Below are 72,089 nucleotides of genomic sequence, written 5' to 3' on the forward strand. Positions count from 1 at the left end.
GAAACTACCGACGTTAAAAATATCAACGTTAACATCGGTTTTTTAAAAATCGATGTTTTTATAGAAACTGATATTGTTTTCTTCTCACCAACATCAATTTTTAGAAAAACCGACGTTGTTATATTATATATGTATATGATTTTAAAATTTCACAGATAAATGAGAGCTTAATCACTCACCAAACTGCTGCAAGTCACTTTGTACTCACTCAACAGGACTTTAAAAGTGACTAAGTTAGGAACTTGGTGGTACAAGGAGTGCCATTTAGGATAAGCTTTTGGTTCAGAACTGCTTTTGAGGATGGTGAGGAAGGAAACACTCTGTCCAAAATGGGTCATGATCACTTGATGATTTGTAGTGAGTCCATAGAAATGTCTAAGTTCTGTCCATCCAGCCAGTAGAGTTGGGTTTACCAGATCTCGGTTAGCAGATGCCAAGTATGCTCTAGTTCATCCTTCCATCTTATAACAAAGGACATACTAACTTCACCATAAAGCTACATTTAACAAGCAAACTAATATAAGCAAATGTATTATATCATGTCATGTTTATTTGAGAATAATGTTGAAATTTCTAACCTGATCCATAATATGAACTGTGTTAAACATTTACTCTGTTTTTTTTTTGTTAATCTTCATCATTGTCTTAGCCATTTCCTTCTAGTTATGTTGATCTTCATTCATTGTTTCTAAACTCCATTTATAATATTAAAGTTACTATTAAAAATAAATATGCAAGCCTACCTAGTAGTAGTAAAGCAAGACATATGAGTTTTGTTTAGTACATGCCATGGAGTTGAAAGACAGAGTGCATATACCCATTTTTGAAAACCAAGAATGATATTCCTATTTTGAAAAAATTGGGGGCCTAAGGCTGTGACATAATTCTCACACCAGAACTAAGTCCCATTAACACAAAGTCCCATTATTAGTATTTGTATATCCATAAAATAACACATGTTTTCAACAACATACACAGAAACAAACATTTTCATGTCAGTAACATGCACATTAACAAGAAGCAATATGCACATCAAAACGAGAACTGAAAATCATCAAAACCAAGAACGAGTTCTAGCTTCTCGCTTACCATCACCATCAAAACCAAACCTAGAAACAAGCATTTATAGAAGACTAACCTTTCGTGACCAAGAACGAGAATAAGAATGAGTAGAGTTGTGAGTGAGAGCGAGAGTGATAACGAGAAGGAGATCGCGAGAGTGAGAACGAGAGTCAGAGATGATAGCAAGAGCGAGAGCGAGAACAGTGTGGCCACATCGCCGAAGAGAGTGCGTGAGAGTAATAGTGAGAACGAGAGCGTGAGAGTGAGATGATTTAGAATGAGCTCGAGAATAGGAAGAGACAAATTTAATTTAACTAACACAATGTCGATTTTCCAAAAAGCCGATGTTAACATAATTTTGTTAACGTCGATTGTTTTGGAAAAATCGATATTGACTGTTTGTCAAAAATCGATGTTAACAAACTCATGTTAACATCGATTTTTCCAAAAATCGACGTTAACGAACTCGTGTTATTTATGAATATGCCACCGCATTTTTGTTAACATCAATTTTTTAAAAAACCGATGTTAACATAGCGATGTTATGTCCATTCTTTCTATTAGTGTGTTTTTATGAAACTATTATCTTAAAGATTTAAGTATGTTGAATTTACAGATGAGACAACAAATGAAGTTGCAACCATAAATGGATGGGAAGAGGAAGATGAGGCTGAGCCCAAGGTACCGTGTCTTTGACTCAAAGGTTATTGTTGCTTTAATGTAGAGATCTTCATTTTGGTTATATAATGGATATTATTACTCGTGGACTAAATTTGGTGTTGCCTTTGTGTGTAGATTGGTGATGAGGGCGATGGTGGTGGAGTTGCCTTGCAACATGTCCCTTAGGGTCAACAAGCTCTCTCTATTGCCGAGGAGGTGCTTATGTAGCTTAGTGAGGACATCAAACTATTTGCTTTCAAGAAACTCCTCGTGGATATGTTTATGTGAGACTGGACAAATTAACTCATGAATAAGGCTTCAACTTGTATAATATGCAACATTCGAAGAACATGCTTACATTTTGTTAATTATTTTATCTTGGAATTTGGGGTTAGGGAATCAACCCAACAAAACTGTTTGGCTTAGTGAGTGATAACTGCTAAATAATTGTGAATTAATAGTGGTTAATTAGTCAAATTTTGGCCTAGAATTAATTATTTAGCAGTTATTTATAATTAAAAGTTGAGAAATTAATTAAGTTAAATTTCTGGTTGCAGATACGAAAAATGAGGTTACATTAAGCAAAAAGGGCAAAAAAAATGAAGAGAAAGAAAGAGTTCTGAAGCAGGCCCAGCCTAATACTCGCGCTAAGCGAGTAAAGAAGGCAGGCGCTAAGCGAAGCGTTAAGCTCGAAGATGCAGAATCCGTTACGCGCGCTAAGCCCAGCTATGCGCTGAGCGCGTGATCCAACAGTAGCACAGGCTAAGCTTGCAGGTCGCGCTGAGCGCGACTATGAAGGCCCAAAGCCCACTTCAGCAACTATAAATAGAGAGCCAGTCCCAAGGAATCAACACATCTCGCCTCAGAGCATTGTTCTCAGCACTCCAAGCCTGAGCTCTCCCTTCTTTCTTTATATTCTTTGTTTTGATTGTCCCTATTCTTTCTTTCACCCCCAGTTGTAAGCCCTCAATGGCCATGAGTGGCTAATCCCCTAGCTAGGGCCTGACAGGCTTAAAAAGCCAATGATGTACGGTGTGCTTCAAGAATTATCAATGCAAAGGGAATTTATTCCAGGTTTTTCTATTCTAATTCTTTTCTTGTTATCTTGCATTTGCTCTTAAATTTCTTTTGGGTTTTATTCGCTCGGAAGAAGGTATTTCCTAATAAGGATTTAAGATTTAATGCATGCATTAGTTTTAGGGGTTATACACTTGGAAAAGGGTAACACCTAATAGAACATCTTAAGAAAAGAATCCTTGGGTTAGCATTGCTAGGCATAGAATGATAACTCACAACCCATGCATTTAGCAACATCTAGAACTTAACCTTAATGCATTTTAATTATTGAATCTTCGCAAAGGCATTTGGGAGATAGGTAGTTAAAATAGGCTTGTCAACGTGAGGCTTCAGGGACAAGTAAAATTTATAGATGTGGGTAGAACTAATACCAGTGCATTGGTAATAAATATCATATTTACATGCATCGTAGACCAATTGGGTTTGTCCGGTCTTGGCATCTTTATTAATTGTCTTTCCTTTTAAGCTATTTGATTTGGTAATCGCCACCTATTTCTGCATTTATTCCTGTTTTTATTTTACTCATACTTACAAATTGAGAAGTATTCGATAAAGTGCAATAAAATCCATGCGGAAACGATACTCGGACTTCCGAGTTTTACTACTTAAGAGCGATTTGGTGCACTTGCCAAAGTCTCAACAGTGAGAATTGTCTAAGCTTTAAAAACTCTATTTAACTATTTAAGGCATAGCTCTAGGCTGCAAGTAAAGGGGCTAGGAGTTACGAAAATTAAGGGGATATTCAACAAGCCCCTCAGCCAAGGGTTATGGACCTAGAACATGTCAATGTAGGTGGCCCAACGATGAATTTAGGATAGACTCTAATATTATTTTGAAATTTGAGCTTAAGTCATACTTAACCCCACAAAATCGGCTTGTAAGATGAAGATTGCCCAAGCTTTATAAGGTCTATTTTAGTTAATAGGCAACGTGGGACTAGACACACTCCCTCGAGACCACAATTAAGGCATCCTTTTAAGAGACCGCAATTAAGGTGGGCTAAAGGTGATCACAATTAAGGCAGCCTTCGAACACTTATTTGGAAGGGGAGGGGGGGTTCCAAATAGACTAACCAAGGTTGTCAAAACTTGAGACAAGTAGTCTACATAAGCTTCCATAGACTCAACTCATAAATTTGTAAGGATTTACTAATTATAAAAATAATATTAAGAAACCTATTAATGTCACATAAGCATAACATAATACTCTTGACATAATTATTGGGAAAAACCCAAGAAGTCGTAAATCAGTTAGAGACAGTGTCAAGATAGAGTATATAAGTAGAGGAAAACCCTTATCTTATTAGCTAGTTTTAAGGTTGAGTTAGGATTAAATCCACATTCTAATATGATATCAAAGTCTATCCTAGATCCATTAAATGGACCACCTATCATGTTATCTATGCACCAAACCTAAAAGTGTTGCGCGTAAAGAGATGTATAGGGAGGTGGGACAATTATCTTTGATTTAGAGTAAACAAAATATCATATATTTATGTACAATTGATGTAATTATCCTATATAAACGTGCATCCATTGTGTACTTTGATATATGGTTTTCACTCAATTTCCCTTTATTTCTTTTATTTTAACATGGTACTAGAGCCTAACTTAACTGAGGGATTTATGAAAAAATCGTGTCTCACCAGATCCTTTTGCTCACTACCCTTCTTCTTTCATTTTTTTCAGTTTGCAGTGGACCTTTCTGCTCGTTGTCCTTTTTCTGACGACCCTTTCTTCTTCTCTAGCAACTTTTTCCATCTGTTTCAATTTTTCCAACTATTTTTTTGGTCGTCATCGTCGTCGTCACTGTTCTGGTGATGTTTCCAGCCTATGACTCCACCATTTGATGCCCTTCTCGCCGATCTCCCATATCTGCAAATTGTGTCTTCATTGGAGTTACCACACCCCCCTATGTGCCACTCCTCTGATATGCAAAACAACACACTTCTTTAGCATATGGCACACCATCTTGGGTTGTGCTTCTATTGTCGAAGTAGCCCTTTTTGTGGGAGCATAACCTCATAATTTTGCTTTTGTCTTTGGTCACGCTATGTCCCAAGTGAACTAGTCCTGACGACTTTGTCCCATATGCATTGGTCTCTTTTCCAGTTTAAATAATTTTGGGTCTCCAGTATTGGTTTGAAGCTTCAAAATCTTGGTTTTAAGAAAGTCGAAACTTGCTTCGTTTGCCATGAATTTTTCTTAGGCTCATTAGTAATCCAATTCTCTAACAATTTTATCTCTCTAGCAGTATTCCCTGACTTCATCAAGATTCCTTAGTTGTCTTCAAAATATTGTCTGAAGCTTCCATATGTTAGTTTTAAGAAAGTCAGAACTTGCTTTGAATTTTCTATCTACAAAATATTGTTTTTTAGTGGAGCTCATTTTTTTTATCTTTTTGTTGGAAACAAATTATTTTCTCGTAACAAGCTGAGAGTTTAGTAAGCTTCAGCTTGAGGGGAAATGTTGAAAATCAAAATTAACATTTTGATTCTATTAATAATTGTAGTTTATATGAACATTATCTTTGATTTAGAGGAAACAAAATATCCTCTATTTATGTACAATTAATGTTAGCATCCTATATAAACATGCATCTGCTGTGTACTCTAACATACAGTTTTCACTAAATTTCCTTCTATTTATCCTATTTTAACAAGAAAAACTCAAGTTCCACATATGCTAGAGATAGTGACAAGTTAGAGTATATAAGTGGAGCACAACCCTTACTCTATGAGTTAGCTTTTGGGTTGGTTTATGTCGAAACCCACATTCTAAGAATAATAATAGTTCAACATTTCAAATAATAAAGAAAAAAAGTAACAAAACACAATAATATAGTGTGATAGTACATTAGTACTAAATAGGACAACTACATAAATGACCAAGTCATACATAAATTCATAAACACATAAGTTCCTATGTGAATACATTTTAAAAAGGAGTTAATTTTTTCAAATCATTTGAATCATAGTGAAACTCTAACATTGTGAATGTTTTATTTTTATTTCAGGGGGAGGGGGCAAAATTACATTTGATTTCAAACTTGCTAACCCACTTCTTGACTTGAGTTTATCCACAAATGAGTTTGACAACGACTTAACTGGTTTTCTCTATCTAGAATCATAGAGTTGTAAAAGTCTACTAGTTACCTTGAGAACTAATGGCGTGTAACTATTCAAATGATGTAACCCCTTGGAAGGGAAGAACATAGCATCTAAAGGAGGCTAGTGAGGGCAAGACTAATTGCTGAAGGGTCCCAAGAGATTACAGGCAACTTTAGCTGAATGAGTGAATGGCTAGGGGGATACTAGCCTGACCCTAGTCAAACTATAAATGCCAATATTCTTGCAACTGTTGGTTGCCTTTACCCTCTGAAATATGGGGGGCCTGCAGAAAACATAATTTGTTCTTTATGTCTTGTATGTCATTGTCTCTGTGAAAGTTGTTAGTTCCTTTTTGAAATACTGCAGAGACACAAAAAAGGGGGAAAATTTCTAATATACAATCCTTCTATTTAGTGTAAAACTTTCGTAAAGAAAATAGATTAATAAGGAAGAAATGAATCCTTACTAATCATTTTCCTTTAATTGGGATTTGAATTAAAAATCTGTCACACATTTTTTACACTCCCATTAAACTTGGATGGTTATATCCAAGTTGTAAATGATAGCACCGAGTTTTGTTGTCAGAAAACCTTTGGTAAACAAGTCTGCCACTCTGCAGTCTGTTGACTCTTTTCTTTTGTAGGAACATAACTATATAAGTCATGCTGATGATTACATCCAATAATGCATTCTTAATGTCAAGCTGTTGTAGCCAATTCAAATTGGTTGCTAAAGATAAGAGTACCTTAATTTTATTCAGCTTTGCTACAAATGCAAATGTCTCTGACTCTGTATAGTCAAGTCATTGGTTTGTGTATACCCCCTTGCAATTCCCATATATCTATCTTTCCAAACTGAAAACCTGTTTGCAGTCAGCAGGTGTCTTCCCTCTTGGCACATCCATCATCTGCTAAATTTAAATTTTCTCCAAGGACCTTATCTATTATGTTTCTGCCTCGTCCTATATAACACTTCCTGAATAATCTTTGGAGTTTTTGTAGGTAAGAACAAGTAACATTGTAGACAGGGAGGGCAGTCTAAGACAACTTAAGATAAGATGGATTATGGGACCAAGTTTCCTTTCTGAGAGCAATGCGTAAATCAATATCATGTGACATAAACTTATGGGAATTCATAAACATTTGGAGCTATTATTGTTTTCAACTTTCTCGCTTTCTTGAGTAAACGAGTGTCTTGGCATTTTGTACTTCTACAACTCCTTTGAGTTAAAATTGCCTGCTATTTATGGCATGTTAGGATGAGATAGTGTGACATGTTTAGTGTTTAGAAAAGTTAGTATTTTAGATATATTTAGTGTTTAGGATAGGTTTATAAAATGGGCTATGTAGAGGTCAAAGACCAAGCTTTGCTCAAATTCAGTCCTTGAAGAGAGGGATTTTGAGAGCTGCAGTGCTTTAAAGAAGATAACATTAGGGGCAAAGGTTATTGATGGATCATAACAGTTGTAGCCTTTTTGAGTAGGAGAGTACAACAACAACAATCAATAATTTTTCCTTAATAGTTTTCCTGTAGTTTTCCTCGGTCTTTCTTTGCCTCTAGTGATTGGACTACTTTTCATCTCCTGACTGGGAGTTCTACATGTCTTCTCCACACTCACTCAAACAACCACCCATGGCGAGATTCTACCATCTTTTCTACAATAGATGTAATGCAATCCTACCCCCCAAGGGCATTGGATAGAAGACTCTAAGAAGATTGAGCCAAAGATGCAAGAGAAAGCCCTAGGGTTCTCATGAGCCTTAGGGTAGATTTTGGGCCCATAGGCTAAGTATGAGCCCACTTATCTTTGTACATATTAGATTAGGATTTCATTATTTTTGGGCCTTGTATTTAGGGCTCCATAATGTAGGTAGGATACCCTAGAAATGTAGGATTTTTCAGCCCTTGTATTTTAGGGCACCTAGAGTAATTTTTGTATTAGGGGTAGTTTTGTAATTTCACATGAAATAAGTGAATATTTGATGTGTGTGTTGAGAAATAAATTTAATTGAATTGGAAGAAGCACAATCCAATTAAATTTTAGAGGGGGAGGTGAGCATTTGCTCGCTACACCCCATTGTCACATCATATAGTCACATTTTGTGCATGTCTTTCATGATTTACATGCCTCATGACACCTAAGCACACTTAGTGGAGAATCTTGGACTTGATCTTGGATTAGTGGGATGAATCATAGCTAAAATTCACCAATCATAATTAGTGAAATTTTGGCTCCAAAATTTGACTCCACAAATTCAATTTCAAATTCAAGTGAAATTTGAATAGAAATTCAAATTTCCCTCCAATTTTGTGTGACACTTAGGCTATAAATAGAGGTCATGTGTGTGCATTTTTTGAACTTTGTTCATTTGAGAATTATACTTCAAAGTTCAGACCTTATTTGAGGCACAAAATTTTTTGCTCATTCTCTCCCTCTCCCTCCACTCATCTTTTCCTACCTTCAAGCTCTTATCTATGGCTTCCTATGGTGGTGAGTTTTTTCTTGACTCATCTTATTCTTGAAGTGGCATCTCCAATCATCTTTCTTCCTTCTCCATTTCGCTTCTATTCATCTTCAAGAAGCAAAAGACTCCATTGATGAGGAAGATCTAAGGCCTACAAGCTCCATATGGAGCTACATCATGTGGTATCAAGAGCATATTCGTCTAGGTAATGTTCTTTTGCTTCCTCTATCTTTTTGTTCGGTGAATTCACTTTAATTCCTTGTTCTTCATCTTATTCTCCATGTATATCCTCCACTGTCTAGTGGTTTGGTGTTGTTTATAGTAGATTCAAAAAAATAAACCGATTAAATCTTTGATCTACACTTGTTCTTGCATTTCTATGGTTCAAATTTTATAGATCTACTCTTGAATCATGTTTTTGTGTTGATTTTAGGTTCTATCATATTTCAGTCATAATCTTCTTGTGCTGAACCTTTAGATCTAAATTTTCTTCCAAAATATTAGTTAGAAAAAAACACAAAAATCTAAGTGTAAATCACTTAATCCATGTTGTCTTAGAGTCATGTTTAGTCATAATAATTGTCACATTATGTTCTAAGTTTGGGTTGAATTTTGATTTTTTTATATTGAATTCTAGATACATTTGTTCATGTATTCTTGTCATTCTTAGCCTATCTTTTGAATTTTGAGTCTAATTCATGCATGTTATTTAGTTTATAACATGTTCTAAATCAATTCCTAGAAGTAGTCTTGTTGTTGAACTTTTTTTTTTGTTTTCTAAGTTTCCTACATGATGCCTATGAAGAAATTGAGTTGTGGTGTTGAATTGTGGCTGGATTCGTGAATCAAAATAAGTTTTAAGCTCTCTTGAATTGTTTTATTCAAGACATTTGAGCATAAGCAAACACAAATTGTAATTATCCAAGCCTTAAGCAACATAAACACTACTCTTGATTTCTAGGTTGAAATCACTGGTGTTGGCAGCTTGAACATACGAACTTGTAAAAATTACTGGGAATTGGCCACTGCGAATTTTGAGCTGAAATTTTTACTGAATTTTCTAGACATCTGGAACAAAATTATATAAAAAAATAACCAAGTGATTTTGATTAAAGGAAAAAATATGAAAAATTACACAAGTTGGCAGGAAAATCAATGTCCAGGAAAAAAAGTGAAAGGGATAACAACCACCAAAATTGAAGACCGTTTTGTGCCATCCCTTGAAGAATTTGAGTCAAAAAGAAAGGGGCAAACCACCTTAAAAGATATTGAACTAAGAAACACTCCAAATTGAGTGAATCACCAAAGGAATAATAACCACCAAAATTGAGGACCGTTTTGTAATTTTATAACTGGAAATTTACTTAACTTTATTGCTTTCAAGTTTTTGTAACAAAAATGCATTTCATTGGAAGTGTGTTGGGAGCCTCCAATAGGTTACCAAACTTCCATTTGTGTGTAATAATTTTAGGCAATTTTCCCTTAGGATAGTGAGTATTTTGTTGGGAACCTTAAATGTGGTCATCCAAACACTCTTAGGATTTGCTTAGTTTACATTTCTTGTACTTTAATTTCTTGCTTACTTTCATAGCTTATTTCCTTTACCTTCCATTGTCAAACAGCCTAGATAGCTTCCCTTTTACCAATTAGCTTTTACCTTATCTTTCACACCTCTTTTAGTGTTTATTTTGGTTAGTTTCAACCATAGTTTCTTTTACCTTTTGTTTTTAAACCCCAAACAAGAAAGAACCACAACTAAGGAACCAACATGAGTTTTCATTCTTCATCTAGTATTAATGGTGAGGTTTCTACTCCTAAGGACCCCTTGTATAAGATATTAGATGAGTTGAGATCCCTTAAGTTGTGGAAGGAAAAAACAAGAGAGAAAAGAAAAAGGAAGAAAAAGAGTGGAAGAAATAAGTCAAGATGAAAGAGAGAAAATAAAGGAAGAAGAAAGAAGGAAAATACTAAAACAGTTAAGAAAAGAAAAACATGTCACCTATAGTAGTTATGACTCTTGTAAGAGCCTAAGTGAAGAACTTCGTGACTATTATGAAGGAAGGCATAGGTCACATCAGACTTCACTCCCATAGGAGAGAAAAGGAAAGAAAGCCTTAAGAGGCTAACATTAACCTCCCATACTTCCATGTGAAGGACAATGTAGAGGCTTACTTAGATTGAGAAATAAGGGTAGAGCAACAACTTAAAAGAAAGTCTACTTCAAAATCTTATGGCTCTCACTCTTATTCAAAGAAAGACCAAAGTTTAGGCATCTTAGGGGTGACACCTTGTAAGCCCAAAGATGATAAGGGGGAGACAATAGAAAAGCAACTCCCTAAGGCTAGTATGCAAGAGAAGACTAGCTCTATAAAGTGCTTTAAATGGCTTGGAAGATGACATATTACTTATCAATGCCCCACCAAGAAAACTATGATTATGAGGGGCCAAGACATTTATAGTAGCCAAGATGAGGCTACTACTTCACCTTCCTCTAGTGAAAGTGAAGAAGCAAAAGGGGAAGAATCTAGCGAAGAAATCTACCCCCAAGAAGAAGGACAACCTTTAATGGTTAGGGAGGAGTGTAAGGAGGTAAGTGTCTCCTCCAACAGGTTAGCTAAGAAGGAAAGTCATTTTACAATAAAGGAAAATATTAAATAAACTTATGTTTTATTGCATTACTTTTCTTAATTTTTTAAATAAAGATCAAGGGATTCTCACGGACCCTTAGAGAATAAATGTCATTCCTAAGTGGCCCACTCAACCAAGTATAAGAAAAATTTGGGGCTTCCATGACTTAACAAACTTTTACAAAAGGTTTGTCCCATATTTTTCTATACTTGTAGTACCACTCATTGAGTTGGTGAGGAACCATGTTCCCTCATGGGAAGATGCCCGGGAAAGGAGTTTTCAGACCTTACCTTACTCCAACATACCAAACACCACTAATATATATGTTTTTATTTTTTTTATAGGTGTTGAGGGAAGAAGCCTAGAGCTTCAAGAACCTCTGGATTTAAGGTCAAATCCTTTTCAAGGGGGAGGAAATGATGAAATCCTACCCCCCAAGGGCATTGATAGAAGACTCCAAGAAGATTGGGCCAGAGATGCAAGAGAAAGCCTTAGGGTTCTTATGAGCCTTAAGGTAGATTTTGGGCCTATGGGCTAAGTATGAGTCTACTTATCTTTGTAGATATTATATTAGGATTTCATTATTTTTGGGCCTTGTATTTAGGGCTCCATGATGTAGGTAGGGTACCTTAGAAATGTAAGATTTTTCAGCACTTGTATTTTAGGACACCTAGAGTAGTTTTTGTATTAGGGGTGATTTTATAATTTCACATGAAATAAGTGAATATTTGATGTGGGTGTTGAGAAATAAATTTAATTGAATTGGGAGAAGCCCAATTCAATTAAGTTTTAGAGGGGGAGGTGAGCATTTGTTTGCTACACCCTATTGCCACATCATATAATCACACTTTGTGCATATCTTTCATGCTTTACATGCCTCATGACACCTAAACACACTTAGTGGAGAATCTTGGACTTGATCTTGGATTTGTGGGCTGAACCATACCTAAAATCCACTAATCATAATTAGTGAAATTTTGGCTCCAAAATTTGGCTCCACGAATTCAAGTGAAATTTGAATAGAAATTCAAATTTCCCTTCCAATTTTGTGTGACACTTAGGCTATAAATAGAGGTTATGTGTACATTTTTTCAACTTTGATCATTTGAGAATTATACTTCAAAGTTCAGACATCATTTGAGGTACAAAATTCTGTGCTCCTTCTTTTCCTCTACCCATCTTCTCCTTCGTTCAAGCTCTTATCCATGACTTCCTATGGTGATAAGCTTTTTCTTGACTCATCTTCTCCTTGAAGTGACATCTCCAATCATCTTTCTTCCTTCTCCATTCCGCTGCCATTTAACTTCAAGAAGCAAATGACTCCATTGATGAAGAAGATCCAAGGCCTACAAGCCCCACATAGAGTTACATCATGCACAAAGTGTCACACACATCAAATATTCACTTATTGCATGTGAAATTACAAAACTATCCCTAATATAAAAACTAGTTTAGGTGCCTTAAAATATAAGGACTGAAAAATCTTACATTTCTAGGGTACCCTACCTACATTATGGAGTCCTAAATACAAGGTCCAAAAATAATGAAATCCTAATCTAATATGTACAAAGATAAGTGGGTTCATACTTAGTCCATGAGTCCAAAATCTACCTAAGGCTCATGAGAACCCTGGGGCTTTCTCTTGCATCTCTGGCCCAATCTTCTTGGAGTCTTCTATCCAATGCCTTTGCGGGGTAGGATTGCATCAAGATGCTGCCCCATCTAGTATGTTCATTTGTCCAATGTCCAACGCAAAATTCTCATCTCTGTTGCATTGTGTTTATAATTTATTTTTGAGTAGGAGTGTAACCAAAAAAACACATTGATTGAGGGTTTAATTTAAATGGGGTAAAGCTAAAAACACCAAGGGATAGGATCAGAACTGAGGTGGGAGGTAGGCAAAAATTGTTGAAATATTTTGTATAGGTGTTTCATAGGACAGAACACAGCTTGACATTCTATTGATGATGTAGGCAGATATCAAATTCAACAAGCACACTCACATTATGAACTTTCTAATTTCTAATTTCTAATTCATACAATATATTTTATGAAAGTTAAATTTCCAAGAAAAAGTATTACCCACTTCTCTAATTTCCAAATTTTTTGGTGTATTGATTATGTTTATTTTGTTGGAGACACTTTGAGAGGTTGAGATCACACCATTTTTAGATTCGTTCTTTTAAATTTGTATTCCAACTTCATTCATCTTTCTCCAACCCTGCCTTACTATTACTACTATAGTCAAGATCTTAACTTCCTTCTGCTCCAATCACTTACTGTCCATATGCTACTTTTCCTCTTCCATTTTAACTTTGAAGTTAAACTACTCTTATGGTCCAATTTTGCTTCTTAGTGCTAAAGATTTTAACCAATGAGTGCATAGCACTTGATAACAATGGTTTGTGTATCATTTTATGAGCATGCTGTATTTGGCATGGAAAAGGATATTTAGGATCCGTAGAAGATTATTTTATGTATCATGGCATATGCCTCAAACTTGATTACCCATTGCTGCATAATTTACTTTGTTTACGGTACCTTCTTGTCTATTTGATACTTAAAAACAATACAAATTATTTTGTGTTCAACTTTCCAACTTTATTTTCAGATATGGGTGTCCAAGCATGGAAGAGCTTGAATGCTACAATCAGAAATACAAGACAAGATTAGATGAAGTTGGAGCGCTAGGAGAGATACCTGTTGATTTGGCTCTGGAGGTAATGCATAGCAGCTATGTCCTATACTCTTGTTCCAATGGGATTTTATTCAGTAGTAAATGACGGTTTCTTTGAATTGTATTTAGTACTTAACAAAGCATAATTTTGCTTCGAAGGTTTCATCCCCAGGCGCTGAGAGGCTACTAAAAGTGCCAGATGATATTAGTCGATTCAAAGACATGACTATGAGAGTCTGTTATACTGAAAATATAGAGTCCAATTGCCCAGAAAGGGATGGAGTTTTTTTGTTAGATTCTATAGAAAATGACTCGGAGATGTGTGTGTGGAAGTTTGCAGACGTTAAAGAGAATAGAGACCCCCTTAAAAAAGGCAGACCTTTAAGTCGTAAACAGAAGGATTGGAGATTAAAACTGCCATTTAACTTGCATACAATGGTAACTTTGTACCTTGAATAATTGTTAAGATTTAATCTTATTTTGATTCAGGAACATGGATTTTCTTTCTGTCTAGCCTCCCTTCCCCCTTTTGCCTACCTATATTTTCCTGACTAGATATGATATGTGGAAGTAGTTTGAGAAAATATGGTTCTTTTAAATTTTAGTAGTGAGCTCGGTAGCAGGTTTTGTTCTGGTTTTCAAAATTGTAGATGCAATTTGAGTATAATTAGATGTTTCTTTGGACATATAGGTTTGTACTGTGTGTTTGGTAGTGCTTTCACCAGGTCCAATGTGCAACAAAACTGAAGGAACTAAAAAAGCTTCCACATTTTTTTTGATAATATGTGGTGATTTAAGCCTCAAAAATGCATATTTGAAGCGGATCCAAACATGCATTGTCTAAGAAATTTAGCAAGAAGTTCAAAGATGAAGCTCTAAATTTATTATTTTTGTAATATTCAGAAGCTTATTACCATGAGCATAAGTGCATAGCTACAAGAATTGAGACCTCTTTCATTATGTTGCTGATAAATGAAATAACATTTTCATTTTTAATTATATCATGTTATTCTCAACATCTTCTGATTGCTTGGTTTGAAAGTTTGGGACTGAGATTATGTGTCTAAAAACCAATAGTACATCTTTCTTGCGCCTCAGTAATTCTCAAGCATTTCTAATAAAATTCATAATTGTGCTTTTTAGGCTTGACTTGGATTCCTGTCACTTTTCATCACTCCTTTTGTCGAAAGGCTTAAAAGTTATGTGTTAGGAGTGAGGACAATTAGTTGGGACAGTTATGATAGTAGGAGTTAGTTTAGATAGCTATGATAGTAGAAGAGGTTTGTTAGGTATACAGGGTTAGAAGTAGTTGTGTTATTTTCCCTTTGGCATAGTTGTTGAATAGCTGTCCTTTCTTTTGGACAGTAATGGGGTGCAATCTGCAGGACCACATTCCTAGTGCTGGCTGTCTTTTTTTTTTCCTTTTCACCATCATAATGTCATTATTTTGAATTCTTATTTAGAATGGAACTATGACTGTGGCCTAGGTAATGATTATTGTAAATTTGTAAAGAATGAAACATATTTGAAGGTTTGGTTTATATTTTCTTTACATTTGTAATTTCAACTTCTAAAATGAATTAGACTTGTATTTTGTTTAATTCCAAAGTTCCAAATACTGCTTCATTTAAAATCAACTATTCAAGCAATGATTGTGAACTTTATGATAAAACTGAATTCCGTTAAATTTCAAGTCCCATATTTGTACGGAGTACCAGCTTTTACCTTGTTTCATAGGCAGGCAAAAACATTGGTATAATGATTTCAATTTAAATATCATATTATAATCAGTCAGCACTAGATGTAGAAGTGCATGGTAGAGCTGATTTGTAATTTGTAGGTTTCATAGCCCTTCATATCTCTATGTAACACCTGCACTACTTTTTCCCTTAGTTTCTTGTGGATGAGAAGAGTTTATTTATCATATAAATCAATCTTTAACCACAATAGCATCCTCAAAGTACTTTTTTTTTGGCATCCTTTTCATTTTTGCTGCATTCCTATCATTTGCTGCTAAATTCGTCGGCTATAACCATCCCTTAATCTTCTCATCTTGGGAGAAGTTGATATTTGTTAGGAAGTCCCACATCGCCTGTCTCAATTCTTGGGATGTAGCTTATATATCAGTTGGACAATTTTATTTAGTGTTAATTGGTTTTAAGTTGAAATCTAACATGATATTATTTATTTTCCTACATTTTTTTATAAACTATCTTCGAATATACTCTTCAAATATTTAAGTTAGTTGTATTTCCAAGATTTAAACTTGAAAGTTGAGATAATTGATTAAGTTAAGATAACTCCCCATAAATTAGTTGATCTATTTGCTTGGTGGTACTTATCTATTGATTTACACTAACAAAAATAGCATTTGGTTTAATTGTTTTTTTTACAACTTTCTAAGAGTTTTTTTTGAAAAAGAAACAATTATTTTTACAAAATTAAGCATTATCAAACCCGCAGTAAATTTTATGACACCACAAATGTACCAACATGATGTACATCTCACGGTCAAAAAGTTGTCAACAGTGAAGAAAAAACAAGATATCTATATATGGCCTAGGACGAAGTTCATGCACCCAACAGTGTTTAAAATGTGATCTCTAAGTATATTTTTCTTGATTGTGAAGCCAAAGAGGAAGATAATTGAATGAGAAGTTTCAGTCAAATTATGATCTTTGTTCTTTTGCCTAGTACTTTTCTTTCTTTCATTTGATTTATAACTTGTCACATCATTGATTTATTTTATAAGATGAAATAATTTTTTTTTTATTCTTTGAATTTTTTTAGATTAGTTTTAATTTTTAATGTTTTTGTTCCTTTATATTTTTAGTCCCCACTCACAAGTGTGTTGTTAAATAGTGACATGGCAAAGGCTGCGAGTGATACCTGTTAAATGATTGTGGCGGTTCATTTTTTGACTTCTGCAAACTCCCAGAAAATGCTTAGGAGTGTGTTTGGATGGAGAAAGTTAAAATTTTGAGAAATTTTAAATTCTAAGAATTTCAAATACTTCAATTGAAATTCTTTTATTTTCAAAATTTTGTGTTTGGATAAAAAAAATTAAAATTATGAGGATGAAAAAAATGAATGAAAAAAAAGAGAAGATATGGTTGATGTGCTAGTTATACGTGTTCCTCTATGCTCACACCCGATCGATATTTTAGGAGCTCAGACGGTGTTTCTTGAAGAAGACTATAAGAAGAGAATTTCTCACCTTTTAGAAGGAAATTGAAATTCCAGATTTTTAGTTGTTTAAAATTCTGTTTTAAAATTCTAAAATTTTAAATTCTTCATAAAAAGCATCCAAACAATGAATTCTAAATTACAGAAATTCAAATTCTCTGGTAAATTACTTTCCTCAGTTAAAATTCTCTATCCAAACGCATTCTAGATGATTTTTTTAAAACATGTTAAAAATTTCATAAATTGGTTCTCATTCGAACTTTGAAACCCATGAACCCCAGATAAAAAAAGTAGTATCAATCCTTGCAACATATATTGCACCAATCAAACTCTACAAATTCAATTGATTCACGTGAGGGGATGAAGAAAAAAAACACAAAGAATGGAGTGGGTTTTAACCTAAGCTAAAGAGAGGTGAATGCTCAACCTAACCTCCGAGGTCAATGCTCAACTCGATGCCATCTCACCTCCTTTCTCTTGTAAAGGGTTTGGCCATTTGGGGGTTTTAATGTTTCGGAGTTTGAAAACAGAGGTGAAAGAAGAGAGTGATTCGGTGTCCTCGAAGATCTGAGGAAGCGCAAGAAGACCGAGATTTTCAATGAGAGGAAGTGTCAGAAGACCGACTATGGTGCCGATGGCGGTGGCTCTGATGACACCAAAGCGGATGAACTCCATCTTTGTCACTCGAAACCTTTGCGTCTTCGATCCCGACTTGAATCCGTTCGCACCCTATATTGTCGTCAATCTATCCCTTCATTAAACAATTCCCCAAACCCAACACGAACCTCCTTTTTCCTCTTCGATTTATCTTTCTCCCTCTCTCAAACCAACACATTCAGAGGACACAATCTCAGATTCGTTTGCTATTTTTTCAATTACTTTGGTTATACGTTGTTTTGCTTGCTTTTGTCGTCGTTTTTGTGTTGGTTGGTTGTTGAGAAAGAAACATGATATGTTAGATTCGTGTGGTAATATGTTAGGTTCCACACAATTTTTGCCTATCAACTATCAAAGATTTGAGATCCAATCGAAGCAATTTCCGTGATATATAGCTGCCAGAAAGTGGTCTAATATAGTTTACACATTTTAACCAACCATTTTCTGGCTGTCAAAACCGCCAGAAACATTTCTTCATAAAATAATTAAAAATTAATTTTGATCGCAAAAAATAAACTGCCTTCAAATAATTAAAAATTAATTGCCACCTCAGCATATTGCAGCATATAATGGAGATTTTAAACAGTAGGGATGAAAAACATTTATAGATGCAAATAGTAAGGACTAAGACTGGCAAATTATTTGTTGAAGAACTAAAAGTGGAAATTAGAAAAAGTTTAGGTATAAAAAACATAATTAATCTTAAGATTTAAATAAAATAATTTTACATTATCATTTAATTACAAATTATTATATATAATAAATTTTTTTATTTTCATAATAACTATCTTAAAAATTAATTATATCAATTATAATTTTTAATTGATTAATAACTATTAAACTCTTAAATAGATGTCTTTACACAAATCCTAAAACAAGAGAAACAACTGCATGTGAGGGAAGCGGGGAGAAGGACACACATTTATTTACATTAGAGTTTACATCAATAGGTTATATCAAAGGAATAAGGCAATGAATATCATATTACTCCACCACAAAGGAATCATTCATGGATGGAGTGCGGAAAATTGATGAAGGGAATATTGAGGGTTTCACTCCTCAAATACGTCACCTTATTTGTATTTTGAAGGTATGACAATTGACATTTAACACGTAAAGACAAGAATAGTATCAGATACACGAAGTTTAGCCAATCTTTTGCACTTGGTAAGGTCCCTAGCAATTAACCAAGCCCACAACACTATAAATGAGTGGGCTATAACTCACTATTTGACCCTATCTTTAAGTGAATTGAAATAAAAAGAAGAGAAAGATAAAAAGAAAAAAATAGAAGGAAAAAGTAATAGATATGATAAATGATGTAATGAAAATTGAGAAGAGATATAAGAAGAAAAAACATGAGGTGGAAATTGAATGGAAGAGAAAATGAGTACATGTTAATATTGTTCTTGTATTTTAGTATTTTTTTTTACTTGTATTTTAGTAGTATTGATTTCAAAACAACAGCATGTGACGTATAAAAGGTTGCTTAACTTCCTTATCCATTGACATAGGCTCTCCTCAAATGCATTGTTTTGAATAGTGTATGTATAAGTATGACCCATGGAATTTTTTATTGCTCCAAGAAATCTGTGGTTAGGACAGAGAGAGTTTGGAAGGATGTGAAAGTAGGTGAACTCGTGTATTTGGACACTACCTCATTCCAAGTACATCTAGTTGCAAATTTTTTAGTACAGTTAGTTAGTCATTACCAAAATTTTAAATTTTGTTAGAATCTAAGAGATATTAAACTTGTTAGTACTTTGATTTATTTAATTTTCATTACCAACCCTAACATCCAAATTAATGTTGTTGTCCTTTTCTAATTTTATTATTTCATATTTTTCTTTACAAACATTTGCATATATTTAATATTTTTATAAAAGATAAACACTAACATACTTTTGTTTTGATTGTTTCTTACTATGAAAAAGCTCAAAAAATGTAGTTTTTTTAAATGTAGTTTTATGCTATAGTTTTTAAAGATTTTTATATTCATCAACTACCATTTTTACTTCTAAAATAAGTTTTAAAATAATTTTTAAATTTTTCTAAAAAATTATAAAATTATTTTTTTACAAAAATCTTATAAATATATTATGAATTCTTTACATGTACATTTATTTAAAACCCTTTTTTCCAAAAAAAAAACTAAAAGGCACATAACTTTTGTTTTATCACCATTGATGTAAAGTATTCATCAATTTTATTGATGACTAATCTTTATCAAAAAATCTAATTGATCACTCAGATGGACGACTTGTTGATGCATAATCTTACTAGCAATAACTAATATTGTTATCTTTTTTATTACTATTTTGCTTTTCTATACTTTTCTTTTTAAAAAAATAATGGTTATTTTGAATGCAATATTTATTATTTTTATTTAAAAATAATTTCACTTTTCAAGGTAAATTTAATATATGGTTACATCATTTCATATTCTTATTAAGAACGGTCACACTCCTTTTCCAAAAAAGATATCGTTCACACTGTTTTTTTTATGTCATTAGAGTTTTTCTGTTAGAATAAATATGTATTTTTATATTATTAAATTCCTCTTGAAAGAAATTTTACAACTTATAAATATAAGTATATAATATCTTAATTTTAATTTGTTAATCAATTTTTATTGATACGTGTAGTTTGAACAAAACAATTAACATTGTTATTTAGAATATTTGCACTACTAAAAAAAATACATTTTATATCGGTTGTTTATCACATTCTACGTTAGTTATCAATTGTCATCGTAAATAATATCATAGAATGTTTGCATCCATGAGGATGGTTTCCAAAAAATCATCTTAAAAAGTTACAATTCTAAGATAGATTTCAAAAACATAATCGTCTTAGAAAATCATATTATTTTGATATTTACAAAAGGATTTACACCAAGTCCCTTATTTGTACTTTAAGTCTTTATAAGATGAAAAAAGATAATAAGGATTATGTGTAAATCAATGTAATTATACACATTTTTTCATTCTTATGGAGCTACATGTCTAATATAAATGTAGAGATGTAAAAGAACCATTGATCATGTAAAGTTAAATTAGATGGTTACTTGTCATATTCATGGTGCATGTTGTTACTCCACCCTTCTTTTTTCACAACACTACTGATGTTGGCAAAAACAAAGACTACTTTGGGATGAGACACCCATGATCTCCTTAAGAAAGTGTTTGTTACAATTACAGTGATGTCACTATGTACAAATGAGTAGGCGTTGTCCCATGTATCATTTTTTTCTTGATTGTGTTTCTTGCTTGTGCCACTACAACTGTAATCCCTTTGTCGCCACCAAGTGTTCTTAGTTCATTTTCCTGTATCATAAAATAAATCCTAAATACTTATACATTTATATTTACTCTATCACAAATTAATTGAACTATCTTCCACATTGAAATATACAAACATTCAAGTTCCTAAAATTTTATATACCAAATATTGACTTTCCACTTCCAAATATATAATCTTTTGTTCCTTGAATTATACCGTCTTTGAAAAAATGTCTAGTCCTATCATCACACACAGTGTCTTGGAATCTAAACATCGTGCAATTATAAAATGTTGCTTTGTCACCAGATATTCTCAACGCAACTGCTTGAGTTCCTACTTTTCCATCAGATCTCGGTGCAGAATTTTATACCATCAAATTCATAAAAATAAAAAAGCATAAAATCAAACTCATATGACATGCTTCTCTTTAGTATATGAGAATTTTATAAAGAATGTCTACAAACCAAGATCATCGTGTTAACTGCTACGAAGTAATTTGATTCAACAATTAATGTAGCACTACCAGTTGTGCCATATTGTTGTGCACACTATTAGAAAATATGTTTTCTACATCGGTTATTTATGACTTTCAACATTGGTTTTTGAACCGATGTTGAAAGTACCGAAGTTGATTCGTTAACATCGGTTTTTTAAAAATTGATGTTAATGTAAAATTATCAACATCTGTTATTTACACCCAAAAAATGTATATTAATGTTGAAAGTTAACATCGGTTTTTAACAAAAAAAATCGATGTTAACGTAAGTTAACATCGGTTTTCTGTAAAAAAAATTGATGTTAACGAATGTATTAATGTTGACAGTTAATATCGATTTTTTGAAAAAACCGATGTTAACATAAAAAAATCGATGTTAACGAATGTGTTAATGTTGAAAATTAACATCGGTTGTTTACTGAAAACCGATGTTAACGTTTTCGATATTAACATCGGCTTTTTACAAAAAACCGATGTTAACGTATGTTAACATCAGTTTTTCCAAAAAACTGATGTGAACTGTCAACATTAACACATTCGTTAACATCGGTTTTTTTAAAAAAACTGATGTTAACTGTCAAATTAACACATTCGTTAACATCGGTTTTTCCAAAAAATCAATGTTGTTTTCAGGATTTTTTTTAAATAATGTCTCTGTTTTTACAAAAAAAAAAAAACCAAAATTTAACCTGTAAATTTAAAATCAGACCACACAGCACACAACATATATCATTTGCATTCTGCTTTCAAATAGGTTTTAGCAGAAAACTAGCTATCAACAAAGGTTATTCAATGTTAAAATGAAACAACAATTGTAAAAAATGTAATGCAAAGTATGTAAACTAATTAAGTAACCTAAAGTTACATAGTTGCTTAACATCCTATGTTTGATTTCTAACTTTTAGATAATATTGTACCCACTGGATGCGAAGCGCCTTGAATCTCTCTACTTCCAATGGTTTGACTTCATTAAAATACTGCATGATCAAATAAAAAAATAAATTAATAATGTAATAACAATTATAAGAAAACCAACTTTGTTTGAAATAAACAATTACCGTCTCCCAATTATTCCTGAAAGATCCTAAGATTATCGTGGACATCCAGTGCATCACGTAGTAGCCACATTCAGTGATTTCTTTTTGTCTATTACACTAAATATATAATGAAATTTGGATATTAATTAAACATTAACTACAATTAGTGTACACACACATAAAATATATATAAGTAGAAGTTTTATTTAAATTACGTACCTTAATAACAATCCACCTAGCAGCAGCCTTGCTAAAGACATTAGAAATTATCTAATCAGCAAACCTTGACCGGAGCCATGCTAAAGTTAGAAACTTCCAAATTCACCAGATGTTGTGCTATCTCATTCTTAACATCAGATACTGCGCAATGCCCCAAAATGTCAAGTTTGGCATGTTCTCTGGCACCCCATACAAGGTCACAAAAGGCTTTGTCTTCTCAATTTTGATTTTTTCATTATAATTTCCAGCTCCAATGTACACAATCACACGCTTGTTGTTTCCAGTCAATGGCATCGGTGATGGTCTTCAATTCTCCATTGCCATCTTGCATTACCTTCACAACCTTAGCACCTTCTTCAGCAATTACCAATTTAGGATCCACTGTGCTCTTTCTTTGATCTATAGCCTCACATTGTTACTCAACCATGTGCTCAATTGGGCCTTGTTAGTGGGAATTGACATAGTATCATTGGATAAAACAACATGGATTGTGAGGAATGCTACTACGAAAGCCACATGAATGATAGAACTTTTGGTTCTAGAAGCCATGTTTCTAGTGTTTAATTTTTTATTTTTAGGTGTGTATAGATGATTTATATTTATAAGACGCAAGTTCTTGACTTTGTGAGACTTTATTTAGAGAGCAGTTAATTTGATTCATCCTTATGTTGTTGGGAAGGTAGAAATAAACCTTGGATTGATGGTTCATGAATTAGTTATGATTTTTTTTGTTGAAGCCACATTATTGTGGTTTTCTAATTTCTAATTAAGTATGCGCATGTGTAAGCTAAAATTATAAACAAATTTCACTTAAAAAAATAAGCACAGTGAATTAAACCCATGAATTGACTTTGTAAATATTGAGGGTTTATTTAATAATTTTTATTGAATTTTGGAATTTTATGCAAAGATTCATTACTACATATGTGATCTTTAGCAACAATTTTTTTGTCTAACACATGACATAAACTATATATAGTATTTGATAAAATGTCATTAAAATATATTTATAATAATTATTCATATTTGACAACATTTTTTAAATAGACAAAAAAATTTAACAACATTTTTGTTAAGTGTTAGAGTTTTTTTTATACTAAAATTCACACATGTAATAGTGATTTAGCCATTAAAAACACATCATAAGGCTATAATTTCTTTAAATATGATTGGATGTAGAGTATATTTTTCTTTCATCTATAAATTTGTGTTTTATAATTTACTACATTTTATATTTCACTTTGTTGTCTTTGTTAACTTACATACATTGCACTTTTCAAATTTAGGAAAAATATTAAAAATAAAAATATTAAATCATTTTAAAGAAAAGTGTTAAAATTATAAAAGAAAAAGCATAATTAATGTAAATAAATTTGGAATTAAAATTTAAAATTATATATATATATTAAGAATATGTCTTTTTATAAATGGGAGTATGCTAAGATTATGATTAGATCATATATATATATATGATAACTAGAATGGAATAATATAAAATTGTCATATAATATTTGCATATTTATTTATTTATTAAGCAAAAGAAAAGAATTTTATTAAACAGATACAAGTGATACCCACACAATTACAGAGCAAATAGGATGTATAATTCCTACACATGAATCCAACCAAGCTTCACTACTGGAAAATATTGATTCTATGACGCACATTCTAAGACGGTTATTAATAACCGCCTTAGAATGTGACACGGTGATATTTTTGTAATTAGGGGCAATATTTGTTGTTTTTACGTCGGGCATTCTAAGACGGTCTTACAAAACCGTCTTAGAATGCTAGTCCATGGAATTTTTGTAAATATGGGAAACTTAAACGAAGATGAGTTTGGCTGAAGGACCATCTTCGTTTAAGTTACCCTAATTATTAACTCTGTAGCTGGTTCGCTCTCGCGATCAGTACTCAAACACACAGTGCATGCGTTCAGATCGAGCTGGGTGCACTTGTTGTAGTTCGTCTTCTCCGCCGCTGTCGTTTCGATTTCTCAAAAGCATTTTTCCTGCGAGGAATATAAAGATATGAGTCATTTAGGGTTCAAGCACGAGGTTTACGACGACAACAAGAGGTGGTGGTGGTGAACAACGAGGAGATTCACCTCGTTTCAATGCCGAGCAAGAGGAAGAAGTTCTCGTGCTTCTGGTGCTTCACGATGTCGTTGGGGATCTATAACACGTGCTTGATGTGTGTTTGATTTGGATGAGACGCTCATCGTGGCGAACACGACGAAGTATTTTGAGGATAGGATTGAGGCCTTGAGGGGGTGGCTTTTCCACGAGATTGATCCGTTACGGGTCCAGGGGATGTCCTCGGAGCTTAAGAGGTACCTCGAGGAACGGTTGTTGCTGAAGCAGTATGCAGAGAGTGACACTGTTGTTGATAACGAGAAGGTGCATAAGGTTTAGATGGAGGAGGCACCACCACTGTCCGGTAGCCACGAGAAATTGGTTCAGCCAGTTGTTCGGTTGCAGGAGAGGAATATTGTCCTCACGAGGATTAATCCTGAGGTTTGTGGTTATTGTTGATTTAGTATTAAGTGTTGACTATCGTCTGTCAAGTGGAAAATTTGTGTTGTGTTTGTGTTTGATTTGGGTTATTGGTTAGTTTTTGTGGTGTTTGGGTTTTGGGGTTTTTTGAGGGAGTGTGAGTGGTGGGTTGAGATTGGTCGATATGGATTTTAGGCTTTAAGTTTGGGGTTTTGGGAATTGGTGAAATTTGATGAGAGGTGAAGCTTGGGGGTTTTGGGAATAGGTGAAATTTGCTTAGAGTGAGCGTAGTGTGGTGGTTTGCGTGATTTATGAAAATTGTTAGATAGGATTGTAACTATGAAATTTGCTGAGAGTGATCTTAGTGCAGTGATGTGCCTGATTTATGAAAATTGTTGGATTGGATTGAAGTGGTGAAATGGATTGCAAGTGGTTGTAAGGACTGTTGTAGCTACAATAGGCCTTTATTGTGGGTTGCATTGGGTTGCATCAAAGATAGTGGATATCCTAATTGTGTAGTAGGTAATCTTCCAATTACTTTTGTTGACACCTGATACGGTTATAGTCCAAGTCATGTAACTCTAGTGGGGGAAACAATTAAGCAAAGTAGTTTCACAATAGAATGAGACTGTTCCATGACCCATGTTTCGATTTTGTTCACTGATTAGGACAAATCAAGAGATTGGAATTAAAATTCATGGTATAGTAGTCAAATACTGAATTCAAGGTAGCTTTTAAGGGGGACTTGACAACATGGATTTTTTGGTTAAATTTCTCTTACTCTATTTCTTTCCTTTTCTTCTCTCCCCTTTTTCTAGCTTATGGTATTTATCTTTCTACTTCTATTATTTATACACATAATTGAACTTGAATGTAATGTTTTTTGATAGATCAAAATCTGTGAGGTTTGCCAGTTGAAGAGCGAAGCTAAAAAGTTGAACTAGCAAACTATGGTTTCTGATATATCAAAATTTGTGAGGTTTGCTAGTTTTTCCCATTCACATTGAGTATCAAACTTGTACATAATTAGAATTTAGTGTAATTTATGCTAATGAATCCATTAACTTGTAATGTTATAGGACATGTGCCAATTTATGTGATTAAAATTTTGTATGACTTGGCTATTTCCATCACCTTTTTTTTCATTTGGTTTTGGTGTTGAAATTCAATTGTGTATATGTGCATCTAGATTTCAAGATGAACTTGAGACAAATAAGTTAATGGACAACAAAGAAAGTCACTTGCCAATGGTGTTCTTTGATGAAGTGAGTGATAAATAGAAGGGTGGGGAGGATGCAATAGGCAAGTCCTCTGATGGAAGAGAACTTTCAAGGGTCTTTTCAGAGGATTATGATGCAGCAGAGATTTTGGTATAGGATCCTAGGGGACATAGAGTAAATACATGGAATAAAATCTTCTTAGCAGCTTGTTTGCTTTCGTTATTTGTGGATCCCCTATTCTTTTACTTACCAGTGGCTAAGAACAAAAATTGCATCAAAGTACATGCGAAGAAATTTCTGGCTTGATCTAATGGCTTCTTAATCACTTCCACAGGTATGTTCCTGACATAAAATTCACATTCATTTCTTCTATGATCCAAAATTTTTTGAATATTTGTTTTTGAAGAAGCAAAGGAGATGAGTTGATTCTTATAAAATTGATGACAATTCTAAAACTTAGCTAATTTAAGCTTTAGCATCATCCAATAGGATTACTTAACTATTGAACACTATTAGCACATATTAATGTTCTAAATGGGCTTAGTCAACTCTAGGTGTAAATTAATACTGACCATAATAAAAGTATTATTACCATGTGCATTATTGCTACCCCTATATTTTGATAATTTTTCTCAATTTGATACATCGAAATCAGGGTCTACTTAACAGTTGATTTGCAATTTTATACTTCTGAATGTAGATAATGAGACTAAGAAAACTTCTTAATGCGATGATTGTTTTTCCTTTCATTTTTATTGTTCATTTGCACCAGCCTTATGCTCATATTTTTCCAAATAGGTGAAACTTGAAAGAGAAGGATAAAGACTACAAAGTATTTGTTTGGTTGAATGATCTGAAAACATATTTGGACAAATTGTAAGCTTCTTAAGGTTATATTTTTTCATAAAACACTTTCACTTTCTCCCACTCAACTTGTGCTATGATAAAACAAAAATATACTAATATACTAAAAGTATCTACTTCGTTGTGCCATTGGCTGCATTTCTCTAGTTCATTTGCTTAACTAAATTGATGTTACAACTCTAAATGCTATTGTGTCTCACTTGTGTACATGTTGTTTTGTTTCTTCTGTAGTAGGATAACAATTTTTGTAATTCATATACGTGTTAGGTATTGATTTGGGGAGTAATTCCATATCTAAAAGGGTCTCAAATGATTGCTTCAAGGCATGTTTTACTCCTTGTTTCCATTTTCCAGTACCTCTTGAGGTTGTATCTTATTTATCCTCTATCATCTGAAATCGTTAAGGAAAATGGAGTAATGATGGAAAAAGCATGGGCTGGGGCAGCATACAATCTGATGCTTTATATGCTAGCTAGTCATGTAAGTCACTTTTCTCCAAGTAATTCTTTGCATAAGAACTTATGATAAACTTTGTATTATACCTTTAAAATTTGGAATATTATACATTGTTAACAGTGGAATAAATTAAAACCACAAACACACACACATAGTGGGAGAAATAAAGAGAGAGAGAAGAACTTTTTATTTTTACCACACTAACTGGAGGAAGAGAGAAATAAAACTAAATTTCATTCACTCATAATTTACTTAATTGATCATTCATATTCCTAATGTGGCACACAGAGGTGCTTTTATAGGTAGATTATAATAATAAAGCATCATAAACTTGGTGCCTAAGATAAACTAATGTCGGTGGCACTAGCTATACTTCTCAAAGTCTAAGCTAATGATTGTGCAAAAAATGAAAACAGTGCCTCCATTCAGATTTCATAGGTGGTGCAGTAATTTTTTATGAGCTGCTTTGAATTCAACATTTCAAAGCTTCTCCAATCTTCTACATATGCAGCTTGTAAAACTTCCTGCTTGATTTAATTTTTTTTAACCGACATATATCAAGAGGCTAAAATATAATTTAGGTTACTCATTTGATTTTTTTAGTCTCTTAAAGTGTCTTTTAGTCTTAGTGTATATTAGATTAAAATATTATTCCTTCAATTTTTAACATTAACGTGTTAATTTTGGCCTATGTGATAAACACTTATATGATGTGTGACATCTCTACCAGTTTGTCAATTAGTATCAAGTTGGATAAACTAACAAAATGAAAACAATATTTAGACAAGCTACCACCAAAATTACATTTTAGAATGATATGTTTTTCCAATCTTTTTTGTATTTTTCGTTTATGAATTTAATGCTTATACATTGACAGTGTAAAACAGTCTTACACTACCATTCAATCACACATTATTATTTGAATTACTTTAAAATAATTATTTAAACGTCAATAACCTTTATGCAGTACATCCATTATCTCTAATGTTGAGTATTATTGTCTTCATGACTATCTTTGCAATACTTTTATGCAGTACATCCAAAGAGATTTCAGATCTTGAGGGAGAGCTGGTTTCCATGAGAAATCTTCTAAACACTCAGGCTGTTATAGTTCATGGTTAATTGTTAAGTTGTTTATTGTTATGCCCTTGAATCATTATAACATGCTTTCTTTTTAGTACTCAGATACAAGCATCAATAGAAACATCGTAGTAGTAGTAGTATCTTTGTTTAATTATAAGATTTATCATTTCCTTCATATATTGTTCAGGAGATTTTTGCAAAGCTTACCCAAGTGCAAAAAATATTTTTTTTTTAAAAAAACATTCTAAGACGGTTGTCTCCACGACCGTCTTAGAATGTAACACATTCTATGTCGGTCCTATACATGTGACCGTCTTAGAATGTGTTACATACTAAGACGGTCGGATGTATAAGATTGATGTAGAATGTGTTACATTCTAAGATGATCGTGAAGACAACTGTCTTAGTATGTTCGCATATTCTAAGACAGTCATTAAAAACCGTCATCGTAGACGCGTTTTTTTTTCTATGGCGTCTGATATGATGGTAGTCAATAACCGATGTTGTATGTAGCAAATAACCGATGTATAATGACTTTTTTGTAGTAGTGCTTACAGTATATTAAGATACACAGATATCTAAATATAATTTAACCACATCGAAGACCCATCATAAACCATATTGACTAAAGCATACCACCTCACATTAACCGTCGTTGTAGACACGTTCTTTTCTACGACGTCTGATATGACGGTAGTCAATAACCGACGTTGTATGTAGCAAATAACCGATGTAGAATGACTTTTTTGCAGTAGTGCTTACAGTATATTAAGATACACAGATATCTAAATATAATTTAACCACATCGAAGACCCCTCATAAACCGTATTGACTAAAGCATACCACCTCACATTGAGTGAGTCAAAGCTCATTGAAATCTCACTTATAGTAGCACAACTACCCCACCAATCGACAACATGTAACTAACTATTGTTAAATTGACTAAACCCCATTGAAATCTCAGCAACATATTGTGCAAGCAAAGTACTACTAACAGATGCCATCATCAAATATTTATCATATGTCCCCTTCCAAAATAAATAACATTACACAATCGTTGATGCCCCTCCATTTAAAACTCTTCATGTAACCTTCCATGCATCCCAACCCTTAACAACATCAAAACTCCCAGCATAAAACCCATCTAATATGGTAGAATTAACTAGACAATAAAGCTTATTTTGCATACACTAAAAAGTCTTGAGACACTGGTCTGGGTGAGAGTACCATTCATAGAAAGATGATTTAAATCCACCCAGCTTACTAGATAACCACAACCATGATTTAAAGATGATGGTTTCGAATACTTGATCCACATTCAACACATGATTCCTAAAGATGTGAGCATTTTTATGATTCCACAAGGTCCAAACAGATGCACGCCATACCGTCTACCAAGCTAAAGAGCTTTTCTTCCCCATCCAAATGCACTTATATATGTTAAAGGAAATGAGAAACCGGGTGGCAATGTTGTACATTAACTAGGTTCATCCAGACAGTTGAAGGACTCTCTTCTTCCGATAATTTTTTGTGTTTAACCTATCAATAGAAATTCTTCACACCAAAGATGAAACAGGTGAGAGAATATGTAGTTTCCAAATAGTACTGTAAAGAACCCATCCATACACTGTATATCACCTAACAAAGATGAATATACAGACTTAACATTATAAAAACCTTAAGAATGATATAACCACATCAACTGATCTTCTCCTTCTTAGTTCGGGTGACAACTTTGTAGATCCACCATAAACATCTCCATCATAGGTATTTCCCAAAAAAACCACTTGTTCCTCCATAACAGTCGCCAAACCCACCTCCCCAAGACAACTCTTTTGTTGCATAAAGTTCAAAAAGAGCCTACTGTATTTGTTCACCAAATGTTGAATGCCAGCCCACACATCATACCACAACTTCACCTTATTCCCTCTAGCAACTTTCTGTCGGGGTAATCAACTCTCCCATAAATAAAATTATCTACCCCCACAGAAGATCGTGATAACACAACAAAGATTACATCGTAGGAAAAATAATAACAAACACAAGAATTTAAAGTGGTTTGACACCTCTAGCCTACGTCCACAGAACCGACTCAAAAAGTATTTCACTATCACAAAAATGATTACAAGATTGTAACTCACCCCAAATAGTGTATCACTCTACAAACCTGAGTACCCCGCTCAATGATTACAAGAAATGATAACACTCTCACACAAAGACACTTTTCTCTCAACAAAGTGACTTTGTTTCACAATCTCTCTTCTCACACACTCTCTTCATGTGTTGTGTTTCTCCACTAATTATTTTCTCTATTTATAGTGAAGATTGCCACCAACTATAAGAAATAAGCTCTCTTGGAAGTTGAAACAAAAACAACTTCTAATGCATCCATTCAACTAAGGTTCATCTAGTAAAAATACAATCTTTCACTTTGCATTTAAGCCACTTAAACCTTAGTGATAAAAATCCAATTTTCAATATGCATGCACCTTATCTTTTGGCTTGAAACTCTACAATTCTCCCCTTCAAGCCAAAAAAGAAATATTCTTCAATCAATTTGAAAGTGAACAAACTCTCCCTCCAACGGAAGTATCTCCCAACACTTCCACAACATTAGAAAACTTCACTTTCTTCTTCACTTTGCTATCATGGTTCCTCTTCAAGGCTTGACCATCCAAATAGCAAAGGTTACCTTTATTTTTCTGTCCTTACAACACCAAGTGTCTCCCCTTGTACACCTTTCATCCCCACTTTGAACCAACATACTTGTACCCTTGTGATGTCATCTCCCCCATAGAAATCACATTGACAACAAGAGAAGGTACAAACCTTACATTTGAGAAAGTTCGAATAGCACCATCATAGAGATTCATCTTCACACTCCTTATGCCTTCAACCTTCCCTTTTCCACCATTCCCTAACTTGTAATGACCGAATTCTCCAACGATTTTCAAAGTATCAAACATCTCTCGATCTTTGCAAATGTGCTTTGAGGCAGCAGAATCCATCACCCATTTTGTTTTAGCAACCTCATCATTTGTTGCCAAAAACACATCATCTTCATCTTTAACACTTTTTACTACATTATCTTGGGAGTTGGTGCCATATTTGTTCATATCTCTGAATTTCTTCAAGTCCTCCTTCATTTGTTTTCACCTCACTTGCACATGACCATTCTCACCGCAATAGTAACATTGAATGTTACTCATATCTTGCTGTGGATGTGATTGCAATTTTGATCTTCCTCTTGGACCATCATGACTCCTTGAATGATTCCTCCCTCGCTCAGACTCCACCACAGCTATTGCATTATGTTCATAATCAACATTTCCAGTTCTCATCATTCTCTCATTTTCTCTAAGAACAGTAGTCACCTCATCCAAATTCAAAGTTGATCTTCTCACAAGCAACATTTGAACCAAAGCTTTGAAGGACCTTGGTAGTGAGGCCAACAACAATAGCACATGCCCCTCATAAGAGATTTTATCATTTGCATTCAACAATTGACTTACTTCCCGATTGAACTTGTTGATGTGGTCATCGAGATCTCCTCCCATCTCCGTTTTGAGTTGATACAAATCCATCTTCAAACAAAGTCGATTGGTTAGCGACTTTGATACATAGATATTCTCGAGTTTCTCCCACAAGGCCTTCGGTGTTGTCTCCTTCAACGCATTGTGTTTTATCTCGAAAGCAAGGGCTAACCGAATCGTGCTCACACCCCTCCTTTGGATCTTAGTCCACTTGGTTTCATTTATAGAAGTCGGTCTTTCATCTTCTAACGCCTGATCAAGACCTTGCTGCACCAAAAGGTCTTCAATAGTACTCTGTCAAATCATAAAATTTACTTTTTTGTCAAACAATGGTATTTCAAACCTTTGTGTTCTCCCGACCATAGCTCTGATATCATTGTTGGGAAATCAATGCTCGGATACCACTGTTGGGGTAATCAAGGTTGGATCAAGTGGCCTCGGAATAATAAAGAAAGGGGGGTTAAATTAATTATTAATGAACCTTTACTAATTAAAAATATACCCTTCTTAGGATTTTAATATGTTGTTAAGAAAATAAAGAATAGAAAATAAACTTAACCAAAAGTAAAAGCAAGAATTAAAGTGCACAGTGGAAATTAAAAGAGTAGGGAAGAAGGAGACAAACACACAAGATTTTTATACTGGTTCGGCAATAACCCGTGCCAACATCCAGTCCCCGAGCGACCTGTGGTCCTTGAGATTTCTTTTCAACCTTGTAAAAATCCTTTTACAAGCAAAAATCTACAAGGGATGTACCCTCCCTTGTTCTCTTTGAACAACCTAGTGGATGTACCCTCCACTAGAACTGATCCACAAGAGATGTACCCTCTCTTGTTTTCAGTCAACAACCCTAGTAGATGTACCCTCTACTTGTACCACAAAGGATGTACCCTCCAATGTGTTAAGACAAAGTTCTCAGGCAGTTAGTCCTTTGAAACTTTGTGAAAGGGGAAACAAAAGAATTCTCAGGCGGTTAGTCCTTTGAAATCTTTTGTTTATGGGAAAGGGAAGCATCAAAAAAATTCTCAAACTGTATCGTTTTGAATTCTTTGACAAGGGAGAAGGGAGACACAAAAGAATTCAGGCGATTAGTCCTTCGTTCTTTTGGAAAATGGAGAAGAGAGACATAAAAAGAATTCAGGCGGTTAGTCCTTCGCGAATTCTTTTTGGCAAAGGGAGAAGAGAATGCAAAAGATGAATAACACAAGTTTTTGAACAAAGAACTTTTCTTGGAAGAAAAAGTTTTGAACAAAAACTTTTAGAAAGATGAAGAGAAGATGAAATAAGAAAGTTCTGAAAGAAATGAAAGAAGATGTTGAAAGATAGATTGAAAGATAGAATGATTGAAAGAGATGATGGATATGAATGAATTGTTCTTTTGTTTCATGCCAAGGTCACATATTTTTAGTTTCTTGATGACTCAAGTCAAAACTTGTAACTCTTGGCAATTCCTTTAAAACTAATCACTTAAAAAGATATGACTTTTGAAAGAATCTTTAGAAACAAGTCACTTGAAGAAATGTGACTTTTGGAAATGAATTTTTCGAAAACAGTCACTAGTAATCGATTACCATAAAGGTGTAATCGATTACACATCAACAGATGTGACTCTTCATTTTGAATTTTGAAAATCTTAACATTTTAAAACCACTGGTAATCGATTACTATAATCTAGTAATCGATTACCAGAGAGTAAAACTCTTAGGTAATGATTTTGTGAAAACTTTTTGTGCTACTCAATTGTTTTGAAAAACTTTTTAATACTTATCTTGATTAAGTCTTCTCTTGATTCTTGAATCTTTGAGTCTTGAATCTTGATCTTGATTATTCTTGAATCTTGAATCTTGATTCTTGATTCTTGAAATCAAATTTCCTCTTGATCCTTGAAGTGTTCTTGACTCAATCTTGAACTCATTCTTGAATGTCATCATCTTTGTTATCATGAAGTGATCTTGACTTTTGAGCTTTTTGTCATCATCTTTGTTATCATCAAAACTCCTTGAATCAATCTTGATCCATCATGAAGCTTGCTTCTACAATCAATGCTCCCACAAATAAAATTACCCACCCCCACAAAGGATCGTGAGAACACAACAAAGATTACACCGTAGGAAAAATAATAACAAACACAAGAATTTAACGTGGTTCGACACCTCTTGCCTACGTCCACGGAACTGACTCAAAAAGTATTTCACTATCACAAAAATGATTACAAGATTGTAACCCACCCCAAATAGTGTATCACTGTACAAAACTAAGTACCCTACTTAATGGTTACAAGAAATGATAACACTCTCACACAAAGACACTTTTCTCTCAACAAAGTGACTTTGTTTCACAATCTCTCTTCTCACAAAAACTCCCTTTGGTTCTCACAATCCTCCTAGCAACACCATGTGGTACCTCAAAAAAAGAAAAGAAGAAAAAAGGAAAAGAAGAGAGAACATAATTAATAAGGGTGATCCACTGTCCTAAGTACTGAATACAATTCTTACAAGAGGCTAACTTATTACCAAACTTCCTAAGGACATGAAGTAGCTTCCTTATGAGGATTCACTCCAATGAAAATACCAAGATAAACAAAAGGAATATCCATTATCCGACAATTCAACCCCCCTACAAAGGTGCTAAAATCATCACAGTTCACCCCTACACAACCTAGGCAACTCTTGAAGAAATTAACCTTCAAGTCAAGAACCAATTCAAAGCATTTGAGAATAATCTACATGCATAAGACATTAGCATGATCAGGGTTGTCCAAGAAAAGTGTGTCATCCGCAAATTGCATAAGGGATATCTCCACCTCATCTGCACCCATCTTATATCCTGAGTAAAAACCACAACTTAGGGCCTTTCTTATAATCATTCTAAGCCCCTAAGCAACAACCATAAAGAGAAAAGGTGCAATAAGGTCCCCTTATCTTAGACCCCTACTAGTAGAAAACTCTTCAGTAGGACTACCATTTACTTGGACTGACATAGTAGCAGACTCCAAACATCCTCTAATCCATGTAATCCATCTCTCATAGAAACCCAACCTCCTCGAAATATAGAATAAAAACTCTTAGGACACTAAATTATAGACTTTCTCAAAGTCCACTTTAAACAATAAGCACTTATTCCTTTTTTATCTTTGAATCCTCTACCACCTCTTGATAGAACTTTGGCAATGACACGCCTAATGAGGGAGATAGGTATAAAGTCATCAAGGCCCTGTGGATTATTCTTTTTAGGAATCAAGGGAATAAAAGAAGGATTACCACCTTTGGGAAATTTTCCATGCTACCAAAACTCCCCCAACATGCTCATAAAGTCTAGTTTCATCACCTCCCAACTTTCTTAATGAAAGAAAAGTTAAACCCATCAGGTCCAAGACTCTTATCACCACAACATTCCCATATAGTTGTTTTGACCTCTTCTTCAAAGAATTTTTTACACTAAAAACCATTATCCTTCATCCCTATCTGTGGAAAAGTAACTCCATCAAGATGAAGTTTTCGGTCTGAAGATTCATTAATCTCTTATCAAAAAATTCTTTGATACCCCTCTTAACAATAGAAGGATCTTCTACCCATTGGCCATAAACCTCAAAACCTTTAATTGTGTTGACCCTCTTTCTCTAGTTAATCAATATGTGGAAGTACTTGTCATTCTGATTTCCTTCCTTTACCCATTGTCACCTTGCTTTCTGAAACAATAAGATTCATTCCTCTTTGATACCTTCCAAAACTCCTTCATGAGCCTTCCCCTCCTTTTAAGTCCATCCTCCTGAAGCCCATCAGCTGCATCCAAAGTATCCAACTCATTGATCCATCTAATCAAGTTCATACATTTTTTTTATCAATGTTCCCAAAAGCTTCCAAGTTCAATTTCTTCAATTCCTTCTTCAAGAATTTCATCTTTTACTTTAACACAAATGTCACCTAACCCTCAAAGGACACTCTCTTCTAATGTTTGTCTATCAAACTCATAAAACCTTCCTCAAAAAACAAACAATTGAGGATCTTAAAAGTCTTAGGTCCCCAATCCACCATAGTGTTTTTAAGCACAACAAGGCAATGACATGAAAAACTTATACTAAGAACATATTGTGTACTCACTGTCCATTCATGCATCCACCATTTTGACACAAGAACCTGTATAGTCCATTCTTGGAATGCTCAGTAGACCTATACCAATTATATTTTCTACCCACCATAGGAGTATCTTCAATATCTATATCCCTAATAAGCATATTAAACTCCTCAAAGTCCTTTTCTCTTGTCAAATAATTATTGGAGTTCCTCATTTCCTCCATCCTCTTTGCAAAGTTAAAATCCTCTACAACACACTATACTTCCTCCAAATATTGCCTTCTTATATTCACAAGTTGTTGCCAAAGCCTATTATTTTGTTGATATCTGTGGAAGCATAAACATTCACAAGCACGCACATAATTTTACCTTCCTTCCACAAACCCTTAATACCCAAAAAACCATTGCCTGAGAAAACTGGATCAATTTCAAATATACCTTTCCTCCATATGCAAAGAAGACCTCTCGCTGAGTTTATAACTTGAAGTTCCCTCCCTTCCAGCTCAACATCCTTGCAAACCATAGTACATAAATTCTTTGCAATCACTTTTAACATTGTTTCTTGTAAACAAGCCAATTGTACTTTATGGTCTATAACAAGATTCCTAATATGCCTTTACTTAACTCTCCCCCACAAACCCTCACATTATGGCTTATAATAATCATGACAACACCTTAATGGACCCCTCCCTATGTATAACTTTCAGCTTTTGTTATCCTTAACCTTCATATCCAAAATCTTTTTTTCACAATAACCTGCTCATTCAAGGTTCACACTAAAGACTTTCCTATCTCCCATGTTTTCCTTGCTTCCACTACATTGTCCTTGAGAAGAAATGACTCCTTACTATTGTTACATGAAGCAATAGAAGACAACCTTAACCCTTGTTGAAAATCTAGGATGTTGTTCTGTTTACTACCTCCTTCTTTCTCTGTTAAGGAGATATTTCTTTCCCCCTATAAGCCTAAAACTCGTCCTTATTTTTTTCCTTTCACACGTCTTACCTTATCCCTTCTACTCACTTGCAGCTTTTTCCACACTATAGGGAACCCGTTCTTCAAAATTGATCATGTTCCCTACACTTACACCCTTACCTTCATGACTCACATAAGTTGAATGATCTCAAGCCCATGACATTGATCCTTTAGATGAATGACCATCCTCTTTGTCAAAGACCTATTCGCTAGCCTCTTTGGGCTCACCTCAGTAGAGCCACCCTTTGACAAATTAACTTGGCCGGATTGTGATTCCCCACTAGAGATAGGCCCAACATTAGGAGTAGGCCCAATATTTTCATTAACGACACTTAGCCCATTTCCGCAAGACACTTTTTTTATTATTTTTGTGTTGGCCCTTTTGGTTATAATTAGATCTCAGTCTACCCCGCAACCTAGACCCAAACCAACCAATTTCATACCCTCACATGGGACCTTTGCTTTCTTGATACCTTTTCCTTCTACAACATGAATAAAGCATTCTCCTGTCACCTCACTTATCAACCTATCATGATCATCGCTTTGGGTTGTACTTCAAATTTTTTTTAGTCTCTTCCCCATAGACCTCATTCCCCTTATCAACCTTGTGTTAGACTATTGGCAAGTGTAACAATGTCGTCGTAGGTTATAGATTTTATAAAAGAGATCATCTCCACAGGGACTTGAGTTACCCAATTCCTTCGGATGAAAGTAAATAGTTCAATAATTATACACAAATTTAATCGAAATATCATGGGTTTAACGGAAATAATGAAAGTAACAAAATAGCATAAATAACATAATTAGTGCGTTGAAAATACGTAAAATTACATAAACAATTAAAACAAATTTAATTAATTCAAGAAAAATGTAGGATTGAATTTCATCCTTCATACCCTTAGTATCCTAATAAGATTAACATATATGAATCACTTTCTAACATCACTGATGCACACATTAAATTACCCCAAATCGAAGAGTAAATGCATTCAGTTCAAATTCTAAGAGTACTTTCCAGTCAAAGTTAAAATCCAATTTTATGAAACTAGTGATCAAATAAAATCAAGCATTACGAACTAAATGAAATCACCATAAATAAGTAGAAAATATTCATATATATATATATATATATATATATATATATATATATATATATATATATAATCAAAAGAGATACATAAAGATACAAAGATTGCATCTAATCCTTTGGAGAATCTAGTCGTTTGTTGTGTAGAGCACAACATCAATAGAAGAAATGATGAAAGAAGCGATCCACGGTCACAAATCGACAGCTCAACGCCACTTTGTTCTCCTTTCTCTCCCTTGGATGCGTGTTTCTTCTTCCTGGTTTCACACTGCTCTCTTTCCTCTGGATAACATGGTTATTTATAGAAAATGAGCCAAGAGGTGCTAGATTAACTCGCCTGAGTGAGTTGTACTTGCCCAGGCAAGTTGTTTGCTTAGGTCTGAAGAAACTTCACTAGCCTAAGCGAGTTGGTTGCTAGCCTGGGTGAATGGTACTCTGAAATATTGAGAAAATGACTTTTTTGCCTTTCAGTCTTGGCTTGGTTTCTGGATCTAATAAACAACCATCAAAACATAAGGAATGCATGGATGAATCTTCCAGATTTAAACAAAAACATTAATAAATGTACAATATATGAAACAACTAGATTTAAGAGAAGTTTATAAGAAAACTATTACAATCAAAAGATAAGTACTAACATTTTAATCCCAAAAATAACTAAAATATGGCACTTATCACTTGGTCTACCACCTCAACGTTGTTGTCCCTTCCTTGTGATGCTCACCAACCTTACCAAAATCATGCTCCATATTTGAATTCTCCTTATCCCTTTTTCCCAACATACTGACTCCACACACAACAATATCCTCCCCTCTTTTTCTGTACAACTTGCATTAATTGCACTAGTTTGACCAATGGATTTTTCAAGAGTACCATCCAATAATGACAACATCCTTGAAACACCTATCTTAGGCATCGAAAGAGGATCCTCCACCCCAAAGTTCTCCCTTGCACCATCTTCAAATGCCTAACTCCACCCCTTGTACTCAGGAAACTTCATTTGAGTCAACATCTCTTCCCCTTTGCCAATGTACTACATCATGATCCCAATAGATGTATTCCTTAGATTCATCAATTAATGCTCATTGAGTGGCTTACACTAATGTGATCTATACATGATGTACAAATCATAACCCATGTGTACTCAACATTGTACATAAGATGAGTTTGATCATCCTTTGTTATTAGCATACCCAACCTCCCTACTAAATGCTTGAAGCATCTTGTGTTTGAGGTCTATAATGGCACCCATATTATTCTTAGCCAAATGGTTCTACTTCCCATCCTTTCTTCTTGGGACTAGGGTAAAATAGATTCAAAAATTTATCCTAACCATCCCTTTGCTCCTCTAAGAACCTCTATGGAGATCTTTCTTTTCTTGCAGTGTGAGGATAACTCTATTATCACCCATTTTTCGTCATCCTAACTCACTTCAAGCCTTTGATGAAGAACAATTCATGAGCCTCTAAGTACAACTTCTTTTCATTAAAACTAGCCACATAACTCTCACTAAGTCATTCCATATTACATTCTTCCATTTGAATTAATTACTCAAGGCTTTGAGTTCTTCATCCAACCCCTACAACTTCTTGTCATTTCTCTTTTTCCCACACTTGTGTCATGACTTTGGATTTATCAATAGTCACATGAGCATAGGATCTGTTGGTGATACCATTATACGCCTTCATTGCATAATTTATTTCCTGTTGTACTTGCTTCGTCTCTTTACTCCCTCATTGCAGACTGATCTTCTCTTTTGTTCCTCTTTTCCCAAATTCAGGTAAATTTGCATACAACTTATTGTTGCCAATGAAAATGTTGTCCAATTGCCTCTCAAGCCTGAGCGAATTTGCCACCTCTCCATAAATTGCACAAAGCCAAACTATTCATCAACCTTGTTTCTCCTTTGTGAAAGGAACACCTCCAAACCTTCCATAAATTGCACAAAGTCGTTGACGGTGGTGGCGACAAAAGCAGCAATGACAAAAATGACGATCATTGGCGACGATTGATTGCAGTGATAGTGGTGGTGGTGATAATCATGATAGTGGATGCAACAGTGACAATGACAATCATGACGATAATGATGATGAGTTAATTGAGATATTTTAGGAATTGATAATCAATGGTAGTTATGACGATACTAACGATGATGACGGTCATGGCGACATAGGTGGCAGTGATTGGCGGCTACGGTGGCAGAGACAATTATGGTGGTGATGGTGATGGATTAATTGAGATATTTTAAGAATTAATAATTGAGATCTTTAAAGATTTATTTTTTGTTTATTCAATCTTTTAGATATTTGATAGTTATATTAGATTTTAATTTAAATTTATAAATATTTTAATTTTAACTGTCTATTATTTTTAATCTTGATCTAATAATTGTTATTAATTATTTTTATATTCTCACATATGTTCTAATAGAAATCATCATGCATAAAGTGAATTGTTTTATTTGGTTTTCTTTGAATTTCTAGTATAGTATTATGTAAGAAGAGTTGTTTGCTCCGTTCATGACAAACAAATAAGACAAATAGTGAAACGAAAAGGGAAACAAAACAAAAATCTACATAGCCCCCCAAAAAAAGTAAAATTCATATTAATACTACATAACATTAATTCCAGCAAAAAGAAAAGTCGTAACCCAGATTAATACGCAGAGAATTTCAACAAATTTATACAGTTGAAGTGGACACGACTGAAGTGGAAAGGGACTTAAGATGGGAAAATTTGAAGGCATAATTGGAAGTTTATGCCTTTTAGCTGAAGGTTTATAATCAAAGTGGGGATGAAGAGATGTCAGCCACGACATGGTTCACGGCTCTTGCTTCTCCCTAAAAGGAGCAATCAATGTTATGACCGTGTCATTTTGAAAAAAATAAATAAATAAAGTGCCAATTTGTCATGCTGTGGGACACTGATTTGTTGAGTGTTCTTAATTTATTTTATTTATTTTTAATTGAGTTAAAACTGCCCCACTTTTTCCACTGTAGTTTGATTTAGATTGCAAAGAGATTCCAATCCCCTCTTCATATGTTCATCATTTGATTCTATGGTGGTGGAGGTTGGACACAAACTGAAGAAAATGATGGCTGACATATAGTGGCATGATATCTTCAGTGCCAATGCCAGGATATAATATGACATAAAGTTGGTTATCATGATTAAAGAACTATGTATCCCTCAAGATTGAAATGGCATAAACTTTCAATCATGAGAAGTAAAAATACAAGAAATTTACGAAACCACAATTGAATGATATAGCAAGCAAGAAAGTGTTCCGTACTTAAGCACTAATATTATTATTTTATAAATTAGTATTAGACTTTTACACGAGGAAGATCAACTTTATGAAAGAGTAACTCTAAAAATTCTTATCCTTTATTTTATTTGGATTTAACGGTTAAAGAAGATTATTAATTAAAACAATTAAAGTAAAAGAAAACAAAATATGAGAAATGAATAATAAATTTTTTAAAATTATTCTAGAAGTAATTTAATCTCTTCTTTTTTATATTATATATATATATATATATATATATATATATATATATATATATATATTTAACTTATTTTTTTCAAAAGACAAATACTTAAGATTTTATATAAAATAATATATGCTGAAACGGCAAAGCATATGTGGGGCACGGGAATGCAACATGATGATCTATTGGTGTGGTCTTGAAGCAATTCATGTAGTATTGATTTTTTTTTATCTTTATATTTTTGTAATATTTTTGGATGGTAGTTCTCATGAAAGTGGAATTATATTGTAATATTCAAGGGCCAGCTAGGTATTTATCAGCATTCCAGTGACCAGGGGTTATCTTAATCGTGACAACTACACTCCCTTGTGTAAAATTCAAATTTATCTAATGAAAAAATAGAATAGGTATCAATAATCACTTCTTTACATTTGTATAATATTTAAAATCCTTTCAATTATAGCTCCATGATTAAAAAAATTGTTGGACAAAAAAGCTCAAGTGCATTTGGACTCCAACTTTTTACGTGTTAGATCAACAAATTTTTTTACGTCAGATCAACAAACATTTTTAAGGGTGGATTTTAAGATAAAAATGACTTAATAACATTTTGGATCCTATAAAATAGGATTTTCTTTATTTAATCATTTAAAATTATAATTTTATTAGTCTCTACTATTAAGTAATATTATAAATTAATTAATGAAATAATAACACGTTAATAATATAGTAATTTATTATGTTATCAAGAAATCTAGCATAGAAGTTACGTATAATGTGTTTGATATATATAAACTGTATTTTAAAATCCCTAATTATCTAGTCTAACCATCATATCATAAGTAATATTCGATAAAAAAAAAAAAAAAACTGGTATTACTTTCCGTTAAAAGTCGTCTGTATAACTATCATATCATAAGTAACACAATGTTTTTGACGACTTGTCAACAGACACATATCATAAAGTTATTCGTAAACTTTTCTTACAGGAAAATGATAAAATATCTATAGGTAGCAACGACCAAATTGTTGCTATGTTTTTCTTGTATCGACGGCTAAATTTGTGACTAATTACCTAGGATAAAACCATAGATAATTAGCTAATATTCACAATAAAAAAGCTAATACTTTCGGATGATGGTCGTTGATAAATACATCATTACGTTAGAAACTAGTCATGGCAAAAAAATCCATAATTTGTATCGATTTTGACAGGTAATACTCGAGTTGATCACGTATGAGTTTGAGTTTTTCTCGATAATCAAAAATCCGGTATGAGTATGGAATTACTATATCCGTCCCGACCTCGAACCCAAACCCGTCCCACCACTTAAAATTTTTAAAATTTTTGCATAATTTAATCAAAAGGCCTAGAATTTTTATTACTTGTTAATTTTATTTTAGAATTTTTACATAATATAATATTTTTTTCTTAACGATTTTTGTAAACACATGCGCTATAATAAATTTATTGGCATATAAGTAGTTAAAAATAAATGTTTAACAATCAATTTATTTTTTCTAAAATCAAATTTTTAATATTTTCTTTACAAAAAAAAATATTTTTTTTAATTTGAATCAGATATGGGACGAGATCGGAAATACTCGATACCTGACGGGTATGGGGATGAGATAATAAATTTTGACTCATCAAGTATCAGGTACGGGTATGAGGACATATTCAGGAGTTTGGATCGGGGATTGGGGAGACAATACCCGTCTCCGTCCCGCCTCATTGTCATCTTTATTAGAAACGAAAACTTTTAAGAAAATGTATTTTCATATTATTTTAGTATTACATAATAAATTAATCTAACTATATTAATAATTATAATCAATTTCAATCATTTTTTTATCATCATTATTATTTTTTTTTCCTTTGCCATTTCAATTATATTAAATATCAATTACTTATTGATCGAGGTCGTACCCGAATCAAATAAACATTAAAATGCAGTAACTAGGAAGTGATCCTAGGTCATTTCCCAACGAGCAATGATAAACCAAATGTTCATAACAGATAGTAGGAAAATAGTAACGAATTGGGGGTGGGGGGGGGTGTTTGCTTTTGTAAATTAAACAGTGAATAGATGTGAATTATAAAATATCAGAATTAAAACACGTTGCTTCCCCTTGATTCACAAGTCTCTTATCCTAGGTTACGAGAGTTTATCCTTTATCAGTTCAACCACTTAATCCAACCCTAAATTAAATTACTAAGCGAAATTTAACATAAGGCATTCATTATGTGATTAAGCAACACATACACCAATTAATCATAAACGATCATTAAGCATGAACGTAAATTAAGCGCAGAGACAATTAATCAAGCACTAAGCATCCATGAATTAATAACAACAAATTCAGAGTAATTAGTGAAGAGGAAAAACTGAACAGAATTTAATAGTAATAATAGAACCTCAAAGAGAACTGTGCTTGATCCTCAAGAGAAAACAACGCTGGAGACTTAGCCTTCCATTAATCAATAGAGAACGAAATAATAGATTGAAGAACGAAATTTTATTGCTGAAACGAAAAGTAAAAACTGGAATTGCAAAACGAAAAGGTGTCTAAAAGAAGAAAAGCCTAAAACTAAAAACGAAAACAGGAGAGAGGAAAGAGAAGAGACTAAATTAGAACCTTGGTGTTGTTATATAGTTTTCAGCCCCAAAGCTTACAAATCTGTTTTAAGTCCAAGCCCATAAATAAAATAAAATCTAGACAAGAAAAGATAAGATAAAATAAAATCTAAATAAGATAAGATAAGATCTAGATGAAATAATATCTAGATTAGATAAAATCTAGATAAGATAAGATTTGATAAAATTGTCTGCTCTCTTCAAGTCCAAGCCCAATTCTGGATTCAAGACCAATTGCTTATAATTCTCCTGAAATTAAATTAAAAACACAAAATTAGTCCAATAGGCCCAAATGATAAAACTGCATAATTAATTTGACAATTAAGACTAATTAGTAATTAAAATGGTGCAAAAAGGGTTAAGAAATAGGAAAAAATAATGGCACATCAAAACCCCCCATACTTAGCCTTTTGCACTCCTGGGCAAAATGAAACAAAGAACAAAATCCAAAGATATCAAAGAGAGACAAACAAAATCATTTACATATTTCTCAATGAACATCAAGGAATGGGTGACATCTAACATGAAGAGATCCAAAGAGTCAAGACATTCGTGAAAATCATCCAAGCAACCCAATCATGGCAAAATAGTTAATCAGCTCAAGAATGAAAAGTGATAAAGCCTCACAAGATATGCACTCTATCTCTCAAGTGTCTAGGCTACTATTGACCCTCAAAGCACCCATGAAAACTAACACCACATAAACTTGGCAAGATTCTAAAATTGACAATTAACCCATAAACACAAGCACATAAGGATCAAAAGGTCTTTTAAGGTTGTAATGGGGCGAAGGACAAGGTAGGGAAAAATATGGAATAAGTAGCTAAATCCCAAAGGAATAGAGGAGCAATGAGGAATAAGTGCATATTAAGAAAAAATAAGAAAACCTAAAGATAAAATTTTAAACGCAAATAGTAGAGCCAAGAGTCTCGTCATTTTTTTTCCATTTAAGATCTTATTCACTCAACTTTATTGCTTTTCTTTTTCTCTTTTTTTTCGAATTGATTCAACTTGATTTTTTTTTTTGAACAGTAGCATTTGAGAACTAGCATATCATTCAGCAGCATGTCCAACATTTAACCCATATACAATGTACATCAGTATGGCCCAAAAATATATCATGAAGCATAGCCAACAAAACATGTTATCCAACAAAACCCCCCACACTTATTCCCAAAACAATTCCAAAGCTCCAAAATTCCTTAAGGGTAAGGTGATATCATGGTTTTTCACTTAAGGCTTGTAGTGAGCTTCAAAACAAGGAAAGGGAAACAAGGCTCAAAAGGGCTATCAAAGAAATTAATTCAAGGTAAGTCCATCAGGCTAAAGGCTTATAAGAACAAAATTGCCTAAATCATTTCCAAATATGCATGTGAATTAGGAAGCATCAACAAGAATCAAGCCAAGGCTATTGTGCAAGCAATCAATGGGGAAAAACACACCAAATGATTATGATGATAAATGGCTCAAATTCTCATAAAAGTAAACTTATCACTTTCAAATTGAGCTTTCAAAACTATCATGACATGTAGAGGAAAAACAAGGATTTCAAATCACAAAATATCAAGAGACTTTTATTTTTAGAACAATTACCCATTTCTTGAACATATCTTATAATTCAAAGAAAAATATGCAAAGTTGTACATGCAAACAAAATTGACCTAAAATATTAAACTAGAAACCCAACAAAACTAACAAAATTAACAAATTTAACACAACTAACAAAACTAGCAAAACCAAAACCAAAGAACACTCCCCCCCCCCATACTTAAACAACACATTGTCCTCAATGTAGCACAATTAAAAGATTAAAAGCAATTAAACCATCACATAGAATCGGACAAATGTAATAAAAGTAAAGAAGGAGATAGGAAAAGAAAAACTCCCTAAGTCATGGTGGAGGAAGAGTAGGGTGGAGTAAGGAAGTCTCTTCCACCACTACGTCCACTAAAGAGGAGTTTATAAGGAATGGCTTAAGTCGGTGTCCATTGACCTTGAAGCTCTTGTTTGTGGAGTCGTTTTTTATCTCAACTATACCATAAGTAAAAACATTAGTAACAATAAAAGGACCAATCCACTTAGACCTCAACTTACCACTCATGAGTCCAAGCTTAGAATTATACAATAACACTTTTTGCCCAACCATGAAGTCCTTCTTAATTATCATGCTATCATGGAACTTCTTGGTCTTTTCTTTGTAGAACTTGGCATTCTTGTAGGCTTCTAGGCGGATCTCATCTAACTCACTCAGTTGCTACTTTCTTTCCTCACCAGCTTGATCCATAGAGAAGTTGTAGGTCTTCACTGCCCAGTATGTTTTGTGCTCAATCTCCACTGGAAGATGACATGCCTTTCCAAAGACAACCCAATAAGGAGACATTCCTATGGGTGCTTTGTAGGCATTCCGATGTTCCCAAAGAGAATCATCAAGTTTGGTACTCCAATCTTTCCTGCTTGGCTGCACAATCTTCTCTAAAATTCTCTTGATCTCCCTGTTAGAAATTTCTGTCTGTCCATTGGTTTGGGGGTGGTATGATGTGGATGCACTGTGTACAACCCCATACTTTTTAAGCAAGGCATGCATTGATTTGTTGCAAAAATGGGTTCCTTGATCACTAACGATTGCTTTAGGTACTCCAAACCTGCAAAATAGATTAGATCTGACAAAATCTGCAATAACCTTAGCATCATTAGTTCTAGTGGGTTTGGCTTCCACCCATTTTGAAACATAATCAACTGCAAGGAGAATGTAAACATAACCAAAAGATACAGGAAAAGGGCCCATGAAATCTATACCCCAGACATCAAACACCTCACAGAATAGCATAGGTTGCTGAGGCATTTGTTGTCGCCATGTAAGTGCACTTCCTGCTCTCTAACACTGCTCACAAGTGCTACAAATCTTCCACTCATCTTTAAAGATGGTGGGCCAATAAAAGCCACAATCAAGCACCTTGCGAGCTGTCCTTTGAACACTCAGATGACCTCCCGGTGCGGAAGAATGACGAAACTACAGGACTGAGTCAGTCTCATGATCTGGAATGCATCGTCTAATGACCTGATCACTACACAATTTCCACAAGTAGGGGTCATCCCAAATAAAATTCTTAGCATCACTTTTAATTTTATCTTTTTTAGCTTTAGATGCTAAGGGAGGAAAAACAGAAGCAACTAAATAATTGACAATGTTAGCAAACCAGGGAGTAGTAAGAGAATCAGAAATACTATACAATATATATAAATGATCATCCGGGAAATCATCCCGAATGGGTGAGTCCTCATCAGACACACGTTCTATCCGACTCAAATGATCAACAACTAAATTTTGTGCTCCGCTCCTATCACAGATCTCCAAGTCAAACTCTTAGAGCCAAAGCATCCATCGGATTAACCTAGGCTTTGAATCAGCCTTCTTCAACAAGTACTTTAGAGCTGCATGGTCACTATAAACAATAATGCGAGTACCAAGCAAATAAGAACGAAATTTTTCAAGAGCAAAAACTATGACTAGTAGCTCTTTCTCAGTAGTAGTATAATTTGCTTGGGCAGCATCTAAAGTCCTAGAAGCATAATATATTACCCTAGGCAATTTATCAATTTTCTGAGCAAGGACAGCCCCCAATGCATAATTTGATGCATCACACATAAGCTCAAAAGGGGTTGTCCAGTCGGGTGCCTGGATGATGGGGGTGGTAGTCAGTGCTCTTTTGAGGCAATCAAAATCCTTTTTGCATTTATCATTAAAGTCAAACTCCACCTCCTTTTGCAACAAGTTGGATAGTGGAATGGCTACTTTGCTAAAATCTCTTATAAAGCGCCTGTAGAATCCTGCATGACCAAGAAAAAATCGCACCTCTCGCACGCAAGAGGGGTAAGGCAATTGTGAAATAATAGAAATTTTTGCAGGATCTACTTCAATGCCCTTTTTGGAAATAATGTGGCCTAAAACTATACCTTACTCAACCATAAAATGACATTTTTCAAAATTTAGAACAAGGTTAGTTTCAGTGCATCTATTCAAAGCCTTTCCAGACTATCCAAACAAATATCAAAAGAGGATTCATATACAGTGAAATCATCCATAAACACCTCTATGCAATTTTCTAAAAAATCACTAAAAATATTGATCATGCACCGCTGGAAGGTACCAGGGGCATTCCACAGGCCGAAAGGCATCCTCCTATAGGCAAAAGTGCCGAAGGGGCAGGTGAATGTGGTCTTTTCCAGATCCTCAGGAGCAATAGTGATTTGCATATAACCAGAAAAACCATCAAGGAAACAGTAGTGAGATTTACCTGCCAGGCATTCGAGCATTTGGTCAATGAATGGTAGGGGAAAATGGTCCTTTTTGGTAACCTGGTTCAGCCTCCTATAGTCGATGCAGACTCTCCAACTGTTCTGCCCCCGAGTAGGAATCAACTCCTCCTTCTCATTTTTTATCACGGTGAGGCCGGTTTTCTTCGGGACTACTTGGACGGGACTCACCCATTGGCTGTCGGAGATAGGATAAATGATTCCAGCTTGCAGAAGCTTGGTTACCTCCTTCTTTACTACATCAAGAATCATTGGGTTGAGTCTTCTCTGTGACTGTCTTACTGGTTTAGCCCCATCCTCTAAATTTATCTGATGCATACATGTGGATAGGCTAATACCAGGATTGTCCACCAGGGTCCAGCCTATAGCCTTCTTATGCTTCTTGAGAACTGATAACAGCTTCTCCTCTTGCTCATCAGCAAGGGAGGCAGATATAATTACTGGAAAACTTTTGCTATCATCCAAGTAAGCATATTTTAAATTTGATGGCAGAGGCTTCAATTCTAGTGTGGCCAGCTGGATAGTGGTAGAAAGAGATGGTTTATCAGCCTGTACCTCATAAAGAAAGTCAGAGGTATGTGTACTTCCTGAAACATGGTTAGTTCTATCTTACTCTGGAAAATCAATCTCAAGAGGTAAAACATCACCAGACATGTAATCAATATAAATTTCAGATTCACTCTCAGCATCAAATTCAGACATATGATCAAGTACAAATTCAGATTCAATGCATGAAGAGTGACAGGCATGCAGATTAGAATGAAGACCAGCCATGTATTCATCAACAACATGATCAATTATTTCAGCACGAAATACAGAAAGATCTTCAGATGGGTGTTTCATAGCATCAAGAATATTAAAATGAACAGTTATATCACCAAACTCCATAGATAGTGTGTCTGCATATACATCTATCTTAGTTATAGCAATTTTCATAAAAGGTCTGCCTAGAATGATGGGAATTGATCCTTTAGAAAATCCCTCCTCCATATTCAAAATATAAAAATTAACAGGGAAAATCAGTTCACCAACTCTAACTAAGACATCCTCTATGAAACCAGCAGGATAGGCAACACTTCTATTAGCTAAATGAATTACCACATCAGTTGACTGCAAAGGACCAAGAGATAGAGAATTAAAAATAGACAGAGGCATAACACTAACAGAAGCTCCTAAATCTAGCATGGCATTGTCAAACTTATTGTTCCCTATAATACAAGGTATGCTGAATGTACCTGGATCTTTACATTTTTCAGGGATTTGGGGAACAGATTTACCAATCAATGCGTGGACATTTTTGCCCATACTAATTCTTTCACTTCCTTTAAGCTTCCGCTTATTACCTCTACTTTTTTAAATGTTTCCAATATCTCCTTCTTTGCCTCTTCCATTTTTTTGTTGGAAATTGCTATTGGAGGGAATGGAAGAGGGATATGCTACTTCTGTAAATCAGAATTATCAGTGGAAGATTCACCTGCATAGAAATTGTTAGGTAACTTACTCTTTAAATTCTTGTCATCATCTTTTTCTGGAGTAGAGTGAAGTTGGGCAGGTTCATTTGCGGATGAGGAAGATGTTGCTGGTTGAGGTCCTTGACACTGCTTTCCTGACCTCAATGTAATGACACTCACATTTTTGGGATTCTGGACAGATTGAGAAGGTAATCTGTCAGAATTCTGGGACTGTTGTTGATTTAACTGTGTAGCCAATTGTCCCATTTAATTAGTTAAGCTTTGAATGGAGGCTCTGGTATCTTGTTGAAACTGCATGTTTTGCATAGTCATTTGCCTCACAAGTTCTTCAAGGGAAGATTGCGGAGAAGCCTCAATTGTTATCTGTTTCTGGGGTTGTTGTTGTGGTTGTTGTTGCTGCTGGATTGGGGCGGAATGTATGGTCTGCTTGGGTCAGCAACATTTTGAAAATAAGGTTGTTGTTGTGAAGGATTCGACCATCTAAGATTGGGATGATTCCTCCACCCGGGATTGTACCTGTTGCTGGAGAGGTCATAATTGTTCTGTTGTGGCTGATTTTGCTACTGAGGTTGAGGAGGTCTATTTTAGATGTTTGCAGCATAAGCTTCAAACTGTTCAATTGCTTCAGATTGTTTCACAAAAGGGCAAAGGTTTGTGTGGTGGTCGACAAAGAAGCATAAACCACAGAGTCTTGCGACAGGTACAGACTTCTAATTCAAGGCCAGCTGGGTTACCAGGTTAACCATGGCATCTAGTTTACCCTCAAGCTTCTTAGTTTCAGCTGATGAAGATGGATTCGTGACTACTTCATGCACTCTTCTAATGACAATAGCATCATTTCTGACACTAAACTATTGGGAGTTGGAAGCCATCTTCTCAATTAAATTTCTGGCTTCAGCAGGGGTTATGTCTCCAAGGGCTCCACCACTAGCAACATCTATCATACTTCTCTCCATGTTACTGAGTCCTTCATAAAAATATTGGAGAAAAAGCTGCTCAGAAATCTGGTGGTGAGGGCAATTGGCACATAGTTTCTTGAATCTCTCCCAGTATTCATATAAGCTCTCTCCACTGAGTTGCCTAATTCCTGAAATATCTTTTCTGATGGTCGTGGTCCTAGAAGCAGGGAAAATTTTTTCTAAGAATACTCTCTTGAGGTCATCCTAGCTCGTGATGGACCTTGGAGCAAGGTAATATAGCCAGTCCTTTGCCACTCCCTCTAAAGAATGAGGAAAAGCCTTCATAAATATGTGATCCTCCTAGACATCTGGGGGTTTCATGGTGGAGCAGACAATATGGAATTCTTTTAGATGTTTGTGCGGGTCTTCACCTGCAAGGCCGTGAAACTTTGGAAGCAAATGGATCAGTCCAGTTTTAAGAACATATGGGACATTCTCATTAGGGTATTGGATGCACAAACTTTCGTAGGTGAAATCAGGTGCAGCCATTTCCCTTAGAGTCCTCTCACAGTGTGGAGGTTGTGTCATGTTCTCAAAATGTTCAAAATTATAATGCTCTAAATCAGGATGCTCAAAATCACCACTAACAGAATAGTCAGAATGCTCAAAAGGTACAAGATGATGCCTAACTAATTTATGAAATGTCCTATCTATCTCAGGATCAAAGGGTTGTAAGTTAGATGGATTGCCTCTAGTCATACACTATATTCAGCATGCACAACTAGTTGCCTTCTTATGGAAGTAACAGTGTAGGTTTGAACTAGCTACCCTCAAATGATATCCAAATGACTTGAAATTTTGTGAGCAACACCCTAAAATCATGAAAAGATGGCACAAAGATTTTAAGGCAAAAATTCAAAGTCTAACTATGGAAGCTACCTAAGGAAAGTTTAGAAAAATAAAGCAATAAAACTTGAATAATAAAATAAAAAACTAGTAAACAGGCGATTTTGGCTAGCTAGAGACCTCAGCCAGCTTTTGGCAGGCTGCCGTAGTATGAGAAATTTTTTTCTACCCCAAATACATATATAATAATAGTCATTCTGATACTCGGAGCAAAAGTTATGGTCGTTTGAAGTTTTAACAAAAATCAAATTCACTACTTTTTTGGAACTTTCAAATCTGACCAAACTAAGGGCTCCAGCTATTTTTCCCACAAAATATGGATCAAAAGAACCAACCACACCAAAATTCAGCCAAAAATAACAACCCTAACTATCAAAACAAAAATCGTCAATTAAATTGTCAACAACAGTCACTAATTCAGTCGCTAAGGGATTTGCACTACTACTCTGTTTTTTAGATCAGCAAAAGTGGTCGCTAAATCCGTCGCAAAGCACTATTCACAACAAAACACAAAAACTGAAACAGGGGAAGCGCTAAACAGAAAAACTAAAACAAAACACCACACTAAACAAAATAACAAGACACTGAACAACACTAAAACAACACGAAAACTTAAAACAACTAAACATATGACACTAATCACTAGTTATTATGAACCTTTGGACCACTGCTCCCCAGCAACGATGCCAAATTTGATCGAGGTCATATCCGAATCAAATAAACATTAAAATGCAGTAACTAGAAAGTGATCCTAGGTCGTTTCCCAACGAGCAATGATAAACCAAATGTTCATAATAGATAGTAGGAAAATAGTAACAAATTGAGGGGTTGTTTGCCTTTGTAAATTAAACAGTGAATAGATGTGAATTATAAAATATCATAATTAAAACACGTTGCTTCCCCTTGATTCAAAAGCAAGTCTCTTATCCAAGGTTACGAGAGTTTATCCTTTATCAGTTCAACCACTTAATCACCCCCTAAATTAAATTACTAAGCGAAATTTAACATAAGGCATTCATTATGTGATTAAGCAACACATACACCAATTAATCATAAACGATCATTAAGCAAGAACGTAAATTAAGCGCAGAGACAATTAATCAAGCACTAAGCATGCATAAATTAATAACAACAAATTCAGAGTAATTAGTGAAGAGGAAAAACTGAACAGAATTTAATAGTAATAATAGAACCTCAAAGAGAACTGTGCTTTATCCTCAAGAGAAAACAATGCTGGAGACTTAGCCTTCCATTAATCAATAGAGAACGAAATAATAGATTGAAGAACGAAATTTTATTGCTGAAACGAAAAGTAAAAACTGGAATTGCAAAACGAAAATGTGTCTAAAAGAAGAAAAGCCTAAAACTAAAAACGAAAATAGGAGAGAGGAAAGAGAAGAGACTAAATTAGAACCTTGGTGTTGTTATATAGTTTTCAGCCCCAAAGCTTACAAATCTGTTTTAAGTCCAAGCCCATAAATAAAATAAAATGTAGACAAGAAAAGATAAGATAAAATAAAATCTAAATAAGATAAGATAAGATCTAGATGAAATAATATCTAGATTAGATAAAATCTAGATAAGATAAGATTTGATAAAATTGTCTGCTCTCTTCAAGTCGAAGCCCAATTCTGGATTCAAGACCAATTGCTTATAATTCTCCTGAAATTAAATTAAAAACACAAAATTAGTCCAATAGGCCCAAATGATAAAACTGCATAATTAATTTGACAATTAAGACTAATTAGTAATTAAAATGGTGCAAAAAGGGTTAAGAAATAGGAAAAAATAATGGGGGTTTCATGGTGGAGCAGACAATATGGAATTCTTTCAGATGTTTGTGCGGGTCTTCACCTGCAATGCCGTGAAACTTTGGAAGCAAATGGATCAGTCCAGTTTTAAGAACATATGGGACATTCTCATTAGGGTATTGGATGCACAAGCTTTCGTAGGTGAAATCAGGTGCAGCCATTTCCCTTAGAGTCCTCTCACGGTGTGGAGGTTGTGCCATGTTCTCAAAATGTTCAAAATTATAATGCTCTAAATCAGGATGCTCAAAATCACCACTAACAGAATAGTCAGAATGCTCAAAAGGTACAAGATGATGCCTAACTAATTTATGAAATGTCCTATCTATCTCAGGATCAAAGGGTTGTAAGTTAGATGGATTGCCTCTAGTCATACACTATATTCAGCATGCACAACTAGTTGCCTTCTTATGCAAGTAACAGTGTAAGTTTGAACTAGCTACCCTCAAATGATATCCAAATGACTTGAAATTTTGTGAGCAACACCCTAAAATCATGCAAAGATGGCACAAAAATTTTAAGGCAAAAATTCAAAGTCTAACTATGCAAACTACCTAAGGAAAGTTTAGAAAAATAAAGCAATAAAACTTGAAAAATAAAATAAAAAACTAGTAAACAAGCGATTTTGGCTAGCTAGAGACCTCAGCCAGCCTTTGGCAGGCTGCCGTAGTATGAGAAATTTTTTTCTACCCCAAATACATATATAATAATAGTCATTCTGATACTCGGAGCAAAAGTTATGGTCGTTTGAAGTTTTAACAAAAATCAAATTCACTACTTTTTTGGAACTTTCAAATCTGACCAAACTAAGGGCTCCAACTATTTTTCCCACAAAATATGGATCAAAAGAACCAACCACACCAAAATTCAGCCAAAAATAACAACCCTAACTATCAAAACAAAAATCGCCAATTAAATTGTCAGCAGCAGTCACTAATTCAGTCGCTAAGGGATTTGCACTACTACTCTGTTTTCCAGATCAGCAAAAGTGGTCGCTAAATCCGTCGCAAAGCACTATTCACAACAAAACACAAAAACTGAAACAGGGGAAGCGCTGAACAGAAAAACTAAAACAAAACACCACACTAAACAAAATAACAAGACACTAAACAACACTAAAACAACATGAAAACTTAAAACAACTAAACATAAGACACTAATCACTAGTTATTATGAACCTTTGGACCACTGCTCCCCGGCAACGATGCCAAATTTGATCGAGGTCGTATCCGAATCAAATAAACATTAAAATGCAGTAACTAGAAAGTGATCCTAGGTCGTTTCCCAACGAGCAATGATAAACCAAATGTTCATAATAGATAGTAGGAAAATAGTAACGAATTGAGGGGTTGTTTGCTTTTGTAAATTAAACAGTGAATAGATGTGAATTATAAAATATCATAATTAAAACATGTTGTTTCCCCTTGATTCACAAGCAAGTCTCTTATCCTAGGTTACGAGAGTTTATCCTTTATCAGTTCAACCATTTAATCCAACCCTAAATTAAATTACTAAGCGAAATTTAACATAAGGCATTCATTATGTGATTAAGCAACACATACACCAATTAATCATAAACGATCATTAAGCATGAACGTAAATTAAGCGCAGAGACAATTAATCAAGCATTAAGCATGCATGAATTAATAACAACAAATTCAGAGTAATTAGTGAAGAGGAAAAACTGAACAAAATTTAATAGTAATAATAGAACCTCAAAGAGAACTGTGCTTGATCCTCAAGAGAAAACAACGTTGGAGACTTAGCCTTCCATTAATCAATAGAGAACAAAATAATAGATTGAAGAACGAAATTTTATTGCTGAAACGAAAAGTAAAAACTGGAATTGCAAAACGAAAAGGTGTCTAAAAGAAGAAAAGCCTAAAACTAAAAACGAAAACAGGAGAAAGGAAAGAGAAGAGACTAAATTAGAACCTTGGTGTTGTTATATAGTTTTCAGCTCCAAAGCTTACAAATCTGGTTTAAGTCCAAGCCCATAAATAAAATAAAATTTAGACAGGTAAAGATAAGATAAAATAAAATCTAAATAAGATAATATAAGATCTAGATAAAATAATATCTAGATTAGATAAAATCTAGATAAGATAAGATTTGATCTAGATAAGATAAGATTTGATAAAATTGTCTGCTCTCTTCAAGTCCAAGCCCAATTCTGGATTCAAGCCCAATTACTTATAATTCTCCTGAAATTAAATTAAAAACACAAAATTAGTCCAATAAGTCCAAATGATAAAACTGCATAATTAATTTGACAATTAAGACTAATCAGTAATTAAAATGGTGCAAAAAAGGTTAAGAAATAGGAGAAAATAATGGCACATCACTTATCAATATTATATCATTAAAAATTAAAAAGTCAAATAAAATAAATCATTAAATAATATCATAATTTCTATCAAATTGTCTACTCTAAAGTTTCTCTACTCCAGATTCCAAATTGGGGTCACCTAAATTGGAGCACAGGGAACTTCTATTAAAAGCATCGACTAAATTTAGCCATCTCTTTGAGTGCCGAGATATTATTGACATTTCCCTCAAAATGTTAGACTTGATCATAAGTAGAAAACTTTCAATATGTTTTGTCACTGTTATTTTTTGTTAGAGTATCTCCAACTCAAAAATCCACCAAACTTTATCTTCTAATTTTTTATTAATATTTCACATTTTCTAATAATATTACGTCATTTTTTTTTTACTTTAAACAACTCAATCAAATTTTTACTCTAATCAAGAAATTCACTAAAATTTCTCAAATTGATCCACAATATATCTATTTTTTTTAATTTTTTCTTATTCATGTTAAGTTTAAATTATTAATTTAAATGACAATAGGTAAATAATATATAACGGACTCTTGCACTTAAATTAAATAAATTTAAATTTCAAGATTAAAATACATAAAATATAATGCAAATTAAAATTAATAATAATAGCTTTTAAAGATACATAAAGAAACACAAATAACATATCACTAAAATGTAGTTTAATTTTCATTATTTTTGTGTCCAAAACGTTCTTAAATATGCTCCACTAAGTCTGTTTGAAGATAATGATGTATTTCCTTTTGATGCATATCTATTCTTCTTTCTAAATATTTGGTAAAAGCTTCATGATGTCCATTGAAAATTTAGGTGCAAAGACATCGTTACTTGGACCATCGTATGGACAATCAAAATTGATATCATATTCTTCTCTTTCATCATTGATAATCATATTGTGCAATATTATGTGTGCATTCATTATCTACTTCAATGTCTCAATTTTCCAAAATCGTGTCGGGCCACATATAATTGCAAATCATGATTGAAGCATTCCAGAAGCTCTTTCGACATCTTTTCTTGCTGCTTCTTGATGTTGGACAAATAATTTTCTTTTTTCTCCTTGTGGCTTTAGGATGATTTTTACAAATGTAGCCCATTATGGATAAATACCATGGCTAAATAGTACCCCATGTTATATGTAGTTCCATTTATTATAAAATGTACCTTAGGAGGTTGGCCTTGCAAATCTTCATTAAAGACATCAGATTGGTTGAAAACATTGACGTCGTTGTTTGAACCAACCACACCAAAGTATGCATGCCAAATTTGCAAGTCATGCGATGCCACTGCTTCTAGCATAATAGTTGCTTTGTTGTGATCTCCTCTTTGAGATTGGCATTTCCATGCTATAGGGCAATTTTTCCATTCCCAAAAGCATGCAATCAATGCTAACTAACATACCTGGAAATTCGCATGCATCTCCAATTTTCAATAAACGTTCATTATTATTGTCGTTGGGTCTTCTCAGGTACTTAGTCCCAAATACCTCATTCACTCCTTTAGCAAACTTCTGTAAGCATTCCACTGCAGTTGTTTCACCAATGCACACATACTCATCCATACTATATGTCGGTGATCCATAAGCCAACATGAAAATTGCAGCATTGCATTTTTGTAATGGTGAAAGACTTATTCTTCCGGTTGCACCATTTCGCAATTAGAAATACTTGTCATTGTTGCTAACTTCTTCAACAATACATAGTAATACAATCCTTCACATTTGAAACCTACGTCAAAATTTATCATTTGAGTATATTGGAATTGTAGAGAACTAATCATTAAATAAGCAAACATGACCTTCTTCAGGATTTCTTGGTACATGAGTTCTTTTACGAGCATGATGGTTGGAGTTGTTACCTTCTTCTTCAACATGTTTATCAATTAAATTTTGAATGTGTCTGTGTTGGGCACAAATTACACTTAACTAATATTCAATCAATTTCCAATCGAGCTTACTACCAGAATGTGAACTGTAGGGATCCATTTGACAATAGAAGCCAAGAAATTTAACACAAATACAATTGAAGAAAAGAGAAACTAGAGACACAAAGTGGTGTGATACAAAATGGAAGCAATACAACAATATATAAGGTATAAGAATTAATGTCTCCTGTCAAACCCTAATTTCGTCCGGAGACTATCATTCACTGATATTTTGATTCTCGCTAGCCGAACTACATTGTTCGACACCAGTTATCACACAAGACGAAAGATCGTTCTATTTTTATCAAGAATGAGAAAGATACCAAAAAAGAAGGGGAAAATGGATCTTTTTATTGAGTTTTCTGGATCCTAGCTCGCCCAGGCTAGCCTCTGGCTTGCCCGAGCCCTCAAATGACTTCAAGCTGAAGGAACCAACTCGCCTGGGCAAGCCAGTTACTTCAGGAGTAAGCCTTAGCTCGCCTGGGTGAGCTGGCATTGTCCCAAGTGCCTTTTTTCTATAAATAGACGTGAAAGGGAGCTGAGAAAGGGGTTCCAACATTAAGGAGTGAAGGAAATTGAGAGAAATAAGAGAGAAGAAGAAGAAGAAAGAAGAGGAAACGAAGCCGAGGCGCTGCCGAATCGTGACTATAATCATTCTCTACATCGTTCTTGGTTCGGTATTCTTCGTGCGACCATCAGTTAGTTTTGTTTTTTTTTAAGATTTGAATGTTATTTATGCACCCTTAGGGGTCCCCTTTGTTGTTTTGTGCATATTCATCTCCTTCTTCTATCATCGGTAATCTCTTTTCTTTTGTAAAGTTTAATCTTAACCGATCATTAGCGTCGTAAAGTTGTCATTTAAAGGGATTGAAAATTAACAAATAGAACCAAGATAAAATTAACGCATAATTGAATTTCTCTCTGCCAAAGTCACTTGAGATCGTTCAAGGTCCAATGCCTTAGTGACCCTTTTTTTTCTTGTTATTTAAAAAGAATCTTTCAAAAGCATAAAAACAATTTGACACACAAACTTTCTCACTTTAAAGAACTACGTAGTTCTGAGTTCCTCATTGCACTTGAGGATACGTAGGAGGAAGGGCATCCCCTTGTTGACCCCAAAAAATAAAAAATATATAAAAAAAGGGAAAATAAGTAACTTTTGAATTCACGTTGCACACTTGATTTAAGGCTGTCGTCTCTTGTGACTGGCGCATGGGATGCTAATACCTTCCCTATGCATAAACAACTCCCAAACCCTTATTTTCAAAATTCGCAAACCTTTTCTTTTTGGTTTTTCTAGCATTTTCCTCGAATAAACGTTGGTGGAGACTCCCGCGCGTTCTCCTTTTTTTGGAAGACACACCATTTTTTATTCGCCTCGCCCTCCCGCCGAAGGGTAGGTTGGGACATCTCCCAATGGCTAGCTTGACTCCATCAACTTGTTGAACCCATGTTTTTCTTAATTATTTCGTACATATAATTGTGATATTGAACTTGTGTCTCTATCATCCTAGTTTGATCCTTCATGAGGATGGCATACTCATTCAAAAGCAACTTTTACTCTTGGTTCTTGACTTTAGTCTACTCAAGACGTTTTAAATCTTTTATTTATGCAATGCTTGACTCAATGACTCTTCCGTTGCCTTAATCTTTGTGGGGTTGGAACTTGTTTGGATAGATTTCCCTCTAGCCTTCCTTTTTGCCATCTTTGTTCCCATTGGATGCTTTAAAAGAGATGATGTTAGATCGAATTCACAATTTGTTGCCATGTCTAATTGAGATGATGATGTATGATCCCCTACAACTAATGTCTTTGTTCTTTTTGAAGAACTTGCACCGTACTTTGCAAGCCATTTAGGTTGGTTCCTCACTACACGCCATGTATACATAAGAGTGAATGGCTTTTTATGATCTTGCAAAATAATGGCTAAAGCATTGTTGATGGCATCATCCTCATAGCTCCTACTTTTTTCTTCATCCAAACGACTTGTGCATAGCACCCATTAAACTTTAGAATACACCATTCAACTTTTACCAATGAGCTTTTAGTGCACTTGATCCTTTTCATTGTTGGTTACCAGAATTTCTCTGCCTTTTGGTTAGCTCCAAAAATTGGGTCCCTTGAAACATTCATGCACTAATAAGTAGTTTATCATCACCCATTTAAAACCTTGTATTAGTTTTCACATGACCACTCAAGCTATTATCTTCATTGGTTGCAACATATTCCAAGTTAATTTGGGAGGAAATTTCATGAAGTGGAGACACTACTACGGATTCCGCTGGATTTGCACTTGTTAATCAAAACAATCTCCACCACTACTTATTATTGAATCACCACCAACCATTGCAAGGCTAGGTGTTGGGAACAAATAATTCGTTCCACTTTGGACAAACATTACATAAGGATTACCCATATATAGCATATTTGGTGGAAAGAAATTAGGGAGTAGGAAAGAAATTAGGGACTAAATACTAGGGAAAATTTCTCATGTTTGGGTTACTTGGAGAATTCGAAGATAGAGGAGGAGGTTAAACATTTTGAGCATTTAGGACTTGCCAATTGGGCATCCAATTGTAGTAAATATAGGGAGGATATTGATTGGGATTGGAATCTCCCATTTGTGTATACAAAGAAAGGTTTACAATCAAGCAAAATTTAAGAGAACAAATAGACGCAATTGAAAGATTGTTGTGTGTGAAAAAATTACAAAAATGTTACAATTTACACTAACAAAATTTACTATTCATTTATTGCCATTATTTTGCAATGGATATATTTTTTAAAGGTAGAAAAATTGATGCATGATAAAAAAAAACTTCACATTACTTTAACTTAATATAATAATATTACTTTTTATTGCAATGGACCTACTTTTGCGGTAGAAAACTATTTCTTTGCAAAGAACTCACTAGCACGAAGTGAGAAACTCATACAGTACTCCAATGGTTAAGAAACTGCCTTTGAGTTTATTTTGCATCTCCATGTTAGTGAACAACGTATCGTTGGAGCTGCTCTTAAGTTTTATTTTTAATCATCATAATTAAGATTTTTGACTCCTCGATGGGATCCCAAGGTATCCCTACAAGCTTCAGCTCTTTGGGCCGACTATGAGATCAATTTTCCGTCCAAGGTTTGGTTACACTTAAAAGTTCCTTGATCTTTCCGAAGAATCTATTATGCGGGGATCGAACCCATGTCTTTTCCCACAAATTTAGTGTGTGTTGTCAACTGAGTTGCATTCATTGGTGATTTTTTTGTTAAGTTACTAACTCATAACATTTTTGTTTGTTTTCAAAAATACCAATATATTTCAGGATGACTTTTTTCAATGGTATCTCACTATAAAGATTGGTAACCTTACCACCCCCTTGATTTTTCAGGCTAATGAACCTTAACTCACTCCCCTTCCATCACAATATGAAATTTATATTACTACTCTTAAAGGGAATTCATCTAAAGGATGATCCAAAAGGAAATCATCTTCTAGGGGAGGTTGGCCTTCTTCAATTCGTTCTTTTAAAAAAAGGGAGGAAGAAACAAGTCAAACTAGCAAATATTGATGTTAAGGAAGTTGAAGATGTTATAGTTTAGGTTTAGTATAGGTTGGAGAGGTAAAGGATGTTGAAGTTAAAGATGAAGGAGATTTGGAAGTTAAAAAGCTTTGCTTAATGTATGACAACTTTGATACAAATTAGAACTAAGATAAACTTTATACCAAGGATGGGTTTGATCATTTGTTTAAGGCTAATCCTATGACACCCTCTACCACACACATATATGTACTAATAATAAAAGAAATAATTAAAAAAATTAAACTTAATTCAAGTTTTTAAAACATATTTAAATACAAGCCTTTCAAGAGGGTAGCAGACTCACATTCACCTTTCTAACATCATCATAAAACTTTTCTAAATAAAAGTAAATGTGACACCCTCTACCCCGACATATATATATATAAATAAAATATATTGGTAAACAAAATCACATGGGTAAAAGGTTCACATTCACTTCAATTACCAAATAAAACTTATTAAAAATATATTCGGCTCAAAATAAGGCCGTCAAAATTTACAAAAAATATTTTGTTAAATCACTAAGGTGAAATAAAATAGACTAACATCATAAAATTAACATAAAAACTTATATCCCAATGTCACATCTTATCAGAGCGTTGTGTCCCGACGTCCTTCAGCACATGGTTCCTTAAAGCAATTCACCTAGTCATCTGCTCCCCCGAACACAAAGTTCAAGATGATCACAGGATCCAAACACAAACAACACACGGGGAGTGAGTTATCACATTCCTAACTAATAGAGAAACAAGGCAACAAGATATACATATCATATAAACCAAATAAAACTTAGTTACACGTAATTCACGTAATTCCACCACTTTGTCATTCAAAGTTCACTTTTCAATCATCAATCACATTACACAAGAATCACACGCTCTGATCAAGACATAATAACACATCAATTTCATAATAAACAATTAGCAAGCACATGAGACAGTTATGCAAAGACTCAAGCCTATATGCAATGTGGTACCATGTCAGTGAAAAACCACCCTGGGGCGCTTAGGAGTACATAACAAGACACACCACACAATGGGTTTGTCAGGTCACTCTCACTAAGTAAGATCATAGGGAGACCAGTTAGGGTCACGATGTTTTGCGAGAATGCTCCAACCATATGGGATCAGCATAGGCTTAAAGGAGCATTCAAACCCGGTGACCCCCAAGGCCTACACTCCGAAGAGTCCGTCAGAGCCTCTCCCTCCTGATTCAGGTCCAACCCCTAAAATCATTTTAGCACACAGACACTGCTAGTGAATTATACAATACCCATGACCTCACACTTGTGTCTTAAACACGTACAACATATTGTGCTACAATTTAACACTGGTTCCTAAATAGGAACCTACACTTTCTCTTTAACACTGGTTCCTAAATAGGAAACCTACACTTTCTCTTTAACACTGCGCATTTACATTTTTCTCAAGATAACACTGGTCGAATTATTGTACAATTCACAACTTACAACACAAATAATGTCACATCAAGAGTTAATCACACACTTATTCACAACCAAAACTCATTCACAATTTCGCATCTCATAATGTCACAATCCACCATCACATGTTTTCACGTATCTCACAATTCAACACCTGTTCTACTTTACACTTTTACTCAATCTCAATAACAATATTATAATCTCAAGGCAACATATTATTCCATAATTCATCACATATTTCATTTATAAACACTACTCATGAATTATACAATACCACGACCTCACACTCATGTTTCAAACATGTTTAACACACTTGCGCTACAATTTAACACTAGTTCCTAACTAGGAACCTACACTTTCTCTTTAACACTGTGCATAAACACTGGTCGGGTTATTGTATAATTCATAGCTCACGATATAATTAATGTAACATCAAGTGTTAACACATCCACTTATTCACAATTGAATATCATGTCCACACTTTAACATCTCATAACATCACATCAACCATCCCATAACATTCCCAATGATATTCATAAAGTACAACATACACATGTTCATGAAATTTAACCATAATATTCTCAAACTCCAACACTTAATAATTTTTGGAATCATAGTATAACACTTTACAATACTATTTACATAAATTATTAATATAAATAACTACCTCTATATCTATAAACTAGCATACATCATATTGAATCACAAATTTCAAAGTAAACTTTCAATGCACAAATTCTAAATAATTATATGAACACTTTGGTCAGTTTCAATTATGATATTAATTTTTTAAAATTATATATAAAAGCCTAAACAGCAAGAAAAAGAGAAAATACAAAATCAATATCTCTCTCTAAATTTCTCCTTACTTTATTTCATCAATTCATATTAATTAGAAAAAGTACTCGATTTATAGGGTTCACGCTCAACACAATAGCATCATATCAATTTCACAAAAATTGGTCTGTCAAACATACATAATTCACTGTAATAATTATAAGGATAAAATGAAAATTGCAAAAACACCCCAAAACCCATTCCAATTGATATCTCTAAGGATCCCTACACATGTTCTCACTAATTCCCAATTGTGAATAACTCATCCCTTACCTCTAAGCGGACTCACGTGTCTTCCGACAACGATAGCAACATCTCTAGTGGTTCCCTGAGATTCCTTCAGTTATTCCTCCGACTGCTCCGATAGAATTCCCAAATGTCAGAGAGATGGAGAAGAGATTGAAACCTCCACTTGTACTGTCTTCATGCGATTCCTTTTTATCCCTCCACAATAATTATCTCGAAAATCCCAACGGTGAAAGTGTGCGCAATTGAATTTCGAACAACATATCCAAATTTCATGAAAATCCAACGGTTAACAAAACCGGAATCTTAGTTTTACCGAGACAGTTTTGGGTTTCTGCGAGAAATTTAAAGACTACAATGCGAAGGGTTTTCCTCTAAGCTCAGTTATTATTTTGAAATTACCAACGGTGAGAATGTTTGAAATTGGGTTGCAAACGTAGTACTCAAATTACATGACGATCCAACGGTGAACGAGTCCGAGATTGTTATTTTTCTGAGACAGGTTTGGTGGGCTGCGGAAAAAAGAAAGGATTTTTGAGAGGAGAAGGAGAAAAACGAAAATGAGGCCAAGAAGAGGCACCTGACTTAACATAACTATTTATACCTAGGGTACTCAGCCTATTATTTGCTCTATATTTATTTATTTATTTATTTTATAAAAACAAACTCTATTTTATTTTCTATCAAACAAATAAATGAAATACCCTTTTTATTTTCTCTCAAATTATTATTTTAATTAATAATTATATCTCCTTATTTATTTATTTATAAAATCTCATCATTTTTCTAAAACTCTATTTATTTATAAATAACAATCATTTTTAATCTAGATTACAAAAATTGGGATGTTACAAATCCTAATAACTACTATAGCTAGAGCTTCCACCATGCTTTTAAATTGGTTGCTATATGAAATGACAAGAATACCACAAGAAAGGTGGTTGAATTGGGGTTTTAAAGACTTTTTTGTGTTTCCTTTGAAAACAAAGGTTTCTAATGTTTGTTTAGAATGAAACTAGTATAGAATAAATAACTATTATGAGCCCAGAATAGAAATATAAGTTGCTTAGAATGAAAATACAAACAATTCTAGAAATATATTCTTTTGCAGTTCAAAGCTTTGTTTCAAAGATAGTTATTTTCTTAAAACGTTTTTGATAAAGACAAGTTTAGTTCAAGTGTTGATTAGAAAAAGGTTATCTGGTTTAGTGATTGAGCCCAACCTTGGGCTATGTTTAGTCGTCACCTTTCAAGTTGATATTTCACTAACACTTTTAGTCATAACTGGACCACAACTACTAGATCTCAACACATTGTCAGTTCCCCAACTAGATTTTAATCCTATTACTAGCCTTAATTAGATTAGCAACACCACTAGATTTCATCTTTGCCATCCACTATTGGACTTAATACAGAAAAAAAAAAAGAATTTGTGTTTTACTGCACAAACTATAGATATTCACCTCAAAAGAGGGATTCCACTTAGGAATTAAATCTCACACTTCTATCTATAGATTTGTACGCACAATACTAAAGTGGATCACTCTCAAAGAAAGGGTTGAAGTAGAACTACTGGTTTCTCAATAAAAGGCCTAGCTCAAGATGTTTCTATGTTGGAATGATTCAAATTATTTTTCATTACCTTTGAAATATCCTAATAGAGCTCCCAAGAAAACTGTTGAGGTGGGCTCCACATATCTGACAATCTTCTAAGGCAAGTAGGTATACTTTACAACTATCATGAAGTGACAACATGTAGAACCATTATGAGGTTCCCATTATGAGGAACCTTTCTGGTAGGCATTCTGAAGAACCATCAAAATAGTCATTCTGATGTATGTTGAGAATGAATCCATACTTTATGAATTTAGTTGATGACGTTCAAATTGATATCCCATTTTGATGTAGCACAACTTCATCACTCTTAACACTTCTTCATAACTTCAAGCATTCTGAAGTTGATAGCTTCACAAAGACTAAGTAGAAGTTCAATTGCTAGAATGTTAGTGTTTTGTCCACGGTTAGACTGAGTGACATTCTTCAGTCTTTCATTCTAATGACTATCATCAATGTTTTTCATGGATAACTTCAACTTTCAACATATTTACATCTTTCTTATGCAGTTGGTTCTCACTTTCTAATGTGCCTTCAATATATGTGTCAACATATGGAAAGTGAAGTGCACAATCAACTTAAGTCTTCTTATGTGCCTTTTGTATGTGAGGCATCATATGGAAGAACTGATGTTGTCCTTGTGATGCATTCTGAGTCTTTTTGAACCATTCTGATGTTCAAAAAGTCAGAGTCGAGATCTTCACCATTTTGATGTAGACTCTGCCATAGTTTCATTTTGATGTTAGATGCTCATCATGTAGCCTTTGATAAGTCTTCTATGTAAGGCCTTGTTGTTTAGTTTCTTGGCAAAAACCTAGTACTCAGAAGGAAGCAACCTTCATCATTCTGATGGGCTTCAAGAAATCTTCTAAGTTCTTAACTTGGACAACTGTTCTAAACCTTTCTTAGCATCATTTTGAGCACTTCAGAATGAATGAACATATTTTTTTTTCTTAAAGTAATAAACATTAAATCACTTGAGCATAATATTAGTCATCAAATAAACCCATCATCGTTTCTATTTGCATTGTTAATGGTTTGTCATAATTAAAACCAGAGATATGGATTCAATATTATATTCCAACATTTCCAACACAAAATTCTTCTTAATGTTGCTAGTTCCAAATAAGTTCATTATAATTTAATGACCAAGGCCAAACAATTTGTAAAGGATGTCTAGGTCACCAATGCAGGGTAGTCAAGTTGAAAATAAACACAGAGAAGACTGTCAAAAAATGAGTTATGAGTCTAACTGAACCCTACAAAACCGGCTTGTAAGTGAGAAATGTGTCTCACTTATATAGTCTATCTCGGTACTATTTTTAGTCAATGTGGGATTGCAACATGTCCCTCTTTTTTCCATGGCTATCCACTATGTGGGATTTTCAACACACCCATTTGTCTTGGGTTGACCATAATTTTAGGTGGCTTTTCCAACCCCCCCCCCCCCCCTTTATAGCATGACAAACACAGGGAAGGCCATCAATGGGTCTAGGATAGACTCTGATACCATGTTAAAAAGTGAGTTAATATCCTAACTCAATCCTACAAAATAGGCTTGTAAGGTGAGGATTGTTTCCCACTTATATAGTCTATCTCGACACTATCTTTAGTCAATGTGGGAATTCAACATGTCCTTTTTTTCCCACGGCTACCCACCATGTAAAACTTTCAACACATCCCTCTATATATGGGTGATCACAATTTTAGGTGGCTTTTCCAACAAAGACTAATTTTAAGTTTGAGAAATAGAAATTGTAAGAAGACTTAACCAACTCATCTTAAAAAATTCAAGACTTCAAATATTCTTTGGAAATGACCATGAAACATCCAATAAAAAATAAAAAGCATTGAAGAAAAAAAAACAAGAGGAGATCAAGAATGTGAAGGTGAAAAGAAAGGTTAGTGTTGAAGCATAACCATTTTCTAAAATAAAACTTTTAATGACAATAATCTTTCAAGAAGAAAATTTTAAGTCTATTAGACCTAAGCCATTAATAATTTTCTTTGAGTATGTTATTTATAGACAAGACTTGATTAAGAAACATGAAAAAAGGTGTGATTTTTTTTTTTTGAAGTATGCCAACCTTCTAAACATAGGATTTGTCACATCAGAAGCAAGACTACAAAAAGGAGAGTCAACGAAAAACATGAAAAACAAATTATATTTTCAAAGATCAAAGTTTAACAAAACCTAGAAACTATGTATGATTAGAAGCATAATCATAAGGTATCTTCAATCAAAGGGTAATATGACCATAACTATATTTGCACTGTTCAGAAGCATACACCATAAGTGGCTAAATTAGAAGAAGACCTGCAAGTGTTTAGAAAGATAAGATCTTAGAGATCACCAAGCCCCTTTGAGACAAAGTAACCAAAAGCAAGAAAAATAGTTGCACAAGCATTGCAGACACCAGAAGTAACCACAAGAAATATTTTTGTAGAAGATCAAACTTCAAAAGTATCATTCATTACAAGAACCTGAAGATATCATGAGAAAATCACTAACAACAACAAGAACCAACTATCACAACTTCAAAATTCAAATTATGCACATTATAGATATGAAAAAGAAAGAAAAATTGGTTGTAGAAAAAGTTCATAAGCAATAGAAAAGACAAGAGAGTTAGTCAAACATCTCTAGTTTTGTGAAAAAAAACAACTCACACATAGCTTGAGTGAATTTGAACTTTTTCTAATAGTCATAAATGGCTACCTCAAGGCCTATAAAAGGGACCTTACTTGATGGTGATTATATAAGGAAGGGAAATAAAAAAGAAAGGGTAAGATCATTACAAATTGAGATATTTATAGAAAACAATGCAAATTTAGATACAAGTATTTCTCAACCAAAACACTCTAAGATTAGAGCCAAACTTTTCTAACACACTTGATATTAATAGAACTCTCGCTGTATTTTGAAATATAAGAAAGGACGACTCTTCTTCTAACAAGTTTATGATATCCAAGCTACAAGCTTAAGAGAAAGTATTAGAAATAATGTCATTTGTGAAAAGAAAGCCATAGAAAATTGAGTGTCATTAATCAACCCCACTTCTAGTGACCCTTTGAACTACTTCAATTGGTATCAAAGCTCAACCCTTGAGAGTTGAGCGCACTTAATAGTGTGGTAGGAAATGATCATGAAGAAGTGATGATGAGCACATGCAGTGAAATATTCATCCAAAAGGAATAACCCATCAAACTTTGATGGGAAGGACTACTACAACTAGAAAGAAAAAAATGAATTACTTCATGAATCTCAAAATGTAAACATGTAGGACATTATCTAGTAAAATCCATACATTCCTAGCAAGAGAAACTCTGAAGAAGTTCAAAAAATATTGCCAGAAGCGCAATGGAGCTCAACAAAGAAGTGAAAGTATCTTCTGAACTCAAAAGCAAAATACTTTCTTTTGTGTGCATTGAGTAGAAGTAATATGTTAAAATGGCTTGTTGTGAAATAGCCAAGTAGAAATGCTATACCCTGAAAATGACCCATGAAGGGACTAACTAAGTGAAGGAGTCCAAAATCAACATCTTGGATCATTAGTATGAGTTGTTCAAGATGAAAGAAAATGAATCTATTAAGGAGATACAACACCTCATAGCAGATTAGAGGAATCCTAAGAAGCTTCTCTAAGGTATGGAGACCTAAGGAAACAACTATCTAAGAAGTAAAATATCCCATCACCTTAAAGTTGGATGAATTGCTAGGGTCACTCAAAGTCCACAAACAAGAAAACATGAATGAAATTTTGACGTAATATATATATTTTTTAAAATATATTAAAATATAAATCATTTGATTTCTTTCTTATTGATATTTAATTTTCATAAAATTTGACACAAATAATCAAAATAATATATAATTATCATTCAACCATTAGACCGATCACATTCACATGTTATGTAAAATTATTAAATTGTGTAATAATTAATGTAAGTTACACTAGTGTCATTTCCACACACTAAAATTAATTATTACAAAAAGAGTAATAGTTCTATCAACATTTTTTATCACTAAAATTAAAAATTATTTAATACACATATATTTATAAATTATCTAAAATAACTCAATTTAAGTCATAAATTTTCAAACATTCTATTTAGGTTATCTAATTTTTAAAAATATTTCAATTACATTATTTTCATCAAATTGAAATTGACACCCTTAATGAAAATTCACCATAATTTATAAGTGAATATTGTCAGAATTTAATGAAATTGACCTGATGGAAACATTTTAAAAAATGAGAGGATTTAATTGAAACATTTGAAAATTTAGAGACTAAATTAAGCTATTTAAAATAATTTTGAAAGACTAAATCAGTATGCAAAGCCTTTTCTTTTTTGGCTTTATGCTTCTGTTTCTCCCTTTGAGATGTTATAGCAGGAGATCTAGGATCCTGAGATTTTCTCATTATTATCTGCTGTAAACATAGGTGATTTTGTTTTGCTCGCAAACAAAGTTCTGCCACTACCTTCGTTTTTATCCATTTACGTTAGACATAGTCTGTGTTCTGTCGCGATCATTGGGTGCACGTAACACCCAACAAGGTATAAATTCTTCATAAATAGCATTATCCTTTCAATATTTTTTGCTTCTAAATTCTTAATTAGTTATTCAAATATTAATACAATACCCCAACTTTTTTTGGACTGATTATTAGTCTTGTAAAACTTTGTCACTAAAAAAAACATATTGTTACTAAATTATTTTTTGGAGAACACAAGTTATTATTGAGTTTTTTTTTATATCTTCACCTTGTTTTGGCTAAATAAAAAAAAGTTAAGTGAACTAAGTCCAAGGGCTCATGAAAGTCAAGGTTCTCAAGACTTAGAAAACCAATGTTTTCATAACTAAATCGGTCATTGAATCGATGAAAGTATTGGTTCAAGGATCAATGATTCAATCGGATCGAATCGGAGTCGAAACAGTTTTAATAAAATAATTTTTTTATATTTTAATATCATATCCTAATAATATTAAACAAAAAATAACATAATATATATAAATTGACAATAATAAAAAGTAAACTTCACTTAAAAGTATCATAAGTCATAATATTTATTTTTTAAAACCAAAACAATGTCGTTTTTAAAGTTTTTTTTTAAAAAAAAATAGTTTTAAGCAAAATTGATAAAACCGGTTCATCTATGAGGTTTTACCGGTCTTCGACCGATTTAGCAGTTTTGAGCCGGTTTAAGAACACACCAATTTTTAAGAAAGTTAGACTGAACAAATGACCTGTTCCTAGTCGAACTGGTCGGTCCGATCGGATCTAGGTTCAAAATCATGTAAGAAACACAAAAGATTCTCATATTTGGAGCGCATGTTGTTTTAAAATATGAATTCGTTTATTATTATTTGGATCAACCTTTCTTAGTTATATATCTCCATCTTAACAATCACATGAGAATCTAAGTTGGACTCGGGCCGGTGTAACATTCAAAATCAAAACCTTATCCTTTCATAAAACTAAACAAATTTTGAATTTTGTGATTAAATATTAAAAATTAAAATATTACCTTAATTTAAATTTTATTTTTATTTACCACTATCCCATAAATAGATTTATGATCTATTAATAAATATAATTCTATTAAAAAAGATTAGTTTCTCACAATCTCACATAGTAAAGTTTGAATATCTATCGAGTAAGATGCTCACATTTTAGTATACGACGATATGTCAAACAACAATTTCTCTATGAGAAATACTCGCGGAAAATTAAAAATAAATAAATTTATAGTCTCTTATTAAATACCAGACACATCCAAAATGATCCGGTGCAGTGCAGCGAAAAAAAAAATGCATCTGTCAATTCTCATTGGTTGTATATGTTTTAACTATTTGTATTTTATAATTAAATAAGAAATTTTTTTATGGTTGAATTCCTTTAGAACCTTATACAATCCAATTCCTCACACGTGTGTGTGTATATATATATATGCCCACACCCGTCTTCTACATTTGCCAGCTTCTTCTGTGTGCCACCCTTTCTTTAATTTTTTTTTCTTTGTAAGCATTTTCTTCCTTTCTACTGCTGTGAAACGTGTCGATTCTTTGTGATGCTGTTTCCAGTTATGTTAAACTGAATGAGACTATGATTGACCTTCATGTTTTTTTTCCCTTTAAGTTTCTGCTGCAGTGGGGGTGTCAATTGAACATGTTTTATGATCTGGGGCATGTGTTTCTTGTTCTTTGAAACTTTTTCTACAATCTGTCAAGTG

At 33.8% G+C, this 72,089-nt stretch overlaps 1 protein-coding gene, 1 long non-coding RNA gene, 1 other non-coding gene and 1 pseudogene across 3 annotated transcripts in view; 3 read left to right on the forward strand and 1 right to left on the reverse strand.

Moving 5' to 3' along the window:
- Nucleotides 1-13,613: 13,613 nt before the first annotated feature.
- Nucleotides 13,614-14,171, forward strand: LOC114412214. The gene is made up of 2 exons (XR_003666614.1): nt 13,614-13,721; nt 13,838-14,171. It is a non-coding gene; the product is annotated as an uncharacterized LOC114412214 (long non-coding RNA).
- A 6,413-nt stretch (nt 14,172-20,584) lies between these two features.
- Nucleotides 20,585-23,104, reverse strand: LOC114389215 (annotated as a pseudogene).
- A 28,155-nt stretch (nt 23,105-51,259) lies between these two features.
- LOC114368810 lies at nt 51,260-51,366 on the forward strand. The gene has a single exon (XR_003657424.1). It is a non-coding gene; the product is annotated as a small nucleolar RNA R71 (small nucleolar RNA).
- A 20,425-nt stretch (nt 51,367-71,791) lies between these two features.
- Nucleotides 71,792-72,089, forward strand: part of LOC114412217 (probable 6-phosphogluconolactonase 2) — a 5,412-nt gene continuing 5,114 nt past the window's right edge. The window contains exon 1 of the mRNA XM_028376033.1: nt 71,792-71,877. The gene's annotated coding sequence lies outside the window, so the exon portion shown is untranslated. The remainder of the gene's footprint in view (nt 71,878-72,089) is intronic.

The sequence above is a fragment of the Glycine soja genome, chromosome 1 (assembly GCF_004193775.1).
Source record: "Glycine soja cultivar W05 chromosome 1, ASM419377v2, whole genome shotgun sequence".
Lineage (NCBI taxonomy): Eukaryota > Viridiplantae > Streptophyta > Magnoliopsida > Fabales > Fabaceae > Glycine > Glycine soja.